Source organism: Bactrocera neohumeralis, unplaced genomic scaffold (genome assembly GCF_024586455.1).
Source record: "Bactrocera neohumeralis isolate Rockhampton unplaced genomic scaffold, APGP_CSIRO_Bneo_wtdbg2-racon-allhic-juicebox.fasta_v2 cluster10, whole genome shotgun sequence".
Taxonomy (NCBI): Eukaryota; Metazoa; Arthropoda; class Insecta; order Diptera; family Tephritidae; genus Bactrocera; species Bactrocera neohumeralis.
In genome coordinates, this window is record NW_026089623.1 from 16,576,562 (window position 1) to 16,648,650 (window position 72,089).

The window sequence follows — 72,089 nt, forward strand, 5'->3', positions numbered from 1 at the left end:
AAAAAGCCTGGGTGCAGCTTCCTTCTGCCATTCCTTCCGCATAATTTAGTGTCTCTGACGTTTTTCGTTAGTCGGTTAACGCACTTTTAGTGATTTTCAACATAACCTTTGTATGGGAGGAGGGCGTGGTTATTATCCGATTTCTTCCATTTTTGAATTGTATATGGATATGCCTGAAGGAAACGACTTTATAGAGTGTGGTTGATATAGCTATAGTAGTTTCCGAGATATGTACAAGAAACTTAGTAGGAGGCGGGGCCACGCCCACTTTAAAAACAAAAAATTACGTCCAAATATGCCCCTCCCTAATGTGATCCTCTGTGCCAAATTTCACTTTAATATCTTTATTTATGGCTTAGTTATGACACTTTATAAGTTTTCGGTTTTCGCCATTTTGTGGGCGTGGCAGTGGGCCGATTTTACCCATCTTCGAACTTAACCTTCTTATGGAGCCAAGAAATACGTGTACCAAGTTTCATCCGTTGTTTTAGTTTTGTCGCACACTGTATACACACTGTATGTATGTCCTCTCCACCAGCACCAGACTTTGCAGATTTTTTTAATTTTGCACAATTCTCAATTATAGGATCGCATTAGAGGCTCCGAAAATTTGATTTTTTTGAGGATTTTTTTGGAAGAGAAAGAAATAATTGATTGAAGAAATTTCTAGGGCTTATAGATATATGTGACCTGGTCTACGAAAAGGGAGCTAACGTGCGAAAACTAGTTTTCTGGGAAAAGCTGTTAAAAATAATCGTCAGTTTCTCGCTATCTCATTAATTGTTCTCCTTTTTTTGACACCTAAGCCCCATTTCCGTAGACCAGGTCACATATATGGATTTAAACATCATCCGAAAATTTTTTGGATACGAAATTTTTGATATTCTGCCTTTGGGAAGCAATTGGCCGATGCAACTCGCATGTGCATTTGTCGGACGGCGGGCAGGATACAGGTCGCAAGTGGTTTTTTACCAAAAAAAAATTTTACTTTGTGTTATATAAAAATATGTAAAAACTTGAATTTTAGTTTTTTTTAGTTTAAATAGAGGATAATTTAATGCCAAAGATAATAAACTTTGCCCCAATTTCATACAACGTTTAGTTTTTTTTTATCCTTCCCGTTAATTAAGAAAAATCGTGAAAATGACTAATGTGACTGATGCGCGCACAACTCACTTCAAAATTTAAACAAGTACGAGAGCGGTCTGCATACTAGATATATACATAAGTACGTTGCTACTCGTCGTAACAACGTGCAGAAAATTTGAAAGATTTCAATTTTGTTCACACTTGTATACATACATACCTAGAATTTTGTATGGAAACCTGCCTATACACGAAGCGACTGTAGGCAATACTTGACATGTAGCACAGACATGTCTGTAAGTGTATATCCTGCTTGTGCATTGCTCACACACATTCTGCAATATTCTGGACTACGTTCAGCCATTTTCATTTCGCTATTTCATTCTTTTGCATATAATATATGTACTCGTATTAACGCAGATCACGCTCTCACAACGTTAAATACTACGCAACATTATTTGAAGGTAAAGGATGTCAAATTAGATAGCGTTAACATGGGGACTCTTTATCGTCATTATCGACAAATTATCTTCTGGTGTCTATCTGTGCGTTCACACTAGAGAAAAGAATCCACCAACTCGAGTTTCTGTTCCTGTCTGTCTTCCTCTTGACAAAATTTTCGGTTCGGCGAAGCGACACTTGGTGCGTGTTGCATACATAGTTCATTTTAACTTGAATGGGGTAGAAGATTAAGTATAATATCCGCTATTAATAATTATTTTCAAGGCCAAATATAAGACAGCAATTTCCTTCTCTTTGAGAATTATTACAATTTTTTGAAGTGAAACCTTCTTATGGGAGGTTTTTGAAATCTCGATCGGCAACCTTTTTGGTGACGCTCGCTCTAACGTAGTAAGTAAGAGTGAGAGGCCTCCGGGAATCGAGCGAGAGTGAGACGGACTACCTTACGTTTCGTCTATCCGGCGAGAGTGAGAGGCCTTCGTGTATCGTGCGAGAATGAGACGGAAGACTTTCTGTCCTTCATGTCATTCTCTGCGGCGTCGCGATCGCGGAAAACAGCTTTTGGTTTCTAACACAGTAATCATAAGCAACGTATTTTGTTTTTGTGCGTGTCTTCATTACTTAAATCGAGAGTTTTGTGCAAATATGCCGAAGTCGGGTGCAGAAAGGACAAAAACGTGGCGGGAGAAAAAACGGGCGAGTGAAGGAATTGATCAGAATAGAAAACGGAAAAAAAGTAGAACTGAAATTGAACGAGATAGCAGGGAACGGAGGCAAACACGTGCTAACCTCTTACGTGACAGTGTGGACGATAGTGTAAATAATCCAGAGAATGAACTATTAGCAACGACTTCGACTCATCCTCCTCCTGATTGTGATGTACATAGTGGTGATCGATTACAATATTCAGACTTTAATAAGTTTAAAACTGGACATAAGAACTTTCACCGTGATTTTATAAATAATCCATTCGGTTTTACGTGTTGTGTATGTGATAGATTATGGTTTAAAAATGACTTGAAGACTCTATCCGTTGAAAATGAAATTCGTATTCAACAAAAATTTCCAGAATTCAGAAGTAATCCCTTACTATCAAGAAGTGTTTGACACCTGATTAAAACGATTCCTCTCCCTCTAAACATAGAAAATTAAATAATCCTTGCAGATCCAATCATTCAGTTTCACTTCTATCGCGTGTCTTCATGACACGCCTATTTTTTTTGTTTACATTTCTTGTTTTATATATATGTTAAAGCTTTTTAATATTTTTATGGAAATTTCGTTTTTATTAGGACTAGTTTATATATATTATTTCATTTAATACTACTAAATGCTATTAAATATTTGAATTACATATTGAAATTGTAAGATCAGGAAGAGTTTTTCCCAACCGCGTTAGTTCAACGAAACAACAATGATTTAACTGAGCAATTGGGCAGTGTAATTAAATTGAAGGAAGAACGAGAAAATGAAAACTTGTCGTCTTGGTGGTCAACAGTAGACTATATTATTTAATGTAAAAAATGTAATTAGGTACAATGATTAGACTTATGCTAATATTTTCGATGGATGAGTGACAAAAACTCTCGCTGTTATGTTGTTGGGAACATATGTATGTAGACATACGTGTGTATATACAAATGAGTTATGTGGGAGCATTATGCACGTACAATTTATAATGCCTTAGTTATACCCTGAACAGGGTATATTAAGTTTGTCACGATGTTTGTAACACCCAGAAAGAATCGTCGGAGACCCTATAAAGTATATATATAAATGATAAGTATGTTGAGCTGAGTCGATTTAACCATGTCCGTCTGTCTGTCTGTCCGTCCGTCCGTCCGTCCGTCTGTATATATACGAACTAGTCCCTCAGTTTTTAAGATATCCTTTTGAAATTTTGCAAATGTCATTTTCTCTTCAAGAAGCTGCTCATTTGTCGGAAGGGCCGATATCGGACCACCATAACATATAGCTGCCATATAAACTGAACGATCGGAATCAAGTTCTTGTATGGAAAACTTTTGACAACATTTGACAATGTATCTTCACCAAATTTGGCACAGATTATTTTCTAAGGCAACAATGTAATATCCAAAGAAATTGTTAAGATCGGTTAACTATAGCATACAGCTACCATACAAACTGAACGATCGGAATCAAGTTCTTGTATGGAAAACTTTCACATTTGACGATGTATTTTCACCAAATTTGGTACAGATTATTTTCTAAGGCAACAATGTAATCTCCGAAGAAATTGTTCAGATCGGTTAACTATAGCATACACCTACCATACTAACTGAACGATCGGAATCAAGTTCTTGTATGGAAAACTTTCACATTTGACAATGTATCTTCACTAAATTTGGTACAGATTATTTTCTAAGGCAACAATGTAATCTCCGAAAAAAATTTTCAGATCGGATTACTATAGCACATAGCTTCCATACAAACTGAACACATAGTTACTAAAATGCACATGTGAAGGGTATATTAGCTTCGGTGCAGCCGAAGTTAACGTTTTTTCTTGTTTGTTATTACAATTGAGTCTGTACTCTTATAAGTAACTAAACTTAAAATAACTTAATAACTAATAGGGTGTAACGTTAGGTGACCCAACATCCCGGCCCCGTTGAAAGGACTTTCAAACAGGTAAAACTGCAATTTTGTGGATTGGGCGACGAATTATACCCTTTGAAGTTCGCACATCAACCACTCTGACTCGTGCATCCTTTCCTGGGATAGCATCTATGACACGACCAATTAGCCATCGTTGCGGTGGTACATTGTCCTCATGTATAAGAACAATTGCGTTCTTAACAACATTTCCATGGTCAGTGTTCCACTTTGTTCTCGCTTGCAGATCGCTTATATAGTCGTGTGACCAACGTTTCCTAAATATTTGTTTGACGGCAGTTATTTGATTCCATCTGTTGACTTGATTGACGTTGTCAGCTACTGTTCGCTCCGGAAGACTCTTTAACGCACTACCAGTTAAGAAGTGACCTGGAGTCAAAGCTTCGTAGTCGCTAGGGTCAGACGAAAGTGCTAGAGGCCGAGAATTTAGAACTGCTTCTATTTCTACTAAAGCTTTAGTGAGTTCCTCGTATGTTAACTTGGTATTCATAACGCTACGATTCAAATGCCCTTGGCTGATTTAACTGCGGCCTGCCAAATGCCACCAAAGTGAGGTGCCCTAGGAGGGATAAAATGAAAATTGATAAAATGATTAGCGCAATAATTTGTGATGACATCTTTGGCTTCCTTCTTAAAAAGAAAGGCTTTCAGTTCTGAAAGTTTGCTGCAAGCTCCGACGAAATTAGTTGCATTATCAGAATAAATATCTGATGGAAAACCTCTTCTTCCAATCGTTCGTTTGAGTGATGCCAAAAATGCATCCGTAGACAAGTCAGAAACGACTTCGATGTGGACAGCCTTTGTCGCGAAGAAAACAAATATGGCAACATAAGCTTTATAGGGTATTTTGCCCCTGATGCGAAGATAGATGTTGACAGGTCCACAGAAATCGACGCCGCAACGAGAGAATGGGCGTGTTGGTGTTAACCGCTCAACAGGAAGATTACCCATCATATGTTGAAGAAATTTCGGTTTGTAACGCACACAATGAATACATGATCGGACAATACGTCCAGTGAGATCACGAGCATTGACGATCCAGAATTGTAAACGAATTAAAGCCACCAGCGCTTTAGGTCCGGCATGGCAGTTTTTAATATGTAGATATCGAACATATCGCGTAACAAATCCACATTTACTTGGTAGTAGAATAGGATGTTTCTGGCTTTCTGAAAGATTGGCCAGTTCAAGCCTTCCTCCAACCTTCAGTAGTTCAAATCCTAGAGTTGTTTCCAAGAACGGATTCAAATTTCGTAGTAAACCATTTGTCATTGAACTTCGCTGCAACAATCGAATGTCGGCAGCGTAATGCTGTTGTTGAACGTTCCAAACAATGCATAGCAAAGCGCGATGTAGTTCATCAGGAGTAAGTGGTCCATCCACCATTTTCGTGTTATCTTTTTAAGTCTTAACGTAGCATCCATGAGATAATCCGCACTTCCCTAGTATGAGTACTGTACCTGTCAAGCGTTTCAAGAAGATAATTATTGTTTATAATTATGTTAAATACTGATTTACGCATTTCTGCATTAACAATTTCCATGTCAATGTCGTTACTTTTTCCATTAGGCCATTTTTTTTTTCATATAGAAATTCAGGTCCATTAAACCAAATTGAAGTTGTGAGTTCTAATGGTGTGCTTCCTCTGGAAACAATGTCTGCTGGATTGCTTTTCGTTGGCACATGCCTCCAACAAGCATCCGCAGTCAAATCCTGAATCTCCGATACTCTATTCCCAACAAAGGTTGAAAGAGTACTCGAGTGCATTTGAATCCAATGAAGAACAATTTGCGAATCTGTCCAAAGAAACGTATCGAAATTGTAATTAGAAATTGAAGACTTAATTTTTGCGACTCTGAAACCTTGGTGGTTGGAATGCCATTTTGACAGTTCAAATCCTCCTAATTTAAGCAACTCTGTTACCTCATGTTTTATCCTTGATAGCTCCGCAAGTGAGTCAGCTCCACACATCAGATCGTCGACGTAGACTGATGACTTGACGACATCTGACCCAACGACAAATTGCGACAGATATTGATCCGCGAGGTAGTGTAGACTACGCACAGAAAGATAGGGTGCGGCTCCCATTCCGTAGGTGACAGTTTTGAGCTGAAATGTCTGAATATTCTTTTGAGGCGAACTCCGCCACAAAATGTATTGGTACCTCCGATGATCCTCATTGATTAGTATCTGCCTATACATTTTAACGATGTCTGCAGTAAGAGCGAAGCGATGTAAATGAAAACGAAGCAAGGTAATTACAAGTTCGCTTTGAATTGTAGGTCCAACCATTTGAATGTCATTTATCGATTATTGCGTAATTGTTCGACAAGATGCATCGAATACAACTCTCTATTTCGTTGTAGTGCAATTTGGTTTCAAATCGCAATATTGGGCTGTACTTCCATGTGGCCTAGACTCTCATATTCATCAATGAAGGCTACGTATTCTTTCTTGAGCATAGGGGACTGTTGCAATCGGCGTTCTATCGCATTAAATCGTCGCAAAGCTGTATTATAAGATTCACCCAAGCAAGAAGGGTCATCTTTGAAAGGGATGTTCACTATGATCCTACCGTTGGGACTTCGAAATACGGTGTCATTATATAACCTTTCACAGCTGTGCTGTTCAAGTGTCCACACATTCGGCTTTGTTTCAATTTCTTCAATTTGCCACAGTTTTTCCAATTTTAAATCTATAGGCTCCTCACAAGCAAACAAGCACTTGGCATTAAGCGCGTTAGTGTTTGCTCGACAGCGTCCCGAAACGACCCATCCTAATAACGTTTTCTATAAAATCGGAAGATTATTACCAAGTTTGATTTGTCCTACAGAAAGTAAACTAAAGACTCTCTCTGTCCCCAAGAGTAAATCAATTTTCCTCGATTTATTAAATTGATGATCAGCAAGTATAATATTTGGAGGAATATGCCAAGTAGATGTATCTATTTCCGGTTTTGGATGATAGGCGATGTGCGAAGTAATGCAAAAATCGAGAGGTAACTCCAAGCTTTTTGCTTGCGATTTAATATTTGTGGAAGTTTTATACTTGATATTGGTAGAGGACTTACCAATACTTTCAATCTCTATGTTGTGTTTGCTACGTGGAACATCAGTTTTTGTGAAAATTCTTCAGTTATGAAATTAACTTGTGAGCAAGAATCCAGCAAAGGTCGGCCAAGATTATAGTTTCCGGAAACGTCACGCACTAGAACCTCTGCTGTGGCGAGGATGATATGGTCAAATGATGACGAGTTGTCCATGTGTGTATGAACAGCGGATGTCGAAGTAGAATTTGACGAATCTGGCGTATTCCTTCGATGTAACAAAGTATGGTGTTGACGACAACAAATCTTACACTTATGAGTTGAAGCGCAGTTCGATAACTGATGTCCCCTTCATAAGCAGTTAATACAGAGACCCATCTTTTTTGCATGGTCAAAGCGATGCGACACACTAAGTGCCTTAAAACGGTCGCAGTTGTGTATTTTATGATTGTTGCTGGAACACACCGAACAACATGAGCTGGAACAAGAAAACGAATTGCCTTTACGTAAAGGGTTTGCTTTATGCGTGTTGATAGTGCTTTGGTGTACATATCCATCGGTGTGAGCGTTATCAATTGAGTCGAGGTATTGGCAATGTCTCTCCAAAATGTGGGTGCAATTTTCCCAGCTCGGCAAAGTTTTAAAGTCCAGAGACTCTTTCCATTTACGATTGGTTTCTTTATCTGCCTTCTGTGAAACTAAATAAATAAGCATAGCTTGTGAAATTTGGCTTTCAGTTCCCAATGACAATAACGAGCCGTAAATTGCAGATGCCTTATCAATTAAACTTCTCAACTGAGCGCCATTAGGCTTAGAAATAGACGAAAGCTCAAATAAAGAGGAAATATTTTCTAAAAATATGAGAGTTGGGTTGTCATATCGAGTTTTGAGTTTCTCTAATGCCTTCAAATAGTTTTCATTGGAAACTTGAAAGGCGTCAATAATTTCTAATGCCGGTCCATTGAGACAGTTGCGTAGATGATTAAATTTCTCTATGTTAGATAAGCTATATTCTCGATCAATAATTTGCTGAAAGGAAGTTATGAAGTTTTGATATTCAGAGTAGGAAGTTTGAGTTTGGGCAACTTCAATCCTGCCTGCATTACGCAAGTGGTGTCTGAGAGTGTGGTGTTGGAATTCTCGGTAACTTGAGACTGAATAATTAACTTTGTGGTTATATACAGCTCTTCAACATCTCTGCGAAAGCAATCCTCATTATCTATCCTTTCAATTTCCGTCTGTGTAGACAACACATTTTTGAAGTAAGATTGCAGAATACCAAGTCGGCATTTGAAAGTATTTTAGCACCTGGCCGTAGACTGGCCTCGACAATGTTTTTTATGCGAGAAATATTTTTCTTAATATTAGCCCGTTGTTGTTTGAGTTCTTCCAAAGACATATTTAAAATGTTCAACAATTTACAAAAAAAAATCCAAAAATAAATTGTACGTTTGTTAGAAAACGATATAAAGTTTGCGATATAACGACGAATGAGTATAATTTAAATAGTTTTATACTTGCGATTAGATTTCTTTGAATCTAGAATCCCGCTCAAATGGTTCGATGGGTATAAACGAATATGTTGGAAACTGCAGCGAAATGCGAGTAAGCGGTAGCGATGGTGTGACCAAATAAGAGCGACGAAAGAATTGCAAGTGCAGCGGCAGTGATGCAATGTGATGCGGGATCACATACAAGCGACGTATTAGCGTATCAGCGATGTTGATAGCTAAGCAGCGAACAGGAGCAGCGGGCAGTAGCAGCGACAGCGAATCAAGTATTTGCAGTGTAGTGCGAGAGACGACAGACGTTCGCAGTGGCAACGAACAGCAACGATGGCAGAATTGGCAGAAGCGACGGCGTTCAATTCTGAGCAGCGCATAGCAGCGGTGTGTAACTGATTTAGGTCTAACAGTAAGGTATTACTGTATTTTGTATGTATTACAATGACTTTTATCCAAGCCTCTGCAACTTATTGCGAAGAAATGTCCAACTAAGTTGTACAACGATGCGATCCTCCAGCGATAATGATGATGATGATTATTATGCGCGAGCCTTTTGATGACCACTATGAGCACGAATCACGATAGACTTACGTTAGATAGCCGGGTACAAATTTTTTTTACTAAATTAAATTACACTTTTTATTTAATTTAATCGATTTAAATCAATTTAAAACACTAGCCCCACGTTGGACGCCAAAAAATGTAGGATCAGGAAGAGTTCTTCCCAACCGCGTTAGTTCAACGAAACAACAATGATTTAACTGAGAAATTGGGCTGTGTATTTAAATTGAAGGAAGAACGAGAAAATGAAAACTTGTCGTCTTGGTGGTCATCAGTAGACTATATTTTTTAATGAAAAAAATGTAATTAGGTACAATGATTAGACTTATGCTAATATTTTCGATGGATGTCCATATGCTTGCACATGCGAAAGAGTCACACAAAAGGAGTGACGAAAACTCTCGCTGTTATGTTGTTGGGAACATATGTAGACATGCATAAGTGTGTATATACAAATAAGTTATGTAGGAGCATTATGCACGTACAATTTATAATACCTTAGTTTGTTATTACAATTGAGTCTGTTCTCTTATGAGTAACTAAACTTAAATTAATTAATAACTAATAGGGTGTAACGTTGGGTGACCCAACAGAAGTGTCTTATTTGTATTCGTTATTCACTATTTATTCAAAATGAAAAGGAGTGCTGAATTACGTAGCAGCGATCTGTTAGGAACAAGAACGCAAAGCGTGCCACCCGAGCACGGTCCTTTCGTCAATCCTCGTCGTCCCTTCGCCCAGAAAACAACCGAGTTGGTCTACAAAATAGTCCGCTTGTGACCTGGCACTTAGCGAGCATAAAATAAACAAAAAGACGGAAACAACACCTTTAACGTGGCGAATTAATTCAAAACCAATATTGACAATAATTTCATATCACGACATGTAAACATACATTAAAAGCTCTCTTAAGCGGACACAGACGGTCGCAGCGATTATTCCCGCCTAAGGGAGATGTCCGCCCAATTGAGAGTTTTAAGAAACATTAAAAAATAACCAAATATGTAGAATGTTTCCTCCATTAAGGAAATAAATATGTTAATACATTTCAAAACAAATCATTAATAGTTTTTTATTACTGAAGTAAAATATTCAAGTATAAGAAATTCAGATTGGGTCGGCTTTACCGTGTACCGTGTTGTAAAATATTTTAGTATGTTAACACTGATTATTTGACAATTTGTAATTCATTTGTTATTCTTAAATAATCACAATTCAACAATAATTTAAATGTATATTAAAAGCTATTTTTGGAATATATTATATAAAATAAATGTGTACAAATGAATTTGTGAAGTGTTAGTGGATATAAAAGTGAGAAATATAAGTGCAAAATTAATTTTATATATCGAAAACATGTAATTAAAATATTGCAAATTTTCAACTTTAAACGCGAATATCTCGAAAACTATGAGCTTCCTGCGGCTACAACTATATATATCCTTGACCAGGATAATCTCCTCTATCCAACCATATCCTTTTTATCCTTGAAATTCTGGGACGGTATACTAAATTCTTCCCTTCAGATTCATAAGTTAAATATATTAGTATTAGATATACATACATAAGTACATATCCAAAATTTAAAAATTAGTTTTGTTGCTGGAAAAATTGACGGATTGTTGATTGCTTTGCTTCAATTTTTTCTCATTTTCAATAAGATGAATCTCCAAAGATGTAACAACATCCACTTTAGCAAACATTTTCAAGCGAGAAATTTATTTGAATGCTTCATGATAATTATTTATTAGATCCCAATCTTCCACAGCTACCTCCTCATCAGAATCACGTAAATCCTTACCAGTATTAGTAACGCCTTCATATTCAATTTCAATACTGTCATTTTCTGTGTATAGTACAACGTCATCATTATTTAAATAATCTTCTAATATAAAGTCACTAAGTTATGCAGTTTCATTTAAATTAAAGAGCGTTGCTGATGGAATATCATCCTTAAGCTCAAACAGTTCGACATTAGAATTTTGTATAAATCCAGATTTTCGGAAGCAGTTTTCTATGTTTAACGCTTCAATTCCCAAGAAGCTTTAATAAAACACTGAGCATCAAGTATATTTTATATATTTTTTTGATAATTCAGATGCGGATTTAGCTGTATCCATGCGGCATTATCTAAAAATAAAAGGATACTCCTCTTGCGAGATTTCCTTCACACACATCTTCAGGTCTGTACTGACTCAGCAAAGAAGAGAGTTTTTCTCTGAATTGATTTACATTTTCTGGAGTAACATCAGCAACTTCTCCCGATAGGCATTTAAATGGGACGTTATGTCTAGTTCACCACTTCTGAAGTCATCCATCTGATGCGGAGAATATTGTGTATTCTATGTGTTCTGCTGAACCTCTTTGCAATATCTCGAACAGAAATTTTTTCGTTTTCCTGGAAATTTATTATTTCCATTTTTTTTAAGGAGAGTACATACAGCGATGCTATTCCAATTAATAGTTACACACAAGTGATCGTTTTCAACCAATGTTTATCAAAATAGTACGGCATAAAAAACCCATTTCTAAAGTAACGGTTAATCGCAGTAGCTGCGACATTTTTTGTCTATGAACAAAATACGGGGAATCACAGCTTAAAAGGCTAGCCAGTCAAAAACGCTACTCCCTTCCTTCCTTTTCCTTCCTTATCGGCAAAATGTGTGCACAGTCAAAGACGTGGTAAAAACGCAGAAATCAGCCATCTCTGTTTGTTTACATTTGAACAATGTTGCCATTGCTCAATGCGCATATATAGTTTTGAGCACATCTTTGTTTTCAATTACAATTTTTTACAATATAAAATACCAAAACTGAAAACAAACTATCAAAAATAGTTTATATATTTATAAATAATAGCATTCGACTCTATTTTGAGTTATTTTATGAAAATTTCAAACATATTGAAACATATTGAACAGATTGAATTATAAAAGTTGATGATTACTACAGTGTATCGATATTGGCAACCCTGCGTTGTGAGAGAGCAATCAGCTGACACGTTTCCACGGCAAAAATCCAAATGTCGTGAATTCTCACTGGCTAGACTATAACGCACATAACTTGTCTGACGGATGTTGCTACCCACGACAGTGAAAAGCAAAATGTTTGATGAAGTTTGGGGATATGCTTTCTTCTATGCTTGTTTATAAATTTGTACATAGTTATGAGAAAACTGTATATCAATTTGGGAGAGGGAAGAGATCAACTCACCCACACAAACTCTAAATTATGGTTGTATGCGTTTGCCGACCAATGATTTAAATACAGGACAAAGGAAAACAAATGGTGAAGTTGAAAAGAGAGTTGTCCACTCATGGGAGAGGTTTCGTAATAAAAAAGTGTCCGCGTCCGTCCAAGGAACGTTCGCTTAAGGGAGCATGATTCCTTCCTGAAACAAGGCAAGCATTTTGGGACCAAAAAATTTGTCCGCTTAAGAGAGCTGTCCGCGAGGAGAGCTTTCATTGTATTTCATTATTAACATAGTTATCGTGTTATGCAAATAGTTAGCAAATGTATACCTTAACTTAAGTAAGCCTTGGTCTAATGTGAACGAAGTGACTCAAAAAGTATTTGGCTAACTTAATTAGATGTAAAATCTATTATATATTTAACTTGCTTACCTGTCATAACAGCGAGTGCACATAAACAGACGAAAGAAGTAATATCCATCTCTAAGTTTTTTAATTGTTTACTAAACTCCAAAATGTTAAAGAGCCAATCTCCAAAAACTCTTTCACATTGAGTCTTATGCATTATCATACCATTACAAAAAATTATATTCGAGTCGTTGGAATTGGTACGATATGATAATCTCAAAACAAACATTTCTAATGAAGCTGATTGAAAAAGCAATTCCTGATCGGCTTCACACAATTCACTGAAGCCGGGTATTCTATAAATAAACTGCTCAATCCTTTTTACTGAGCTGTTCAATATTAGGTAAAATTTTCGAACATTTTCTGATTCTCTTACGATGAGTGGCGAGCTTATATATGGCGGTTCTGAATATGTTGCATAGTCCAAACAAGACATATCGGGTGTTGTATCCTTATGACTATTAACTAGTGTTGATATTAATGATAAATTGTGATATATGCCAAAATAGTCATTGTCCTTCTGTTTCGTTGGTAGTCTTCCGCGACGTCCTCTAAGTGAATCGGTTCGAACTACCTCCTTTACCATGCCTACTCCCAAACATTTTTGGAAGCGACAAAACTGGCATCTATTACGTCGACGTCTATCAACAGGACATGACTGATTCGATAGACAAACATATTTTGATTTTTTTTGTACTGTTCGTTTAAAAAATCCCTTACACCCCTCACAGGTTCTTACACCATAGTGCTGACAAACCGCTATGTCTCCACACACTGCACATTCTTGCAATGATTCTTGGCTGATTGTGCGAGATCGTTTTTCTATATTCTTATTGAAGGAAGATGCAAGTGAAGAGGAGTAATTACATATATTTTGAATTTGTGACATTTATTTTTGATTTGCTTATATAAGAAGACAGCTGTTTGTTTCACAGCAACCCAGTACTTTCAATATATATACATATGTGTGTACATATAATTACGGATGCCCTGTGCAGATGCCAAATACACACAAATCATGCAACAGTCACGATGTTGTTGTTCGTATATAAGTACTACTTTCCAAAGAAGTAATGTGTGGTATGCATTAATCCAGATAACACACTTACTTACATGTATATTTTTCTGTAAAAAAAGGAAAAATCGTTGAAAACAATTGATTACTACTATAAAACTTAAAAATTAAAAATAAATTAAGTTAAAATAACATAAATGTTACATGGTACAGGGCACTCGAAGTGTAACCAACTTCAGACCCTTCGCGCAGCTGTCGCCCTAGAATCAGCTGTTTATAAATTTGCTGAATGACAGTTCGGAGTATTGATCACAAGTGTACAAAAGCGTTTTGCCAAAAGTGAATGCAAAAAGAAGTGATCAGCGATGGAATTCAAACGAAATAGCTGGAAAATCACAGCCAGCAATTGTTCGTGAGCTCAGACACCTTAATGTGAATAAAGTTTTTATTTATCACACCATCACTCGTTACAATGATACTGGTAGCATCGCAAAACGCCATGGAAAAGACTGCATCGTCACGTGAGATGGTTCGGAAAGTAAAGAAGCGTCTTGAGCGAAATCCACGATGAAGTGCCAATCAAATGGCTAAAGAACTGAAAACATCCGACCGCAGCATCCAACGCATTTTGAAAAATGAGCTCAAGATTAAGCCTTAAAAGTTCCAAAAGGCCCATGATCTCACACCGAAGCAGCAACAAGTTAGACTTGAGAGAGCGAAACAGTTGCTTCCGAACGTTGTGTTTTCTGACGAAAAAACTTTTCCAATTGAGCAATTCGTAAACTCTCAAAACGATAGGGTTTACTTGACCGACCGTTCATACAAGAATCTAAGTCATCGGTTGGCCACCAGGAGGCAGCACCGCAGATGGGCGCTCTCCAATTGTTTTCATCGAGCCTGGCGTCGAAGTAAATGCGACGTATAATCGGGAAAGTATTCTGGAGGCTGCTTTGAAGCCGTGGGCAAACAAACATTTCAGTCGCAAACCATGGACGTTTCAACAAGACTCAGCACCGTCTCACAAAGCGCGAGTGAACTAAGAATGGCTGAAAAACAACGTTCCGAACTTCATTACGACCAGAGAGAGATTATTCTCTCTGGGCCATTTTATAGAGCAAGGTCCGAAGTAAAAAATACACCAGTCTCGAGATGCTGAAGAGAGCCTTTGTCCGTGAGTGGGCCAATATACCGGCAAGTCACATTCGGGCAGCTTGCGATTCGTTTTTTGACCGTCTCAAGGCCATAGTTAAGGCAAAAGGTGGTCATATCGAGCAATAGTGAATTGACCCTGAATTTATGATTATTTTCACACATTTTGTACTTTAAAATAAATAAAAATAATTTTCCAAACCGAATTTATTGCCTTTTTAATTGACAGCTGACTTTTGACGAAAATATCGGTCAATATGTGAAATATACAACTGAAATTCAGAGAGTATCCTGTTCTGACAATAGTTATTCTGTGTATCAGCTAAAACTGTTCATGCCCCTAGGTAACGAATATGCGGATCCCAGTATCTATAGTTGACTTTTGACGAAAATATCTGTCAATATGTGAAATATACAACTGAAATTCAGAAAGAATCCTGTTCTGACAATAGTAATTCTGTGTATCAAAAATGAGTTGAATAGGGATTATACTTCTATGAGCCCGCATATACCTAATATAAAGATTTTCGACTTCCAAGTGATGCTGGATATATTGGTCAATATTTGAGTATATCTTAATGAAAATCACAGAACATGTTTTACTCATAACAATATATTTTTGTGCCTAAAATAGATGCAATTGGGCGTGAACTTGACCTAACCCCCATATAACGAATATCAAGATTTTTGAACACTCGGTACACTTTGTTTCATATAATTAGTGTTTGTATACGAGGAACCTTAATGAAACCCAGGGAACATTTTTTTAGTATGTGGCAGGATAATAGTTAATATGGTAGATAAAATCTGGTTGGGATTTTTGTTTTTCTAACAAATCTAATGCCGAAGTTGTCGGTCAATGTATGAGTTATATAGATTATATGTCTGCATATGTAAAACTGTTAAATTCCGATCCTCTGATTGACGTATTTTATTTATTTACTTCCCTGGCTTTGTTCTGTAGCACCCAAACTTAGCCCTTGCATACTTGTTAGAAATAGTTTCTTTCAGAATTATAATAAGATTTCTTACGGTATTAACCGATAAGAACGGTATAGAACCAACCGGAAGTTCAAAAAAATTTAATATTAGGACTATGAGGATTCCAACTCGATTACAATTAAGTGATTCAAGCAACCTTTACGTGACCAAATCCGTGTTACTCTGTAAGAAAACGTCGTGAGAGAATAAATATAATGGTTCCGCACAGTGCTGTTTTATGACATAGATTTATTATTATTTATTGAATTTGCTTTTTGTTTTAAAAGCCTAGCACTAAGTTATAAAATCTTAAATATATTTAAAAACTAGACAAACTCTAGCAAGTATCTGCTTTGGTGATACGTTGCTCTTTAGTACGTAGGCATATATCTTCTTTTAAGGCGTCTTTGATCGTAGGAATGTACCAAAGCATTAGCCAAAGGGCTTGGGTGATCTGGAGTTTAGATATATATTTAATTCTACTGTCCTCTACTTCTTTCTTAACCATAGGAATATCAAGATCTTTATGGATATTTTCATTAAGCATCTACCAAGGTGATCACCTGACTGTTCTAAGTAATTTTGATTGGAACCTTTGTATTAAATCAATAATTTTTTGCACAGATCGTACACCACAGTTGAATGCTATACATCCAAATCGGTTTTATGACCGCATTATATAAAAGCACTTTGCTGTCTAGGCTAAGTTTGGTATTTAAAAGCCAATTTAGATTGGCAGCTCTTATCTTCATGCAAGTTATTTTAATCGCCATGTGTTTTCTCCACGTAAGTCATCTTTTTACGTGAATACCAAGATATGTTACTTTATTCGCTTCTTCTTCTTTACTGACGTAGACATCGCTTACGCGAGGAGAAAATTAGTTTTATAAATAGATAATCCTGGGCCTGATCGAAGGATTTTTTTTTTCAAAATTAACAAAATGGCGGCCTCAGGAAATTTTTTTCTAAATTTTTGCAAGTTAATTGGTCTTACAAAATCGAAATTTTCCAAAAAAAAAAATCCTTCGATCAGACCCAAGTTTATTATGTATTCCAAAAGCTGTATAAATTTCATTAAAATCTACTGAACGGTTTTCGAGTTACAGTTGTCACCGGTTCAAAAAATATAGTTTTGAGAAAAATGTGTTTAAAGTTTCACACTAGCGCTTTGAAGTGCCCGAGCTCTCTTTGTTATTTCTCGAATAACTTAAAAACTAATTATCGGATCAACGTGAAATTTTAACGAAAATGCAAAAAAAAAAAATATTTTTTTTTAAATTCTAACTACTCCTAACCTTAATTGAACTATGTCAATGTCGTCATATATCGGGTGATTTTTTAAGAGCTTGATAACTTTTTAAAAAAAAACGCATAAAATTTGCAAAATCTCATCGGTTCTTTATTTGAAACGTTAGATTGGTTCATGACATTTACTTTTTGAAGATAATTTCATTTAAATGTTGACCGCGGCTGCGTCTTAGGTGGTCCATTCGGAAAGTCCAATTTTGGGCAACTTTTTCGAGCATTTCGGCCGGAATAGCCCGAATTTCTTCGGAAATGTTGTCTTCCAAAGCTGGAATAGTTGCTGGCTTATTTCTGTAGACTTTAGACTTGACGTAGCCCCACAAAAAATAGTCTAAAGGCGTTAAATCGCATGATCTTGGTGGCCAACTTACGGGTCCATTTCTTGAGATGAATTGTTCTCCGAAGTTTTCCCTCAAAATGGCCATAGAATCGCGAGCTGTGTGGCATGTAGCGCCATCTTGTTGAAACCACATGTCAACCAAGTTCAGTTCTTCCATTTTTGGCAACAAAAAGTTTGTTAGCATCGAACGATAGCGATCGCCATTCACCGTAACGTTGCGTCCAACAGCATCTTTGAAAAAATACGGTCCAATGATTCCACCAGCGTACAAACCACACCAAACAGTGCATTTTTCGGGATGCATGGGCAGTTCTTGAACGGCTTCTGGTTGCTCTTCACCCCAAATGCGGCAATTTTGCTTATTTACGTAGCCATTCAACCAGAAATGAGCCTCATCGCTGAACAAAATTTGTCGATAAAAAAGCGGATTTTCTGCCAACTTTTCTAGGGCCCATTCACTGAAAATTCGACGTTGTGGCAGATCGTTCGGCTTCAGTTCTTGCACGAGCTGTATTTTATACGGTTTTACACCAAGATCTTTGCGTAAAATCTTCCATGTGGTCGAATAACACAAACCCAATTGCTGCGAACGGCGACGAATCGACATTTCACGGTCTTCGGCCACACTCTCAAAAACAGACGCAATATTCTCTTCTGTACGCACTGTACGCATTCGTGTGGTTGGTTTAATGTCCAATAAAGTAAACTGAGTGCGAAACTTGGTCACAATCGCATTAATTGTTTGCTCACTTGGTCGATTATGTAGACCATAAATCGGACGTAAAGCGCGAAACACATTTCGAACCGAACACTGATTTTGGTAATAAAATTCAATGATTTGCAAGCGTTGCTCGTTAGTAAGTCTATTCATGATGAAATGTCAAAGCATACTGAGCATCTTTCTCTTTGACACCATGTCTGAAATCCCACGTGATCTGTCAAATACTAATGCATGAAAATCCTAACCTCAAAAAAATCACCCGATACATATATCATACAGCTCATCGTTCCTTCAAATGCAATATTCGCCTTGGCCAACGCGCAAAGGACCATAAATCATTCGCAGAACTTTTCTGTCGAAAACTCGCAACATCGACTCATCAGTTGTTGTCATCGTCCAAGCCTCTGCACCATATAGCAGGATGGGAATTATGAGTGACTTATAGATTTGGGTTTTGTTCGTCGAGAGAGGACTTTACTTCTCAACTACCTACTCAGTCCGTGTTTACACTGGTTCCAAAATAGACGAAATTATCTACGACTTCAAAGTTATGACTGTCACCAGTGACGTCAGAGCCAATTCGCTAGTGTAATGACTGGTTGTTTGATGACAGGAGATATTTCGTCTTGCCCTCGTTCACTGCTAGACCCATTTGCTTTGCTTCCATGTCCAGTCTGGAGAAAGCGGAGCTGACGACGCGGGTGTTGAGGCCGATGATATCAATACCATCGTAATAAGCCAGCAGCTGTACACTCTTATAAAAGATTGTAACTGCTTGATTAAGTTCTGCAGCTCGAATTATTTTCTCCAGCAGCAGATTGAAGAAGTCGCATGATAGGGACTCGTCTCCTTTTTGTGCTGTCAAAAGCAGCTTTGAAATCGACGAAGAAGTGGTGTGTGTCGATTTTCTTTTCACCGGTCTTTTCCAAAATTTGACGCATGGTGAATATCTGGTCGGTTGTTGATTTGCCAGGTCTAAAGCCACATCTTTCGCACAATATGTTCGATAGAACCTCATACGTGATGTTGAGGAGGCTTATATCACGGCAGTTGGCGCAGATTGTGGGGTCTCCTTTTTATGGTGTGGGCAGAGCACACTTAAATTCCAATCGTTGGGCATGCTTTCGTTAGACCATATTTTACAAAGAAGCTAATGCATTCTCCTAATCAGACCGGTAATTGCTATTCGAACTTCTTCATGGTCGGGCAATAGAATTTCTGCTCCATCGTCATCGATGGGAGAATCGGGTTCGACTCTCCTGCCATTCAGAAGGCTGGAAAAATGTTCCCTCCGTAATTTTAGCATGCTCCTAGCATCGGTGACTAGATCGAGAGGTTCTTGTGGTTCTACAAAGGTATGCTCCGATCTTGAAACCTTCCGTTAGCTGCCGCACTTTTTCGTACACGCTTGCGACAAAAAATAATGAAATCGTACGAATATTTTCCCTAGCTCCAATACACAATCCATATATAAGGTGCTCTCCAAAGTAAACATGACTTAAAAAAAACAGAACAAATGGTCTTTTCGGCAAAATCAATTTATTTTATTCTTCTTCTGCTTAAATACAGCTTTTTGCACGGTCCAAAAGCATGTCGAACGAGATTTTTAGCTCGTTGGCCTATATGACCGATAAGCCTTTTGAATAGCCTCTACGTCTGCATAACGCAAATGCGTTTTTCCGAAAAGGAAGAAGTCGCACGGTGCCATATGAGGTGAATATAGAGAGTGGTTAATGGTTAATATGTGATTTTTGGTCAAATAATCGGTCACAAGCGTCGATCGATCTGAGCAATTTATGGTCGTCAGTCAATTTGTGCGGAACAAACCGTGCACACACCTTTCGTAAGCCCAAATGTTCGGTCAACATGTGATATATCGATGTTCAATTCCATTTCCATGAATTTCAATGATGATTTCGGCTGAGTTTTGATGAATTCACGCACAGTTTTGATGAAATTTCCGGTGATTACGGATTTTGATCGTCATTTATGTACTCACGACCACTTTGAAAACGTTGAAACCACTCGTGCACTCTGCTACGAAATAGGTATTCATCGCCATAATTTTTTTTCATCAATTAAAACGGTTCGGTAAAAGTTTTACCAATTTTGAAACAAAATTTTCTTTCATTTTCGCACCGATAACACAAACATACTGGCAATTAAGACGCATTAACTTCACTTCTAATCTATGACGTGTCATGAAATTCTCACTAGACAATCGATAAATATAACAGATTCTAACGCATCAGTCGACATATATGTAGATGGCTTCACGATGCGAAAAAGCGCTTGATTCAAAAAGTCCTGTTTACTTTGGAAAGCACCCTGTATTTATGTATACAAATTTCTGAACTTCTAGATAGTTGCATACCATAAATATCAGCAATATTTGAGTTATCTTAAAAATAAAGTCAAGATATGTAAGGAAGAGCTAGGTTCGGTTCTCGAAGTTGTTTTAGTACTAAGGAACCAGAGTATCAAGTTCGATTAGGATATCTTAATCTTTATTCAAGTTACAGCTTGCACGCACGGACGAACGGACAGAGAGACAGTCAACCGGATTTCAACTTTTCTCGTCATCTTGATCATTTACATATATGCATATATAGTAAGGTGGGCCAAAAAAAGTTTTTATTTTTTTTTCTTAGTTACCATGAAAATCTCATCCGATTAAGGATTCTAAGTCATCACTCACACAGAGTAGAGTTCAAAGCTTTGGTTTAAATTAAGTACTTAAAAAATTGATTTTATTAAATGATTATCGATTTCAGCCATCAATTTGTAATATAAGATGAAAAATTGTGGAAATCATTTTTTATACTTTTTTGTTGGACTTTAACCACGAATAACTTTGAATGAGTTAACTCAGCCAAAAAATGTTCTAGACCTTTTTTGTAGATCGTTAAATTTCCTATAAAAGTAAGTGTTGATACTCGCTTACCAATTATTTGTTTGTGTACATTAAAACTCCAAAACAAAAAAAAAAAATCCTGTATTATTTATATGGGAAATCGAAAATGTCGATGAGGCACCTCTTAATATCAATATTAAGAGCTCAGATCTTACCAGAACTTGATTTTAGTCATGTCGGATGAGATTTTCATGGTAACTAAGAAAAAAAAAAATAAAAATTTTTTTTTGGCCCACCTTAATATATAGTATATATATAAACCCGATATCTATCTCACTTAGTTTTAGGTAATACGTACAACCGTTAGATGAACAAACTAAAATATCTTATTCTGTAGCAACTGGTTGCAAGATTATAGAAATCGAGTGAACTTCCGCTAGCAGCGATATACCTAATATTTGGATTTCGTAATGCAAAAATGGATAAAAATTTGAAACCTTCTCCTTTGAAGTTGGTCGCCTTGTCGTGGCGAAGGGGCATAAGTAATAGTAAAGTGTGCATCCCAAAGGAAACACACTCTAATCTTACAAACAAAGAGGGACACTTCATAATTCCCACAATAGTGATATGGATGAATAAACCCTAGGTTTTACGCCCATCTCCTATTGTGGAAGTATGACTATACCCGAACCAACACCACCCTAAGCCAAGGAGTCGAGGTACCCGTGCCGAGGGCTGAATGGTCAGCGGGGGGTAATAAATAGCTGATCGCGAACGGTCCCCTCCGATGCCCGGGCGAGGTCGGAGGTATAAAAGCCTTCTCTCCGCACAACGGCTCTGCGGACGAGTGACCAACCCTTTCCAGTTTACTCGTGGGACCAAAATATGAACGAAAGCAATAACACAACAACAACAACAACATCAACTACAACAACCAAATTGACGACAACAGCGACGTTTTAGGACATGAACTATCAGAATCCTATTACGGAATCCGAAGAAGACTATCTACTTGACTCCAGCCAGGAGACGAGTAAGAGTACTACCGGACATACTAACCAAAGTATACCGGTAGATACTGCAGGGAAAACCTCAGATATAAGAAAGGAAGCGTCCACCTCCAAGGCTGCCATGAGCACCAACCAAAGTGCACTGGCGGCTAAAGGAGAGAGCAAACAGAAGCGCAAGAAATCCCAGAATCAGCTGAGGAAACACCGGTACCAGAGGGCAGTCTTCATACCAGGGAAGATAGCCAAAGGCCAGGCAGCCGGTACCCCAGTTGATGAGGCTGAAACAAAGCGCTTTAAATCTGTAGTAGAGGAATATGAAAGCTACCTGAAAAGGAAGCAATCACAACCTCAAGAAGAGAGCAAACAAGAGAGCACTTCTCAGAAAAGAAATCGCTCCATCACAGAAGTAACCGCAACTCAGCCCAAAAACCGAGGCGGAGTGAAGGTGAACACAGCAGCACAACAACGGCAAGGCATTTCTGCGATGTATCCAGAGATAGCCTGGAGGTGGGCATCATAGATGGAAATTCCTCCTCTCCGAGCACCATACAGGAGAGAAGGGTGGAGATCGGCGGCAGATTGCCGAGTAGGGTGCGAAGCTATGTACTCGACAATCCTGCGGCTCCTCACCCGGAGTTTGACTCCTCTGAGACCCTCAGGGGCTACAGGGTCATCAAGTGCGCGGACCAGGCCTCGCTAGATTTCCTGACGTGAAGTGTTGATAAAATTAGCAACACCTTTGTAGGCCTCCAATTGAGGCTTATACCCGCCAGGGACATTCCGAAAAGACGTCGTGCTCGCATTTGGCTATCCCCTCTAGAGGAGCCAGGCAAAAAACTCCTGAGGTGCATTAAGCTGCACAACAAATCTATACCTGATATAGATGAGTGGGAGATAATCAAGGTGGAAAAACCGAGAAAAGCAAGCAAGCCAATACTAGCCATTTGTGATGAGTCCATTGAGGCTCTGAAAAAGACTGACAACAAAATCAGCTTCGGAATCCGCAAGGCCAGACTAAAAATTTTCCAAGGCGACAAAGCGGCTGACGAAGACGACACGGAAGAGGTCGACGACGCCAGCCAGTTACTAAGGAATGTGGGCATCGAAGAAACCCGAGATGCCCAATAACAACCTTAGATGTGTACAGATAAACCTGCAGCACTCGAAGAGTGCTACAGCGAATCTGACAACCCTCGTGAACGAGAGGGGCATCGACATCAGCCTAGTACAGGAGCCCTGGGTCAATGATGATTCCATTAAAGGGCTAAACAGCAGCAACCATAACCTGTTTTACACACGGAACAGAGGTAAACCTAGGGCATGCATCCTTATCAATAAAAGTATAAATGCATTTCTCTGTCCTAATTACAGCACAGCAGATATCACAGTGGTAAAGGTGGAACAGAAGGAAAAGCCCTTCTTCTTGGTCTCGGCATACTTGGCCCATGACGAAGACATACCCCCCCGCTCCCCAGGCTAGTAGAGGAGAACAGGAAGGGTGATGTCGTAATAGGGTGTGATGCAAGCGCAAGGCACACCGTATGGGGTAGCTCCAGTATAAACAACGGAGGCAGTATATTTTGAATAGTAATCTAAGTATTTGCAACAAGGGAAATAAGCCAACTTTTATTTTCCCAAGCTCGGATAGGTTTCCGGGGTGGGAGGAAGTGCTTGACCTCACGCTATCAACAGACACAGACTGTCTCGTTGTGGATAACTGGAGGGTATCCGATGAGCCTTCCATGTCGGATCTCTCCTGGATACTGTTCAGCATCCGCGAGAAGTACAGTGCGCCTCTCACATACAGGAATCCTAGAAAAACGGCATGGGGAAATTTACCAGTATAGCAACAAAATGCCTTCAAAAGGGAGGCAATAAGAGTATCAGAAATCCTGTGGAACTAGATTCAGAAGTGGAGAAGTTGGAAAAAATCTTAACCACAACTTTTATTAAATCTACTCCGCTAACAGTTTTGAAAAAGAGAAAGTCTCCCCCTTGGTGGAACAGTGAACTCAAGAATTTGAGAACACAACTATGGAAAGCTTTCAATGAGAGTTTTGGAACCAAAATCTGGCAGCCATGTAAAGATATTATGAAAGAATACAAAAAAGCAGTCAGGAAAGCCAAAAACGACTCATGGCGATCTTTCTGAACATCGATAGAAAGTTGCAGAGAAGCCGCTAGGCTGAGTAAAATGCTATCCAAAGATCATATTAATACTGCTTACATTAGGGCGGAGGGAAGTGATTGGGCCTCCTCGGCAAAAGAGTCTCTGGAGGTACTAATCACTTCCCCGGGAGTCAGCAAACACCTTCAATGAGGGTTCAACCAGAACCACCGCTGAACGCAGCTGACTATCGAAGCCAAATAGTAGACAAACGAGAAATCAAATATGGCATAAATAGTTTTGCACCATTCTAAGCGGCAGGTCCTGACGGGATTATCCCCATAATGCTGCAAAAACTGGTAGAACCAATGGTTCTAAAGCTTGAAAATATATACATACAAAGCTAGCATTCAACTATCTTACATCCCAAGAAGTTGGAAAAGGAGTAAAGGTGTGTTCCTTCCAAAACCAGGCATAAGAACACAAGAGAATGCCAAGGAGTTTAGACCTATAAGCCTTACCTCCTTTAAGCTGAAGGTACTAGAAAGGCTAGTAGGTCTACACGTAAGAACAATAATGGCGGAGAAGTTATCAAAGTCCCAACATGCGTACATAAAGGGCCGATCAACCGAAACCGCCCTTCACGAGGTGATAAGTGTGATTGAAAAATCACTATTCCACAAACAATACACCATGGCTGCATTTCTAGACATAGAGGGCGCCTTCAACAACATAGAAGTAAATGCGACAATTAATTCTCTGGCACATGGTGGCATATGGGTTTTTTCATAGAAAGGTCTACCGGGAGCAAAAATTAAAATAGTGATAAACAAATAATTTTTTCTGATATTATATAAAAAATATATATATTTTTATAATATAATATGATTTGTAGCTTATCTCAAGGGTTTTTGTTAGAAAAATGACCTAAAAGTTGAAATAGCGTAAAAAGAAGCATTTGTGTACCTTTAATGCCTTTTTATTTTTGTATTTTTTGATAATACGTAAATTCCTATTATGTTTGCACTAGTCTTATTAAATCTTGCTAGGAACAACAATGAATACAAAATATTCAACGAGACCAAACGAAGCTCGATAATGGTAAATTTTTATTTTGCTTTCATTGATATTGTTTTGTTGCGTTCTTGTCCGTAAATCATTATTTTTTATCAGTAGTTTGCGATCGATCGTAACACGTGGCTGCAAATTTATATTTAAATCAATTTTAGTGACCTAAATTTAAAAAAAAAAAGTTTCAGTATCTTATATTCATACAAAATATTTTAATTGGTTTTTGAAGTGTGTCTCGTTCGCTACCGTAAGTATAACTTTTTTGAAAAAAATTTTTTTTTTTTTTTGTAGCATGTATATTTATTTATATAAATGGGTAAAACATGTGGCTTAGCAAGAAAAGAAATATCAAAACCCGAAAACTGCATTCGATCTCCTGTGAGGATCATTTGAAATTAAAAGTAGCTCAAACCGCATATTCATTGAAAAAAAATATTTCATAAAAAAAACATTTCTCATTTATTTTTACTTATTTTCTCATATGAATTTTTATTTTTGTTTTCAATTTAATTTTTTGAATTGGAATTATTATAGTAATCGCCATTAGAATCATGAAAGGCAAATATGTCGCGTTCTAAATGTCACGTGCTAAATTAGATTTAAGCTTGTAAAAAAAACACCGATGAAAATATATCAACAAGAAATGTATAAAAAGAAGCCCTTTTTAGTCCTTTTTAGTTTAAATTAATCATTCTAAAATATATTGTTGCGTTTCGCAGAATCTTGCATTTTTCTATGTGTAGTCGAAAGCAAGTTCTATTTTTTGTCGCGTTCTTGATCCCATGTTTATTGCTAATGAATTGGAAACAAATTATCGAAAGCTCCTACATTTTGTACTATGCATAGTGATAATGAAAAGCTTTCGAATAATAACAACACATTTTTTTTGTTAATTTTTTTACTTTTGGTTTATGCACTTCAAAGGCATACGACTGTCGCGTTCTCGACCAAGGAAATACCCATATATGACACTGTGTGCAGATGGATACTATGGATTCTTGAGAATAGGAAGATTATAGCTTCAAACGGCGCTGCAACACAAATAAGCTATGTGAGTAGAGGGACGCCTCAAGGGGGGTCCTCTCTCCGCTTCTATGGGTTGCAGCGCGGAACGAAATACTACTTCAACGGTGGAGAAGTGAAAGCAGTAGCGTATGCAAACGATATAGTGTTGTTGGTATCAGGTATGTTTCCTTCAACAGTCAGCGAGATTATGGAAAGAGCACTTCGTAGGTTAAACCTATGGGCTAAAAATAATGGTCTAGGAGTTAACTCGAACAAAACAGAACTGATGCTATTCACAAGCAGAACCAAAATACCTCAGTTTCAACTTCCGGTACTAAACGGTAAAACACTCACTCTATCCCCCACAGCTAAATACTGTAGATTGACACCAAACTCTCATGGAAAATAAATATAGAAAAAAGAATAAACAAAGCATACATGGCCTACTATACTTGTAAGAAAATCTTCAACAAGAATTGGGGCCTCAAACCAAGTATAATCATGTGGATGTATACGGCTGTCATAAGACCTATACTTACATAAGGAGCTCTGGTATGGTGACCAGCGCTAAACAAACAATATATAATACCCAACGATTACCCTCCTCCCGCCCAACCGACGCGAGGGGCGCAATCCGCGAACGAGCGGAATTAGCCGAGTCATAAAAGGAAAGAGAGTTTTAAGCGTTGCGATCTTAAGCTGCTCAGCTACAGAAACAAAAATTTCAACAGCCGAAATTAAGAATTAGATTCTTCTTCTTCTTTTTCTTCTTCTTAATTGGCGTAGACACCGCTTACGCGATTATAGCCGAGTTAACAACAGCGCGCCAGTCGTTTCTTCTTTTCGCTGCGTGGCGCCAATTGGATATTCCAAGCAAAGCCAGGTCCTTCTCCACTTGGTCCTTCCAACGGAGTGGAGGTCTTCCTCTTCCTCTGCTTCCCCCGGCGGGTACTGCGTCGAATACTTTCAGAGCTGGAGTGTTTTCATCCATCCGGACAACATGACCTAGCCAGCGTAGCCGCTGTCTTTTAATTCGCTGAACTATGTCAATGTCGTCATATATCTCGTACAGCTCATCGTTCCATCGGATGCGATATTCGCCGTGGCCAATGCGCAAAGGACCATAAATCTTTCGCAGAATTTTTCTCTCGAAAACTCGTAACGTCGACTCATCGGTTGCTGTCAACGCCCAAGCCTCTGCACCATATAGCAGGACGGGAATTATGAGCGACTTATAGAGTTTAGCTTTTGTTCGTCGAGAGAGGACTTTACTTTTCAATTGCCTACTCAGTCACTTGGATTTCCAGGCAGACATTATTAGTGGTGTTAATGCTGGTTCCTAAATAGACGAAATTATTTACAACTTCAAGGTTATGACTGTCAACAGTGACGTGAGAGCCAAGTCGCGAGTGCGACGACTGTTTGTTTGATGACAGGAGATATTTCGTTTTGCCCTCGTTCACTACCAGACCCATTTTCTGTGCTTCCTTGTCCAGCCTAGAGAAAGCAGAACTAACGGCGCGGGTGTTGAGGCCGATGATATCAATATCGTCGGCATACGCCAGCAGCTGTAGATTAAAGTTAGATTAAAGTTTATAATTTTTAAATGTTACTTGTTAAGTAGATAAAATATTTTTTTTAAAGGTAAAGAGTGAGTCTGTTAGATCAAATGTGCTGGAATGAAAATTGAAATCATGACAAATACGGTGGAATGGTTCGTTTAACTCAAAATTTGTTCTAGAAAATTGTAAAAGTAAGGGTCTAAACTGCCTGGTTGGGCGAGCGGGAACGTTAAAATTAATATCAGATAAGAGAGAGGGGCTACAGACTGGCCCATTCATGAGTTTTACATGAAATATTATACCAAGCATCTCCCTACGACTAGCGAGTGTCGGGAGATTTATAAGTTTTAAACGGTTAATGTAAGGGGGAAGATTTAAACTGGAATCCCAATGCAAATGATTTAAGGCAAAAAGTAAAAATTGTTTTTGAACGGACTCTAACTTATCCGAATGATTCATTCATGAGTTTTACATGAAATATTATACCAAGCATCTCCCTACGACTAGCGAGTGTCGGGAGATTTATAAGTTTTAAACGGTTAATGTAAGGGGGAAGATTTAAACTGGAATCCCAATGCAAATGATTTAAGGCAAAAAGTAAAAATTGTTTTTGAACGGACTCTAACTTATCAGAATGGACTTGGTAACTAGGGTTCCAAACCACAGAAGCATACTCCAATATAGGCCTCACCAGAGATGTAAAAAGAATTTTTGTGGTAAGCGGATCTCTAAATTCTTTAGACCAACGTTTAGCAAAACTAAGAGCGCCTTTAGCTTTAAAAACCGTGGAAGTTGCGTGAAGATTAAAATTGAGTTTGGGGTCCATAGTTACTCCCAGATCAACAAAACTGCATACTTGCTCCAACCTAAAGTTTTGTATTGCGTATGAGGTAGGGTCTACAGCTCTACGTGAAAAGCACATCGTTTTACATTTTTTAAGGTTCAATGGCATGTCATTTCTATCACACCAAGAAACTAGGTTGTTTACGTCTGCTTGCAACTGACATCTTTCACTGTTTGAAGTATATGTTTTAAAAAGTTTTACATCGTCATCATATAATAAAACTTTTGAAAACTTAACAACAGATGATATGTCGTTAATAAATAACAAGAACAGAATTGGACCAAGATGGCTACCTTGAAGAATGCCTGAAGGAACATTGATTATGTCAGAAAAAGTATCTTTAAATATGACTTGTTGAATTCTATTACTAAGATAAGAAGCAACCCATTTTAGAAATATTGGTTGAAAACCAAGAAGATCAAGTTTATTCAAAAGAATTGAATGGTTTACTTTATCAAAAGCTTTACTAAAATCTGTGTATATAACATCAATATTCTTATTCTCCCTAAAGCCCGTTGATACATGTGATACAAATTCAAGCAAATTCGTTATGGTAGATTTCCCTTTACGAAAACCGTGCTGAGAACAAGAAATTAGTGGAGAGATCCGGACGGTTATGTCGTCTGTTATAATTGCTTCAAAAAGTTTAGGTATTGCAGACAACTTTGCTATTCCCCTATAGTTTTCAATAGATGACCTAAATCCACTCTTATGCAAAGGAATTATAAATGACTTTTTCCATATGGATGGAAATAAGCCTTGCATAAGAGATGAATTAAATAGTTTTGTTAGGGGTTGGTATATATATTTGGCACATTTCTTAAGAAAGCATGAGGAAATCATATCTAGGCCATAATTGTATGATTGTTCTAACATTTAACTGATTTAAGACGTCTGCTTCGGAAATGGTAGGTGCATTAATGACAGAAATCGGACATAACTTGTGCTGATGCCGAACATTTTGTGGAGATTTTGGAGAGTAATTGGACCTAAAGAATTCAGCGAACATATTAGAAATGGTGTGATTGTCACTAGACATACTAGACTTATATTTCATAGAGGACGGAAAATTAGAAATCCTGCGTTTGGAGTTGACGAAACCAAAAAACAATTTTAGATTACGTATAATATTATTTTTTACTTTATTTATATAATTACTATAACAGATTTTGTTAAGTTCAGCAAATTGTCGACGCAATTTAGAATATTTTGAATAGTTAGCAACTAAACCAGTTTTTTTAAAAAGTTCAAAAGCACGAAATTTTCTTTTTTTTAATTTACATAATTCTTTTGAAAACCATAAATTAGAACTAATTTCTTGAGTAACAACACACTTCGGAACATATTTTTCAAATAAGTTTACAATAGTTTCATTAAAGTGGGAAGCACTAAATTCAATATTGCCACTGTAATCTGGAAAAGTTATTTTAGAAAGTTCGTAATTAATCTTCTTAAAATTAGCTTTCGCAAAGTTGAACCGAAAACAAAGGTCTTGTGTATTATTATAAGCAAAGTTGGCTATGATTTCGATGTTAATTTCCGAAGCAGGATGATACGTGTCCTCTGGCCGAACCAAAGGATCACATCGGACAACAGAGAACATTGAAGCGTTATCGACATAAACTAGATCTAAGAGCTTACCAAACTCGTTTGAAATTAAATTAATTTGGTTGAGACCCAACTCCGACATTTCATCTAAGAACTCGTTAAAACATGAACGAGTACTAATAGGGATGGTGTGATCATCACTAGATTTCCATGATACACACGGTAAGTTGAAATCTCCCAAAACAATCATGGAATCAATAACCATTGAGAAAACATTACTTATTAATGAAGCTTGCTGCATATATACAGATATGTCCAAGTGAGGCGGTATATAAGACAATGTTAAGAAGATATGGCCACTATTAGCGCAAATACGAATGAACTTAAATTCAATGAAGTCTGCATGCGGAACGTCTACTTCTTCAGATGGAATAGAAGAATGAACAGCAAACAAGACACCACCTCCTTCTCTGTTCAGCCGGTCATATCTAAAGATTTCGAATTCGCTGTTGAATATTTCGTTATAAAAAATGTGGGTCTTTAGCCAAGTTTCTGTCAAAGTAATGATTTTAAAGTTACAATGAATGCTATTTAGATACAAATCAGTAAGTTTTGTATTAAGCCCTCTAACATTTTGATAATAAATAATCAGCGAATTATTGTTAATTAGTTTTTTGTATCGACGGGATTTCTTGGCATTTTAGTGATAACTACAGGGGGCTTATTCGCGCACAAAGACCGCAGGTGGCCAGAATGAGTTGCCAAGTATCAATTGAAAATTGTCAGCGGATACGTCGATCTTAAACGAGGAAATATCCCTGTTGCATTTGAAATTAAATTTACGGATGTCAGTATCTACTGTTTTTAATTTCGACGAGATGTAACTGTTTCTACGGTATTACCACTAAGTTTTTATTAGCTGACTTGGAGGTATTTGGAGGCGGATCTTGAGAAGTTTTCCGCTTACCGTATTCAGTAACAGTTTTCTCTGTGTCCTGAGCAGACGGAACCTTCTCTCCTTGAGGACAAGGGGTTGCAAGATTTATGAGGTCAATAGAGGGTGGGGGCATTCTTTTTAAGGAAGATACAGTGGTATCTTCATCAGACGGACGTTTTCGTTTAGGTTTTGGATTCTCATCCCGAGTATTTAGGCATTGAAATGATTGAAACAGCGTTTCATAACGCCTAAATTTTTCAGTAAGGGTTTCAAGCTCTCGACCAATCTCCTTGAAACCATTGCGCGCCTGCTTAAAAACTTTAAACAATTCAATTTCAGTTTGTCTGCATTTCAAGCAAGACCAGCGCAAGCCCTTACTGTCAAGAATGGAATCCAAAATCCTACCTGTCAGTCCAGCACATTTAAGATGGGCAAGCCCGTCACAAAGCCAACAAGAAACAAAGCGTTCCGATTCGCCTTTCACAGAGCAGTTCGGAAAGATACAAGTCATAATGAACAAAAACAGTATTAAACAAAAATATAAAAAATGTTAAACAATAAAAGTAAAAAGCGCGATGACAAAAACATTTATAACAAATGAATGCAATAAAATAGTTGGTTATCAAAGATAACAACCAATGTAGCGAGCAGTTTGAGATGCACTGTAACACACGAAAAGTAAGAAACTCGCAATCAGCTGTGGACAAAGATGGAAATGAATAAAAACAAGAAAGAAATTTAAGTAAGCAGTATAAATTAACAGTAACAATTACACTAAATAAAATGTAGCAACAAAAACAAATTGAAAATGACTTGGCACAATAAATTAAAATTAGCCAGAACAGAATTAAAGTAAAATCAATTGCTTCACTAGCACAATATAACACTGATACTTATCTTAAAAGATCACTTAATCCAGAAATTTTCACAATAAAGTTTTAAATATAAATTAAATAAATTAGCCAGAGCACCAAATTCACAGCTGAGCACGAGAAAACTAGAACAACATTAGAAAATTAAATGGAATGCAAAAAGCAGCATGTGCGCGTGTTACGGGTGCAATCAGGTCATGTCCGACTGATGCGCTCAATGTGATCCTGCATCAACTACCAATAGACATTTTTATTCACAAAACAGCAGCTATTGCGGCGATAAGAATAAAATAATTGGGAGGTTGGAATCAGCAGAACTACGGACATAGTGTAATCCTAAACAAGCTCACCATTAATAAATCAGACTACATTTTCCCAAAGCTGGATTTCAATAGACACTTCCAGGTGAGGATACCATCTAGACGAGAATGGAGAAGAGGTGCAATAGTAGAGGAAGATACCACCTCAGTCTATACCGACGGGTCCAAAATGGACTGCGGAGTAGGCACGGGGGTATTCTCCGCTGATCCAGGCATATCTCTCTCTATACGTCTACCGAACTTGGCTAGCATCTTCCACGCAGAAGTACTAGGCATAGAAAAAGCCTGCGAAGTTCTATTAGAAAACCATGGGAATATACATAAAGCAACCATAACAAATTCCAGTATAGTTCACAACTGCAAGAGAGCACTAAGCTCAATAAAAGACAGGCTCCAACTAAACTTAATCTGGGTTCCCGGCCACAGGAACAATTTCGGTAACGAAAAAGTAGACGAGTTGTCACAGGCAAGAGCTTTCCTCAATTAATCCGAGGCGGAGCTAATACCAAGCCCGCTAGGATCGATCAAAGGAGAGATCAATAGACAATTTCAACAAATTGCAAACAACAGGTGGAAAAACATTACAAAATGCGTCATAACTAAACAATTATGGGCAACATATGACAGGAAAAGAACTAATGACTTATTAAATAGGTCAAGAAAAAGTATTTACAGAATAACAGCTACCACAACAGGGCACTGGCCATTTGGAGAACATGCGTCCAAGGGAACAAGGAAACAATCTTCCACTTTCTCTGCGAATGCCCAACTCTAGCACAGATCCGACACAAAACACTCGGAATCCACCAGGCACCAAACCTTGAAATAGTGCTTGTAGATCCTAAGTATGTACTACATAAAATGCTTTTCGTTATTTTAGTAGATTTTTTGTTGAATCTTTCAGTCATTATTAAAGTTAAGATATGTTTAATGATTTCTGGTTTTCCAGATGACCTTAAACAGTTTATTTTGGTTATGTGTTGTGTTTCCTTGAAATCAAATGAATTTTCTAAAACAGAATTTGGTATAATACTGAATCCTGGGTAATGCTTTTGAATTAGATTATGAGTAGAACTAGCTCTTTAGTATTTTGGCAGAATACTGGGCTGGTGGTTGGAGTATTCACTCACCTGAGTATGATAGAATGACACCCATAATAAATAATTGGCGTAATAATGTCACAACTGTTTCTGCCCCATTACAACCCTGGCAGACCGTAGAGCACGTTCCATACTGAACTGGTATCTGCGCGGAATGCTAACACACTCGAGTGCGCCAAGAAATTAATTTTTAAGGATTCGGTGAATAATTAGTGTAAAGTAAAAATATGTAGTCTATTTTATTTTAACAGAATTAAGTTAGGAATAAACAAGCAGTATTTATTCGTTCGTAATTGCTGATTAATTTACGCGGTTATTTGTTTAAGTAGGTACATATTGGAGGATGGAGTCATGTGTGAAAGTTTTCGCAAGTGAGGAAATGATTGCCATTAACTTGAGAGTGGCCAGAAACAATTCTTTTATATATGACTCAAGCAAAGTAGCCAAAGAACATCCGTTTGAAGACGAGCTAAAGTGAGAAGGCGCAACATCCTCTGCACAAGATTGTGCGATGGGTTTGAGACCCGCCACGTTAAAAACCCTACCAATAAAAACTAATCGACAAGCTCGTATGAGAGTCCCCTCTTCTGATGACGACCATGGCAAACGAAATAAGGACTACGATTTGAAGGCATGCACCCGGAATGTCCGGTCACTTAATTTGGAAGGCCCAAATGGTTGATGTCCTTGTTAGAGTGAAGGCTGATATCTCCGCCGTCCAAGAAATGTGATGGACGGGACAAGGACTGAGACGAGTAGGTCCTTGTGGCATTTGCTACAGTGCGGGATTCGTGGTGGGTGTTAAGTAAAAGTTATTGTAGCGCTACGTCACTTATTCCTTCCCTCGAGTGGGGGGTAATAAGTGATAGGCACTGCTTTTTTCTTGAAATATTTCCTTTTCTTATTTTCTTTTACCCCTTACCACTGGTGAGGGGAAGTAATATATATAAATAAAAATAATCTTCTCGGCTGAGATTGTATTTCATATCTGATTTTATTTTTGTTAAGTAGCTCCTTTTATACAAAATGCTTAGCTTATGTTTTTAAATTAATTATCAGACCAACGCATAACACATAATAAGTGCTTTGGTCTTATTTAATAGTACACGTATATTTTATCAGCAAATGCATTTGTATACATTTGCTAGTGTGCATCTATTGCATTTCTATTTGTTTGTTTATATATATATAAACATATATATATATACTTATAAGTATGTATGTGTGTGTGTGTGTGTGACTAAGGCACTTGAAGATTTATGATGAAGAATACAATAACCACCATAAAAGTGCCCATACACAACACACAAGTGCGTTCGATCGGTATGTGTTCGCATGTGCGCGCACCGATCCATGTTCGCGAAAATGTTTGATTTTTTACTATCGGTGCGTGCACATGTGTGTCGCGTATGGCGTTGTGGGCGAACAAAATCTCATTTCTCTCGTGTCGCGGACAAACACTGGCAAGTGTTAAGGCCTGCTTTAGAGGCTTCAAAAATCGATTTTTGTTAGGATTTTTTTGGGAGGGAAAGAAATAATTGATTCATGCAAAATTTCTAGACTTTATAGTTATATATTTGAACATCTTTCACAAATTTTTTGGATAAGAAATCTTTGGTATTCTGCCTTTGCGAAGCAATTGCCCGATTCATCTCACATGTGCATTTTTCAGACGGCGGCCAGGATGCAGGTCGCAATTTCTATCAAAACAAAATATTTAAAGAGATTCATATTTTTTAATAATTTATCTTCTAGTTTAACTTAGAAAATTCCAAAAAGAAGTGTAAAATTTTACAAATTTTTTAAAAATTGAAAAAAAAGTGGTTTTGACCAAAAAAATTTACTTTATCTTGTTTAAAAATATGTTCAAACTTGACTTTTTTAGTTTAAATAGAAGATAATTTTATGCCAAAGATATTTTGCCCCAATTCCATAAGACGTTTGGTTTTTCTCTATCCTGCCCGCCAATTAAAAATAATCGTAACAAGTGAGGAAGGGCTAAGTTCGGGTGTCACCGAACATTTTATTCTCTCGCATGATAAAGTGATAATCGAGATTTCATTATCCATCATTTAAATATTTTTTTATTTTCCTGTAAAATTAATTAGATTAGATCAAATTGTGTACTTTGAGTATTGAATTTTATTTTCATTTCCTAATTTATATATTATACAGAGAAGGCATCAGATGGAATTCAAAATAGCGTTATATTAGAAGAAGGCGTGGTTGTGAACCGATTTCACCCATATTTCGTACATGTCATCAAGGTGTTAAGAAAATATTATATACCGAACTTCATTGATATCGGTGGAGTAGTTCCTGAGATATAGTTTTTGGTTCATAAGTGGGCGACACCACTCCCATTTTCAATTAAAAAAACAACCTGGGTGCAGCTCCCTTCTGCCATTTCTTCCGCAAAATTTAATGTTTCTGACGTTTTTCGTTAGTTGGTTAACGCACTTTTAGTGATTTTCAACATAACCTTTGTATGGGAGGTGGGCGTGGTTATTATCCGATTTCTTCCATTTTTAAACTGTATGTGGAAATGCCTGAAGGAAACAACTCTATAGAGTGTGGTTGAAATAGCTATAGTAGTTTCCGAGATATGTACAAAAACCTTAGTAAGGGGCGGGGCCACGCCCACTTTTCCAAAAAAAATAAGTCCAAATATGCCCCTCCCTAATGCGATCCTTTGTGTCAAATTTCACTTTAATATCTTTATTTATGGCTTAGTTATGACACTTTATAAGTGTTCGGTTTTCGCCATTTTGTGGGCGTGGCAGTAGGCCGATTTTGCCCATCCTCGAACTTAGCCTTCTTATGGAGCCAAGAAATACGTGCACCTAGTTTCATCAAGATATCTCAATTTTTACTCAATTTACAGCTTGCACGGATGGACGGACAGACGGACAGACAGACATCCGGTTTTCAACTCTACTCGTCACCCGGATCACTTTGGTATATATAACCCTATATCTGACTCGTTTAGTTTTAGGACTTACAAACAACCGTTATGTGAACAAAACTATAATACTCTCCTTAGTAACTTTGTTGCGAGAGTATAAAAATGGAAAACCGAGAAATCACGCTTCAAAGTTTTCGCTTTTTACCCAAGCGCATATATCTGCTAAACGCTCGGTTACTATTTCCCTTCTAGCTTCGATAATATTTCGAATTCCCATCTATAACTTTTAGGACATATTCTTATATAATTTTTAAAGAGATTTAAGCAAAAAAAAACAACTGATTGTTCAGAATTTATTGATCTTATGAAATATGAATTGGCAAACGAAAAGTGATAAATCTATATAAATAAAAATGAATTGTTGTTCGTTAGTCTGATTAAAACTCGAGAACGGCTGGGCCGATTGAGCTGACTTTGGTTTTAAAATGTTGTTCCAGGGTAGGTCTAAACGGTGAGCAAATAAGGAAAAATTACGAATAAGATAGAGTAAAACGACAATTCCATTTTCCCATATAAAAGTTGACCACTTACTTGCTGTCAAACATTTGACGGTATTTGTACTCTCAGTTCCACTCGAATTGAAGAACGCATTAAAACAAGACTTTTGAATCGACAACATAATATCAACTTTGCTCATAACATCGTGTATTTAAATTTTAATTTCAAATTTTAAAATATATAAATATAATTAATGTGTTGACATGTTTGATGGTGCCAACCTTACAGTGTTACCAACTCTCAAAAATACTTTTATTATAATAACGGGGCATCTCTGCCTGTGCAGACTCCACATTGCTCATTGCTTACTAGATATAGAATACTACATAGTTTGCCATATATGGTAAGCTAGAAGCTGCCTCTTTAGCAGTTTAACAGCGCTGTTTTAATTTATATGAAAATTTCGAAGAGGCAACATATTCCATTTCTACATATGCCGACGGCATTTTAATTTCGGTAATATGAAAATTAGAAGAGCGAGTTAAGACGGTTGTGTTATATTATAAAAATAAAGTACATTTTCAAAATAACATTTAATATTTTGTTTAATATTGTTAATTTATAGAAATATTATGGAAATTGGGTTGGGAAGTCTTAAACTTAATAAACTTATACAAGCATAAACCAAAATATCATTTCTCATTTTAAATTTATTATTTTAATTGGTATATAAAAGTTATACCACAATTATTATATAGTAGTCCAAAAATATAAATTCTTATTTTTCCCAGAAATACATTTGTAAAAAAAGGATCTTTATCCTTTGTTATTATTTTTTTTTTTTTCAAAAATACATTTGTAAACAAAAGGATATTTATCCTTTTTTTTATGTTCCACACAAAAGATTTAAGGAGTTCAAGAGCTCAAAACGTTCCCTACATCAGCTACCTACCCGACGGCATTTCGCAAATGATAAAATAAATTTTTCAAGAGCTCAAAGCATACGCTACATCATCTCGAACCTACCTACCCTACGCTTTTGCGCAAATGATTATATTATGATAGCAAATGCCCTCATACAGATTTGCCAATGGCAATAACAGTTAGTATTCTATAAATTTTATCCTGTCGAAATGCCCTGTAATAAGTATATCCGAACGTTCCATTGTTTTGTCATCTCATGTAAAAAGCACGTGTATCCGAACGTTACATTGTTTTGTACATACATTTAGAGACTTTTTGCTGCGCTCCTACTTTAACATCCTTGGTTTTGTCATCTCATGTTAAAAAAAAAGAAACATTTAACTATAGAAATATTGAAACACTGCTAAAAGTGATTTTCTTCTCGCTGCTTACAATGCCGAGGAAAAGAAAACGACCTGACATAGGTCGTGGAAGTCGTGTAAATGTGCAACGAGCTACTTTACGCTCCAAGCGCACTAATGACCAGCGAGATGCTGATAATGATAACAGTAGTACAAGTATGGGAGAATTACGTTCAAGAGTAAATAACTATCAAGTGGATAGGGGGAGAATGAAAAGAGTTCGGGCACATCGATCACAACAGCAGCGATCACGGGATAACGAATTTAATCGATTCCGCAGACGCAATGCTCCTGTAAACCTCGAACGAGGAGCATTTTCCTACGATCCGGAATTTGATTATAGTGCCGACAAATCTGTGAAGATTGGAGAAATGTCACATGTGACAACAGTGTAAAGCATTAAAGTACAGTAGTGAACCTGCAGGATTATGTTGTGCTGGTGGCAATGTACAATTGCCTCAATTGGTTCCACCACCTGAACCGTTACACTCATTAGTTAATGGAATGGAAAGTGAGTCTAAACACTTCTTGGCTAACATCCAAAAATATAATAATTGCTTCCAAATGACATCGTTTGGTGCAACGCATATAGTACAAGACGGGTTCATGCCTACTTTCAAGGTAGTATACCATAATTGTTTTAGTGAAATTCTAATTTGTATTTGTATCACAATTAATTTAACCAGTTCTTAAACAATTACAGATACAAGGACAAATTCATCACCTACTGGGGGCAATGCTGCCAGTGCCAGATGCAGATCATAAATTTTTGCAAATTTATTTTATGGGCAATCAAGATGTGGAAGTTGATACACGTTGTGGTCATAATCCAACCGTCAAGCGAATCATTGTCCAACAACTGCAAACACTTCTTCACGAGAATAATGAATTAGTGAAGATGTTCAAAATGGCACTGGATCGGATGCCATTAGACAGCCATAATATTGCAATAAGAGCCGACAAAACACCTGCTGGAGAGCATGCATTAATTTTCTGGCAGGAAGAAGATGGGTACCACTTTAATATTAAAATGGTTAATCCAACAACAGGTAATTAGATTATACAAAATAAAATATTTTATATGTTCAATATATAAATGAATTTTTTTATCATATGTACTTCCAGGTGCTGATACACACAAAAAAGTCAGTGCCATGAATTATTATGCATGCAGACTCATGATACGTGAAGGTGAAGTAAATCACATTTTGATGTGTCAACGGCTCTTTCATCAGTATGCAGTGGACATGTATGTACGTCAAAATTGAGACTGAAAGATTGACATACATCCGTCTTAACCAACAGCAGCTTCGATCTGAAGAGTACATTCATCTTCGCGATGCAATCAATGCTGACGGCAATGTAAATAATGTAGGAAGAATGATAATTTTACCGGCCACTTACATCGGAAGCCCGCGCCACATGCACGAGTACGCGCAAGATGCGATGACTTATGTTCGAAAGTATGGCCGTCCAGACCTATTTATTACATTCACCTGTAACCCACAATGGATTGAAATAAAAAAAGAACTGCTACACAACCAAACACCACTTGATAGGCATGACATCACAGCCAGAGTTTACAAGCAAAAATTAAAATCCTTAATGAATTTCATTACAAAGCATCGTGTGTATGGCCAATTACGTTGTTGGATGTACTCTGTTGAGTGGCAAAAGCGTGGTTTGCCACATGCTCATATATTAGTCTGGTTGGTTGACAAAATAAGGCCAGAAGAAATTGATTCCATTATTTCAGCCAAAATTCCTGATGAAACGGTTGACCCAAAATTGCATACGATAGTAACTAAACACATGATACATGGACCTTGCGGAGTTTTCAACAACAGATCACCCTGTATGATCGACGGCAAGTGCTCCAAACGGTACCCGAGAAACTTGCTTGCTGAAACCATCTCGGGAATCGATGGTTACCCATTGTATCGTCGGCGATCAGTTGAGGACGGTGGACGATCTGTAGATGTCAAGATAAAAGGACAAGATTTTCATGTAGACAATCGTTGGATTGTGCCGTTCTCGCCCATATTGTCCAAAACTTTTGAAGCTCACATCAACGTGGAATTTTGTAACTCTGTGAAATCCATAAAGTACATATGTAAATATGTTAACAAAGGTAGCCACATGGCCATGTTCGCAGTAACAAACACAAATGATGAAGTGTTTCACTATCAGATGGGTCGCTATGTAAGCAGCAATGAGGCTATTTGGCGCATATTTTCGTTTGCAATTCATGAAAGACATCCCACCGCATTGCATTTGGCAGTTCATTTAGAAAATGGACAACGAGTGTATTTCAACCCAAACAACGCTGTGGATAGAGCGGCACGTCCACCTGTGACCACATTGACAGGTTTCTTCTCAATTTGTGCAACTGATCAATTCGCTCGCACTTTGCTGTATGCTGATATGTCGCGCTACTACACATGGAACGCATCATCAAAGTCTTTTCAGCGTCGTAAACAAGGAACACCACTTGAAGGATATGAAAATGTATTTGCCACAGATGCTATAGGCCGTATATATACAGTACATCCTAATAACGATGAATGTTATTATCTTAGATTGTTATTGGTGAATGTTCCTGGTCGGACATCTTTTCAACAATTGCGAACAGTTGATGGACATCTGTGTGAGACTTACCGTGAGGCGTGTCAATTATTACGGTTGCTTGAAAGTGATTCGCGTTGGGATGATACGCTCAAGGATTCCGTGATATCTTCATCGCCGCATCAAATTCGCACACTGTTTGCGATTATAATATCGACATGTTTCCCCTCAAATCCGAATGATTTGTGGATGAAATATAGGGATGACATGTCTGAGGATGTGTTGCATCGCGTGCGTTGTGAAACTTTGAATCCTACATTGGAAATTACGGCAGAGATTTACAATGACACATTGATCATAATAGAAGATATGTGTTTGTTGATGGCAAATAAAGTATTGTCGTGTTTGGGCCTGACAGCACCCAATCGTGCTATGCAAGATGCATTAAACCATGAGTTGCAAAGAGAACTCCAGTACGATACTCAAGCTATGACCGAAGCAGTTCGCACAACTGTTCCGCAATTGAACGAAGAACAAGGATTGCATACGATCGTTTAACACAAGCTGTAAACAGTGGGTCTGGGGGGATTTACTTTCTTGATTCTCCTGGGGGTACTGGGAAAACGTTCCTAATTTCATTGCTATTAGCAAAGATCCGATCGCAAAATGAGGTAGATAATAATATCAGAATTGAGCATTTTCAGTGTTAAGTGAGAAAAATAATGCCAATTCCAATGTAAACAAATTTACTCCTACAGATTCGTTTATTTTCTATGCGCAACCGACTCGGCATATAATTTATACATATACATACATACACATGTATGATCCGCATATACATAAGTATTTGGTATCAAAGCATATACATACTTAGTACATAAGTATGTACATATGTTAAAATTTGACTATGTATTTCATGATGATTCCATAAAATCATTAAAAATCTATAATATAGTAAGGTAATGTGTATGTACACCCAAATAATTAATATAAGTAGATTTATGGTGATTAGTTTTAAATTTACACATTTTCATTAACAGTTCTTAAAAGATCAAGCGGTCGCACATGTGCTCATATGTATATAATGTATGTATGCGTGCATGTAAACAAATATGACAGACCATACGCATAATGTTTGTAAATTTGTCTACATGCAACATATGTAAGTTAATCTTTTGGTTAATTGAAAACCAAAAAAATATAATTTTTCACGGAGCTGCATTCGGGCAGCGCTACCGCGTATCTTTATTGAGTTTTACAAACTGAAGTTAGCTTAACCGAATTACAATATTTATGGTTAATTCTAACTTTAATAATTATAAGTGGCGTGATTCGCTTCCACAAATCTTATGCTGCTCAACAGGTAGTGCTGACGCTGACCATGCACTTTCTGGTGCATTTCGGTCACACGTGCCGGAAGTTGTAAGTCGATACTTGAGTAACAAGTGTTGTGTTAACTCTTCCCCTCTTAAATCGATTGTCCCCAATCGGTGTTGATCGTAGGGTGTGCCGTTGTTATTTGTAAAAAAGGACCTTTCCGCATGTTTAGTACGTCCTCTGCACTAGATTCAGGTGACAAATATACTTTTTGACGATTTTTATATAAAAATGCTATAACGATTATAATTATTACAATTATTATTATATCAGAACTTAAGCTAAGTCGCTTTTATTTATCAAAAATTCAATATTGTTTTCATGCTGGAGTTGCTTCACATACAATGTTTCCAGTCTTAATTCTTTATTAGTAAAATTTGTATTTTCTTTAATTTTAGTTATAACATTTGGTAATACGAAGGATTCATATACTTCCTTCCTTATATTAGTATATGATCTGTTAAATACATTTATTTCACAATTTTTAAATTTTATTAAAAAAGTTCCTCTTTGTTTTAAATTTTGTTTATTACAATTTTGTGTAATTTTTGATTGGAAATTTTTAAATATTAGTATTCCTGGTAGCACTTCGTTTACAGATTGCTCATTACAAATTCTGAGCTTACAGTATGCTTCTTCAAATTTTAGTATATTTGCTAAACATTGATCCTTCTCTTTAATTAAATTATCCTTAATTTCTACATTGTACATATTATTATCTTCATCTACTATTACATCGTATTTGTCTAAAATTAATGATTTATTGTTTATATTGGGAAGGGGTTCAATTTTGATTTGGGATAGGATGCTGTTCGAATATTGAGGTATGAGGACAGTTATAATGATTGTGTTATCCTGGAAAAGTACTGCTGTTTTTATGTGGCTATAGCTTTCGAAAGTCTGGTAATGAGATTTAGTTCTGTCAATGATTTAGTTCTGCAGATTGCGTAAAAGTGATATATCGTTGTTAACCTGGTAGGTGTGTTTAATATATCTGTTGGTATTATGGTTTAATTTGCTAATGAAAAAATTATCTTGTCCAATGTCGTCCACGTTTTGTGCATTGCGTAAAAGTGATATATCGTTGTTAACCTGGTAGGTGTGTTTAATGAATTGAATGTCGTCTTCTAGCTTCGCTTCTAATAAAATGAAATCTTTGTGAATTGTGTCTATTCTGCACAAAAGTAGTTTCTTTAAGTTGGTTTAAATAAGTAATTACCTCATATTTGGTTAAATAATTTGCTGCTTATTTATATGGTTCTTAATTGGTAATATCATTGTTTATCAAGTTGAACGTGTCCGGGTGCCAAATGAGGTTGCTAAAGTTTTCCATAATAAATTATTAATATTTTGTGCATCTGTTCTTTCCTTTTTATAATCACATTGTGTAAGTCTAAATCTAGGTGTCGCTAATCTTTTTTTTATCTTAACAAAAATCATCTCCTTCAAAATATTGTTTGGGGGGCCGGTTTTTATGGTAAGAAAGATCTGTATTTTAGTCCTTTGCCTGTGATATTAAGGAGACCCGTCTTCCGAAGTTTCAATTGGTTTCTTTAAAATGGGATTGATAAACCTTCTGTTTGCAGACAGCTTCTCAACCTGACTAATAAAATGAAATTTTTGTGAGTTCTGTCAAGTAATTGTCTGTCCTTAAAAGTAGTTGTCTTTATCTGTATTAATGTTGTCCGTAAATAAGTGAAAGGTTTTCCTCTGTTGCCTTTGATTTAATGGGTTTTGCGATGGCGTATTTTGAAAATTTGTCTATTGCTGTCAGAACCAGATTTTTGCCTATAAAGTATGTCTACGTGGATTATCTGTCCAGGGTCAAAATGGTTGATTGTCCTTACTCGTCTCTCCTTACAAGTGACGCATCTTTTTGGTAGATATCTTGTTTATTTTATTCGCCATACTTGGAAAATAGAATTTTTCTAAAATTTGTTTCTCCCTGCAATTTCTATGCGCTCTCTTATGTTCTTTTATAATAATATTTTCTTGCTCTTCTTCGTTTGTTATGTCTTCCACTTGGAACTGCGAAAACCTAATTTTATATTTATCAAAATGTAAGTGGTAAATTTCTTGAATCTTGCCCATAATGTGCTCCTCCGTTTTGATGCAGTTTATTACGGACGGATTTAAATATCTTTTTAAAATAGAAATCAAATTTTGTTCGCAGTAATCAGGTTCGGTTACTATATGACGATGGTAGGTAGGAAATATGATTTTTAATTGATATGTCGATGTTACATCCTTATTTAAAAATATTTGGTTTTTAAACGCGTTAATTGGTGCTTCTACGCAGTATATTAAATTGTGGAATGAGCTATCATCCGAATTTGTCGCTATTGATAGCGTATGCAAATCTGATTCTTGGTGTGGAATTCTTGACAGTGCGTCGGCCACGACGTTTGTTCTACCTGGTTTATAGTGCATTTCATAACTGTATCCTGCTACTATTGCTTTCCAGCGTTTCATTTTGCTATTAGCATTCTTGTTGCTTAACGCATAAGTTAATGGTTGGTGATCGGTGAATATTTTTACTCTGGCCGATCCATACAGATAATTACGAAATGAATTTAATGCCCAAATGATGGCTAACATTTATTTTTCGTTTGCGGCATAGTGCTCTTCCGCTTTGCTTAATGTCCTAGATAAAAATGCTATTGGTCTATCTGACTGAGACAATACTGCGCCTATGGCTAAGTTGGACGCATCCGTGGTCAGCTCAAATTCTTTGCTGTAATCCGGATACGTGAGGATGATATCCTCTGAGGTGAGGGAATTTTTTATTTTCATGAAAGCTTCTGTCGCTTCCTTATTCAAATTTATTTTTATGTGAGTAGATTTATTCTTTGACGTACGACCGTCTTCCCCTCTTAAAAGAGATGTTAGGGGTTTTGCAAGTTTAGCGTAATCTCTAATAAAACGCCGGTAGTACCCTGACATGCCGAGGAAGCCGCGAAGTTGTTTTAAATTTTGTGGTGGTGGAAAGTTTGAAATGGCTTCAACTTTTTTTGGGTTGGTTCTTATGCCAACCGGTGTGATTACATATCCTAAGAATTCTACTTCTTTTTTGAAAAATTTACATTTTCCTAACTGCACTTTCATATTAGCGTTTTCTAATGTTTCAAACACTTTATATATATGTTTGAAGTGTTCCTCCACTGTTTTGCTAAAAATAATTATATCGTCGATATACACGTAGCAACATTTCCATATGTGTTCTCTTAATATATCATCTAATGCGCGTTGAAAAATAGATGGCGCATTTTTTAGGCCAAATGGTAGTCGAGTAAATTCGTACTTCCCATTGTTGATAGAGAAAGCAGTTTTTTCTATATCGGATTTTTTTTAGTGGAATCTGGTGAAAACCACTTTTTAGGTCGAGAACGAAGAAGAAATTGCTATTACCTAGTTGAGAGATTACTTCTGTAATTTCCGGAATGGGGTATCTGTCCGCGATCGTTACTTTGTTTAATTTCCTATAATCAATGACCATAAGGTATTGTTTATTTCCTGCCTCGTCTGGCTTCTTTGGTACAATCCACACTGGGGAGTTGTACGGTGATCTAGATGGTCTAATTATACCATCGCTTAAAAGCTTTTCTACTTGAGATTCCACTTCCTGTTTCAATGCTGCAGGATATGGATAGAATTTTGTATAAACGGGGGAATCGGATGTTGTTCGAATTTGTCCGACAACTTTTGTTGTATAGGTTAGCTTTTCGTCAGGTTCGGAAAAAAGCTTTGTGTATTTATTTACGATGTTTTCCATCGTGTGCATTTGATTTTCTGAGAGGTTTCCCTCATCTACATACATTAATTGCGTTCACTCGCTGTGAGGGAAGCTGTTTGAGGAGAACCTTAAAGCCGTTACTTAAAGTCATGTAATTTTCTCCAGTGTATATAATGGCTTTAAAATCCCGAAGGGTATCATTCCCTAGAATACCGTCAAAGGTTTTGAGAAGTGGCATTAGATAGAATTTAATTTTATCTTTAAAGTTAAAAAGTTGAACATAAGTATGTTCTCTGATTTCTAAATTTCCCGCAATAGATTTTGCAAAAAAGGGGTTGTCGTTTCGGATTCTTTTCTTTGCCAGCTCTGGCTTAACATAATTTTTACTGGAACCTGTGTCCACTAAAAATTTTAAAATTCTACCGCTCTCCCCCTTTACTTCGAAGTAGGGGAGCGAAGAGCTAATTATTCTAAAAAATGGATATCGCTTGGTTTACCAAATTGCCCGTCTTCCTGTGACGTTGTGTTAATGTGAAATGTTCGTTGATCCTTCCTTCGCTGTTGATTCGGAAATTGTTGTGGCCTCTTGCCAAAGTGCTCGCTTCCTTGGGGTCTGTTTATGTAGTTAACGCGACGAGAGTGTATGCTCGGGTCGCCGTCCATGGGCTCTGGACGTGGCTGCGGTTTCGGAGGTCTTGAGGGGTTATCGTAATGAAAATTATTATGTTGTTGTTGCCTTGGTTGCCAAGTTGTCCGCTGAGGTTGGGGTAAATGCGCTAGCTGGGGGTAAAATTGATGCCTTTGTGGCTGATGAAAATTCCTTCTTGGAGGTAAGGGTGGAGGCTGTACTAGTCTTCCATTGTAGTTTTAAGTTTTAAGCAGAGATGAAGAGCCTGCGGCAGGTCTGCCGGCTCTCGTATTCCTAATAGTCTAGGTAAATCCCCGTTAAGCCCTCTTATAAAAGTATCTAATGCTTTGTCCCTATATGCTTGCGTCAGCATGCGAAGGGATTCATTGCCCATATCGAGACAACCTAATTTATTTAGTATCAATGAAAGGTGGCTATACACCAGCTGGTAGAAATCGGAAACTGTTCTATTTCCCTGGACCAATGTGGTCATTTGATATTCTAATGTTGACAAGTCGCGCTTTTCACCGTAGTGCATAATTAGACATTTAGAAATTGATTGCCAATCAAGTGGCGTATTATATGCTTCCAATGCCGCATCGGCATTGCCTATTACTTTATTCCGTATTACACTTAAAATTCCGTAATACTTCGGTGTCCCCTTTTGAGGTTCATATATCGCTAAAACTCGATCTACGCTTTTTTTCCATGAGTTGAATTCTCCTGGATTGCCAGAGAATTCTTTTAGACATTTTACGATGTCAGGTATCCTATCCAATTCGCCTAAGTTATTCCTATGTTCTATGTCTATAGTTTGGTCCGTAATGTCGGTTGCAATTGCATTTGGGTGTAATGCCGCATGTACCACTTGCGGTCCCTGTGTCTTTACTATATCTGAAGCTATACTAGCTATGAGCCTGGACAGGTCGTCCATACTCAATTGTGTATTTTGGGATGTCTGAGGGGTATTAGGTGACGAATTGGGGGGAAGGATTGGAGGGCGGATTAAATTATTGGGGTTCGACATTTGTGTACTTTTAATATTCTTAGTAATATAATGATATATTGATATTCTTAATATAATATCTAAATAGTAATTATAGGCAGCTTCCACTTACAGGATTGTTGAAGATTCTGTTGTCGCTGCTACCACCGATAGTATTATTCCTATTAGCTGCTGTGCCGGATATCTCCACTTGCTGAGCTGCAATTCGCTTGTTAAATATCTGCCTTGATTTTTACCCTTGCCTGCAATATGCGTTGATTTTTGCTTCCACGAAATTTTGTTGCAATAAATTTAATTTACACTTTGGCGTATTTCGTTGCACGCACACACGTATATTTTCATCAATATTTAATCCACGCACACCGCTTACTGCCTTTTTCAGCCGTGATTAATTGGTCGCTTTTTATTTTTATTTATATTTTTATTGTATTTTATTAATTTGTGTTTTATATTGTTTTTGTAGTTTGTTAATAAAATGTTTTTTTTTTTTTTTATTATTTTTTATTAAAGATGAAATAATTTGTATCCCTGAACTTGCGTGTATTTTACACTTAGCGAGTTGCAAGTCACCATACTCTTCAATTTGTAATTCTAAGTTTTTTTTCCTAACTCTTTGCAGATTTAGTTTCTTAAGCGGTCTTTCGATATTTTTTAGTTTTCACACATCATTAGGTTTGTATTATTGCTTTGTTCGTTCTTTCACTTGTGCACGCCTTTCTTCAGTTGTTTGGTATTTGTTACCGTGTGGGTTTTAGTTTTGCTTTAAATTTTATTAATAATTTCTCCGCGTTTTTATGTTTATTAACAGATAACACTTTGTGTGTCTTTTGTTTTTCACTTATTTAAACACTCGCGAATAGAATTGGCTAGCAACTATTGCTTCCCCGTTTGCTTTACGCTACTGAGAGCCTTTATTCCTCTATTATTTATAGCTTTTTAGCTCGGGCGCCAGTTAATCTTTTGGTTAATTGAAAACCAAAAAAATATAATTTTTCACGGAGCTGCATTCGGGCAGCGCTATCGCGTATCTTTATTGGCGTTTTACAAACTGAAGTTAGCTTAACCGAATTACAATATTTATGCTTAATTCTAACTTTAATAATTATAAGTAGCGTGATTCGCTTCCACGAATCTTATGCTGCACAACAGGTAGAGCAGGCGCTGACCACGCACTTTCTGGTGCATTTCGGTCACACGTGCCGGAAGTTGTAAGTCGATAGAGTAACAAGTGTTGTGTTAACTCTTCCTCTTAAATCGATTGTCCCCAATCGGTGTTGATCGTAGGGTGTGCCGTTGTTATTTGCAAAAAAGTACCTTTCCTCATGTTTAGTACGTCCTCTGCACTAGATTCAGGTGACAAATATACTTTTTGACGATTTTTATATAAAAATGCTATAACGATTATAATTATTACAATTATTATTATATCAGAACAAGCTAAGTCGCTTTTTATTTATCAAAATTCAATATTGTTTTCATGCTGGAGTTGCTTCACATACAATGTTTCCAGTCTTAATTCTTTATTAGTAAAATTTGTATTTTCTTTAATTTTAGTTATAACATTTGGTAATACGAAGGATTCATATACTTCCTTCCTTATATTAGTATATGATCTGTTAAATACATTTATTTCACAATTTTTAAATTTTATTAAAAGAGTTCCTTTTTGTTTTAAATTTTGTTTATTACAATTTTGTGTAATTTTTCGATTGGAAATTTTTAAATATTAGTATGCCTGGTAGCACTTCGTTTACAGTTTGCTCATTACAAATTCTGAGCTTACAGTCTGCTTCTTCAAATTTTAGTATATTTGCTAAACATTGATCCTTCTCTTTAATTAAATTATCCTTGTTTCTACATTGTACATATTATTATCTTCATCTACTATTACATCGTATTTGTCTAAAATTAATGATTTATTGTTTATATTGGGAAGGGGTTCAATTTTGATTTGGGATAGGATGCTGTTCGAATATTGAGGTATGAGGACAGTTATAATGATTGTGTTATCCTGGAAAAGTACTGCTGTTTTTATGTGGCTATAGCTTTCGAAATCGGTAATGAGATTTAGTTCTGCAGATGTCAGTATATCTGTTGGTATTATGCCTAATTTGCTTGAAAAAATTATCTGTCCAATGTCGTCCACGTGATTGCGTAAAAGTGATATATCGTTTTTAACCTGGTAGGTGTGTTTAATGAATTGAATGTCGTCTTCCAAAGTCTTAATCCTATTCTGCACTGTTTCCTTAAGTTGGTTTATGTAATTACTGACAATAATTTGCTGCTTATTTATATGGTTCGTAACATTGCTTATTTGTCCGGAAATGAGGTTGCTAAAGTATAATAAATTATTAATATTTTATGCATCTGTTCTTTCGCTTTTATTCAATTGTGTAAGTGCGTCGCTAATTTCTTTTTCGTCGTCGCTGTCCATGGTACCTGCTATGTATTTTAGTCCTTTGCCTATGATATTAAGGAGACCTCGTTTAGATTTAAAATGTGGGTATAAACCTTCTAGCTTCTAATAAAAGGAAATTTTTGTGAGTTGTGTCAAGTAATTGTCTGTCCTCAAAAGTAGTTGTCTTTAGTGTATTAATGTTGTCCGAAATAAGTGAAAGTGTTTCCTCATATTTGGTTAAGTTGATAAAATGTAGGACTTTATCAAAATGGTTGATTGTCCTTACTTCTCCTGTCTTAATTGGTAGGTATGTTATTGTTTGTCAAGTCCTGAACGTCAATTTGTTGGGTTTTTGTAGCGGGTGCCAATATAATTAGGATGAGGTAACTTTGTAGGTTCTCCCTTTCGCGGTTTTTCCACCTGCAAGTAAATTTTTTTCTTAACATTGTTTATGTTGTTTTGTGAACAATCCTGCCTGTTTTAGTTTTAACCGTGGTATTATAATTCTGCGCGACAATTTCCTTCCTAAATCTAGGTGATAACTTGGTTCCTAATCTCTTATTTATCTTAACAAAAATTTCATCTCCTTCAAAATATTGTTTGGGGGGCGTTCGGTTTTTATTGTGGTAAGAAAGATCTGCCAATTGCTTTTCCTGAAGCCTTTTCTTCGTTTCTTCTCTTTCCTCTTCTATTAGCCTGTGGTCGCTACTGACCCGTCTTCCGAAGAAGATTTCAATTGGTTTCTTTCCCGTTGTTGAATGGATAGTGTAGTTATATTCTTTGATTGACTGTTCCAAAAGTTCTTGGAACGATCGGTGGGTTTTATCTGTTTGCAGACAACGCATAATCTCCTGTAGAGTAGAATGGAAGCGCTCAACCTGACCGTTCGAGCAGCTTGTGTAAGGGGGGGTGCGGTATATTTTGGTGCCAAATTCGTTCTCTATCATAAAGTTAATGGACTCTGAGTTAAATGATCTTTCATTATCTATTACTAATGTTTCCGGTACGAGAAAAAAAAGAATGTCCCTTAAAGGTTGTCTGATATCCTCTGTTGCCTTTGATTTAATGGGTTTTGCGATGGCGTAATTTGTCTATTGCTGTCAGAACCAGATTTTTGCCTATCAATAGTATATCTACGTGGATTATCTGTCCAGGGTAATTAGGTATGGGTGTGGCTTGTAATTGCGGCTTTAATGGGTGGCGATCGTACTTGTTCTCCTTACAAGTGACGCATTTTTTTATTATCTTGTTTATTTTATTCGCCATACTTGGAAAATAGAATTTTTCTAAAATTTGTTTCTCCCTGCAATTTCTATGCGCTCTCTTATGTTCTTTTATAATAATATTTTCTTGCTCTTCTTCGTTTGTTATGTCTTCCACTTGGAACTGCGAAAACCTAATTTTATATTTATCAAAATGTCGTCATTGTTCTTGAATCTTGCCCATAATGTGCTCCTCCGTTTTGATGCAGTTTATTATGGACGGATTTAAATATCTTTTTAAAATAGCAATCAAATTTTGTTCGCAGTAATCAGGTTCGGTTACTATATGACGATGGTAGGTAGGAAATATGATTTTAAATTGATATGTTGACGTTACATCCTTATTTAAAAATATTTGGTTTTTAAACGCGTTAATGGTGCTTCTACGCAGTATATTAAATTGTGGGATGAGCTGTCATCCGAATTTGTCTATTGATAGCGTATGCAAATCTGATTCTTGGTGTGGAATTCTTGACAGTGCGTCGGCCACGACGTTTGTTCTACCTGGTTTATAGTGCATTTCATAACTGTATTCCTCTAGTATTGCTTTCCAGCGTTTCATTTTGCTATTAGCATTCTTGTTGCTTAACGCATAAGTTAATGGTTGGTGATCGGTGAATATTTTTACTCTGGCCGATCCATACAGATAATTACGAAATGAATTTAATGCCCAAATGATGGCTAACATTTATTTTTCGTTTGCGGCATAGTGCTCTTCCGCTTTGCTTAATGTCCTAGATAAAAATGCTATTGGTCTATCTGACTGAGACAATACTGCGCCTATGGCGAAGTTGGACGCATCCGTGGTCAGCTCAAATTCTTTGCTGTAATCCGGATACGTGAGGATGATATCCCCTGAGGTAAGGGAATTTTTTATTTTCATGAAAGCTTCTGTCGCTTCCTTATTCAAATTTATTTTTATGTGAGTAGATTTATTCTTTGACGTACGACCGTCTTCCCCTCTTAAAAGAGATGTTAGGGGTTTTGCAAGTTTAGCGTAATCTCTAATAAAACGCCGGTAGTACCCTGACATGCCGAGGAAGCTGCGAAGTTGTTTTAAATTTTGTGGTGGTGGAAAGTTTGAAATGGCTATTTTTTTGGGTTGGTTCTGCTGCGCCAACCGGTGTGATTACATATCCTAAGAATTCTACTTCTTTTTTTGAAAAATTGCATTCCTATTTGCTTTCATATTGTGATTTTTCTGTCTTTAAACAACATATATATATGTTTGAAGTGTTCCTCCACTGTTTTGCTAAAAATAATTATATCGTCGATATACACGTAGCAACATTTCCATATGTGTTCTCTTAATATATCATCTAATGCGCGTTGAAAAATAGATGGCGCATTTTTTAGGCCAAATGGTAGTCGAGTAAATTCGTACTTCACATTGTTGATAGAGAAAGCAGTTTTCTATATCGGATTTTTTTTAATGGAATCTGGTGAAAACCACTTTTAGGTCGAGAACGAAGAAGAAATTGCTATTACCTAGTTGAGAGATTACTTCGTATTCCTAATAGTCTTACTTTGTTTAATTTCCTATAATCAATGACCATAAGCCCTCTATAAAGTTGTACGTATCTAATGCTTTGTCCTATATGCTTGCGTCAGCTGCAGGATATGGATAGCGTATAAACAGGGGAATCGGGTTGTTCATTCACGTTTTGTTGTATAGGTTAGCTTTTCGTCATCGAGATTTATTTACGATGTTTTTCCATCGTGTTTATTTAGTATCAATGAAAGGTGGCTATACACCAGCTGGTACTTAAAGTCAAATTTTCGTGTATATAATGGCTTTAAAATCCCGAAGGGTATTTCCCTAGAATACCGTCATGTGGTCATTTGATATTCATAATGTTCTCCGACAAGTCGCGCTTGTCGTTTCCGTAGTGCATAATTAGACATTTCCACTAAAAATTGATTGCCAATCAAGTGGCGTATTATATGCTTTACCAATGCCGCATGTGGCATCCTTCCTTCGCTGTTATTTTATTCCGTATTACACTTAAAATTCCGTAATACTTGAGGGGTTATCGGTGTTGTTGTTGCCTTGGTTGCCTTGTCCGCTGAGGTTGGGGTCATATATCGCTAAAACTCGGAGGTAAGGGTACGCTTTTTTGTACGCATGATACGTTCTGATTCTGTAGTTCTCCTGCGATTGCTGAGAATTCTTTTAGACATTTTGTCGATGTCAGCATGTATTGCCTATATCGAGACAACCTTTTATTTAGCCTAAGTTATTCCTATGTTCTATGTTCTATTTCCCTGGAGTGGTTGATCCGTAATGTCGGTTGCAATTGCATTTAGAAATTGATTGGTATTATATGCTTCCAATGCCGCATGTACCACTTGCGGTCCCTGTGAGGTCTTATCGCTACTATATCTGAAGCTATTCTTTTACTAGCTATGAGCCTGGACAGGTCGTCCATAGTCAATTGTGTATTTTGGGATGTCTAGCTATGGGGACAGGTCGTATTCAATTGGTGACGATTGGTGGGGAAGGATTGGAGGGCGGATTAAATTATTGGGGTTCGCCATTTGTGTACTTTTAATATTCTTAGTAATATAATGATATATTGATATTCTTAATATAATATCTAAATAGTAATTATAGGCAGCTTCCACTTACAGGATTGTTGAAGATTCTGTTGTCGCTGCTACCACCGATAGTATTATTCCTATTAGCTGCTGTGCCGGATATCTCCACTTGCTGAGCTGCAATTCGCTTGTTAAATATCTGCTTTGATTTTTTCCCTTGCCTGCAATATGCGTTGATTTTTGCTTCCACGAAATTTTGTTGCAATAAATTTAATTTACACTTTGGCGTATTTCGTTGCACGCACACACGTATATTTTCATCAATATTTAATTCACGCACACCGCTTACTGCCTTTTCAGCCGTGATTAATTGGTCGCTTTTTATTTTTATTATTATTTTTTATTGTATTTTATTAATTTGTGTTTTGTATTGTTTTTGTAGTTTGTTAATAAAAATGTTTTTTTTTTATTATTATTTTTTATTAAAGATGAAATAATTTGTATCCCTGAACTTGCGTGTATTTTACACTTAGCGAGTTGCAAGTCACCACACTCTTCAATTTGTAATTCTAAGTTTTTTTTCCTAACTCTTTGCAGATTTAGTTTCTTAAGCGGTCTTTCGATATTTTTTAGTTTTCACACATCATTAGGTTTGTATTATTGCTTTGTTCGTTCTTTCACTTGTGCACGCCTTTCTTCAGTTGTTTGGTATTTGTTACCGTGTGGGTTTTAGTTTTGCTTTAAATTTTATTAATAATTTCTCCGCGTTTTTATCTTAATTAACAGATAACACTTTGTGTGTCTTTTGTTTTTCACTTATTTAAACACTCGCGAATAGAATTGGCTAGCAACTATTGCTTCCCGTTTGCTTTACGCTACTAGGGGGCCTTTATTCCTCTATTATTTATAGCTTTTTAGCTCGGGCGCCAGTTAATCTTTTGGTTAATTGAAAACCAAAAAAATATAATTTTTCACGGAGCTGCATTCGGGCAGCGCTATCGCGTATCTTTATTGAGTTTTACAAACTGAAGTTAGCTTAACCGAATTACAATATTTATGCTTAATTCTAACTTTAATAATTATAAGTGGCGTGATTCGCTTCCACGAATCTTATGCTGCACAACAGGTAGTGCTGACGCTGACCATGCACTTTCTGGTGCATTTCGGTCACACGTGCCGGAAGTTGTAAGTCGATACAAATGTTGTGTTAACTTGTAACAAAATATGTTGAAATACCATCTCCGTTATTTCTGCAAATTTTCGAACTTTTTCAAACAGCATTGTGTTGTTGGTAGAAAAACATAGTATGCCGAAAAAAAAACAAACTATGTCTATTACACAAACTTTTGAACTTTTAAAAAGTGAATATTTCTCCCACAAACTAGCGTAAATATGTATGTTTCTGTATGAGCTTGCATACATATCGACGCAGATTTTTGCAAGCCGCGTAAAAATATTTTTACATTCCTTAACAAATAAAGTCAATCCCGATTATGTGCCACAATCAAAGATACTTTTTGTGAAAAAAAAAAAATTAATATGTCATAAGCGATATAATATAAATCTTATATTTCATATATTTTGAGATGCACATGTATTAGGAGGGATGATTTTCAAATTTAATCACATAACCGGGATCCACATATACACATAAATCAGAGGAATGTTGAACATTTTCTTTGACACATTTCTTGACTTGAAAATCGACAAATAAACTATGTTGTCAACTTTATTCTAATATATTTGAAGACTTATATTTGCGGGGTTGTCGCTTTTTCCTTCTCATACAAATGTCAGAAAATGTTCAATTTATGATTTTTAGCTTTTGCCATCGTCGCGAAAAGACGCTTGTTGGCAAAGGCTTGTTCGGGAAGATGTGAAGGTGGTCGCTTTTATGAATGAAGCGAGTTTGCTTGTTGAAAGTGCGCTTGCGTTCATGAATGAAATTGTTCTTGCTGTAAGATTTACACATTTGGCGCCATATTGCTTGGCTTTATGCTATTTCAGACATTTGTTGTTTGTATATAAAATATTTGCAATTTTTGCGTTGTTATGTTTTGATGGACTCATATAAGTATGTTGTTGTGTATGCATTATTTGGGTGGGAATGTCATACGCACATATTTACATGTGTACGCATATAAGTATGTCTGATGCCATTTCAAACGATTGTTGGTTTTTGTAAAGCAATGTTTGTTGTTTTTGGGGGTGACATATTTGCAGGTGTACGCAAATTTATACAAGTACGTATGTAAGTTTGTGTAGGCGTTATTTGTGTACCAATGTCATACGCACATACATATTTATGTACATACGTACATATGAGCAGCACGCACATGTCATTATTGATAAGTGATAATATGATTTGAATTCGCGAAAGCGAACATAAACACATACATAAGGTCATGCACATGTGAATAGACATAAGTTTTGAATGATAAATTATACGATTAATGTTCATTATCACTATTGTAATATATTTCATTTTTTAAATAATATTATGATAGTTTGTTATACATATGTATATGTAAATATGTAAGTAGGAATATATCAAATACAAAAATTAATTAAAAAGAAAGGCTTTATTTTCACATTAACTACGAATATTGCTCTGAAAAAGTTATTTAATTTAAATGTATTTAATTGCACATGTATTCATTAATATGCACAAAAAGAATTCATACGAATACACATGTTTGCATATACTTATGCCCGGTTTCACAGTCCATACTTAAGTTGTGCCTAAATAAAATCTTAGCTAAGTATTGTTGCAAACTGAGTGGTCGTTTGCGTTTCACAGTCAATGCTCAATTTCTATAAAATTTTATTATGATATATGGCAACGTTATGGGCAACATATGTTTTACAAATGTCATTCATAAAAATATGTTTGAAATATTTAAATTATAACAGACAATACATAAATTTGCGAGGAAAATTATATCAAAAATTGATGAAAACAACAAAAGAACCCCAAATTTCATCACTAGCGAGTCGGAGCACCTATGGGAACTGAAGGAAAAGTATAAGCTGTTATTGAGTGCAAACGAACGGACACTTGCCCTACGCTACGAAAGATGTCGCTGAAAATTCAAAGCAAATTCAAAACAAAAATCAGCTGTTATTTAAGCACTGCTTAAGTCTCCCCTTTTCAGTACTTAAGCATTACATAAGTATGAACTGTAAAACAATATTTTCCTGTTTTATCTTAAGTACAACATAAGTATGGACTGTGAAACCGGGCCTTAAACGAATAAAAATATAAGCAAAAGAGCGAACATACGTCTGTTAGAGCAATATATAGTTTTGAGCATACTTTTTATTCCACGCTCAGCTCTGTTCAAGCGAAAATGTTAAAATTTCTCCTGCCGAGCTGGCAGTGGTGAAACACCTCCATCTCGACCGAGTTAGCGAAAAATATTTTTACGTTCTTCGCGCCGTGAACCTTCTCTATGATAGACGTTCTCTGATGATACTGTTGTCAGGTGATTTTCGTCAGACTCTTCCAGTAATTCCTCGATCGACTGTTGCTGACGAAATAAACGCATGTCTAAAATCATCAAATTTGTGGCGGCACGTAAAGACACTACAATTAACTACTAACATGCGAGTGTTTTTGCAACAAGATCAAACTGCGACTGTGTTTTCGAAGCAGTTGCTGGATATTGGTAATGGTAAGGTCGCAGTTGACAGCTCGACCGGATTAATGACTTTTCCCACATATTTCTGTCACTTCACAGAATCGAAAAAAGAGCTTATTCAGCGTGTTTTTCCGGACATTAAACAACAATATAATAACCACGATTGGCTAAGTGAACGAGCAATATTGGCAGCAAAAAACAAAGATGTCGATGATCTCAATGCTACCATTCAGAATTTCCTTCCAGGAGAGTTGTTTACGTACAAATCAGTTGACACGGCCACAAACCAGGATGACGTAGTCAACTATCCTACAGAACTTTTAAATTCATTGGACTTGCCTAGACTACCACCATATAATTTGAAATTAAAAGTAGGGTCAGTTGTCATCATGCTGCGTAATATTAATCAACCTCGACTTTGCAATGGAAACTTAGAGTTTTCCTGTTTCGCACATGAACAATTATACGTTGCGTGTTCGCGTGTCGGAAAACCAACATCCTTATTTATTTACGCACCGCAAAAAAAAACTAAAAATATTGTCTACCAGAAAGCACTATATTAATTAACTGTATATGATCATAACTGTGTTGTATTTAATTTAAGCAAAGATTTGTTTATCATGTTCACAGTCCAGAAACGAGCACATCCAAGAAAATTTTAAATTTTTGTATATGAAGTGTATAAATATAAAAAAAATGACTTAATATGTATATAATATGTGCATTTGGATCCTTAATGTCAACGTGTATTAGTAACTCTTTATTTCCATCAACTTGGCTCCATCTACTTGGGAACCAGTTGGCTCGCCAGGACATGATAATATGGTGGAAGTACTAGGCGACTCGGACAAATCTGATTCGATCAGAACATTATCAATGTTGAGCTGCTGGCTGTCTTCAATAACATCAATATCTACCAGAACATTCTTGATGTTGGGCTTTTGGCTGTCTTCAATAACTTGAATGTCCTGTATGTCTTCGGCCGATAAATTTCATTCACAGAATGTCTCCTCAGATGATGAAGATGGCATTGTAGAAACGTGTTTTGGTTTAGATAGCAGCTTTTGCTTTAATACATTTTTTTGTACTTTTGCCCTGTTCACGCGTATTATTCGTTCTACATTCTTACCACACTTGGTACAAAATCTGAAGGTAACATCGATTATGTTGTAGCATTCGTCGCATCTTAATAATAATTTAATACAATCTGGACAGTTATTATTTTTTTCTGCCGTTCCATCCACTTTTTACAAAACGGACAATGCATTTTAAGGAGTTGAGGGATATATAGCTTCACTATAACTATATTATAGTTGTTTGAATTCTTTATTTTCTCGATGACAGATGTAGTTCTTCTTCTTTTCCTATCCATGGCCATCGTCAAAAAAAAAAAAAAACGACAGATGTAGTTTGATAGTTATAGTGTAAATATTTGTCAGTATTCACTCAAAAAAAATTGTCTATGGTAAAATGTCACTTGAAATGTTAACGTCTTTTTGCTGTGCATCTATACTATATTTCTTTAGTATTCCTAAAAATCTACAAGCAGCAAATTTCAATAAAATTAAAAAAGTATTGTGTCGTGTGTTTGTGACTTACTAAATATGCCTCCAATAATTAGGCGGTGCGAAGTTCGCCGGGTCAGCTAGTTAGAAATAAATTCGAAGAAATGTTCCGCTTGCCTGTCGCACATGTTAACTCTGTGAAGAACGAACGCAAAATGGATTTGTTTGTCGTGAATGGGCAAACGAATTCATACCGATCGAACGCACTTGTGTGCTCGTGTATGGGCACTTTAAGGGTTGTTTTTCTGTATTGTATTGTTATCACATTTTTTTTTGTTTGAGCCTTATTACACACGGCAACTTTTGTTGCGGCAACTCTTGGTTTATAGGCGAGGGGGCGACGAGGAGAGGGGAATCGCGCCGAGTTTCCAGTGTTCAGCAACTCGCTTTGTGTTCTTATTCGTAACAGTTCGCTGCGACGTTTTTCGGCATTCGTGTTCTTTCTTTCGTAGTACATAGTTGCATTTGCGTATATTTTTTTGAAATTAATATTTTAAATATATTTAAAAAATTTAATTTCATCTTTTGGTAAGTAATTTGCAAATATGTATACAAATATACATAATATAATATGAATATTTTAGAAAATGGAGTATGACGAAAAAATCGAATTAATTAAAGATATTGTGAAATGTATGGAGGAAGCCATACAAATTGATTCAGATGATAGTAAAAAAGATGATATATGTTTGTTTTAATAAATAAAATGTATTTCTTAATTGACAGAGCTGATAAATATATGTGATAGAGTGACCCAAATACCTATAAGGAAAAAGAAACGACAATGGGTTAAAGTAAAGAGTAGACAATGGGTTAAAGTAAAGTGAAAGAGAATGAGAAAAAATCTCGAACAGAGTTGCGCAACACAAGTTGCTCGTGTGAAGGTAATGGGCGACAGCAAAAGAGAATCGCCCGAGAATTAGCAACTAAAGTTGCCCCATGTAATCGTAGACTTTGCTGCATTTTTGTATGCAGTCAACTGATAGTGGACTTTACATCAGTGGTCGGCATTTCTTAGCACAATTATGCAAACTAACTTCACACGTACGCTTATGCTCTATCGTTCAGTCGTTGTCGAGCCAGCAACGAATTAACATCTCGCAAGACTATAGCGCAAAACCAAATATGCCCTGCGACAAATATTTTATGATTCTAAATGCCTTTGGTGCCATGCAATGCCTTTTATGTTTAAGTCTTTTAAAGGTAATAGGGAATATATCCTTAAAAGAGATTTTGTTAATTTTCATTGTACTATTAATTATTTAGATTAGATGCTTAATTTTAATTCCAATTTCTCACTGGGATACTTTTTTTTCGTGCTCACCAACACATTGACAGATCCTCTAATGCCGACCACTGCTGTACATACATATATTATTGTTCAAGTAATTTGAACATACTCCCGAGAGCCAAAGATGTGGTTTCAATAATATAAAAATTATTATTTCTGTTTCATTACATTTATACAATTAATTATAAATTATATCTTCGTGCGATTAGAAAGATTAATTGTAATTTTGCATTTTGGTTTGGATTTGTAGCGTACATAACATATGAATAAAATTACAATTATTATAATAACTAATATAAGATATATGTGTCCGCTATGACTTTTTAGATTTAAATCCCTTAAATTAAAATCATCATTATTTATTCTATTTATCTGCTCCTTAATTTGTTCGACGTCTTTGTTGTTGTTGATGCGGTCAATCTGAAACGGCACTATTTTGTCTTCTCTAATATCATGTATTACTGATATGTATAATTAGATCTTGTGTTAAGCTGATTGTATTTTGCGTTGTAAATATTTGATAACTTGACAATGTGATGCCTTCGTATCGGGCTGTGCAACCAGCTTCAATGGAAAGAACACCTTGTGCTGGTATTTCTATTATTTCTCTTTTACCACCTAGACAGTCACAGACGTGTTGTCTGGATTAAGCTCCGCCCAGAACGGTGTCTTCTTTGTCTCTTCATACTGACAGTCTGCATGGCTAGTGTTGAATAGTTCTGAAAGCTCGCAAGTTTGGTCTAATGCAGGCTGACATGGTGTTTTTCCTTTACAGATAAGGTGTTTGTTTAGGCTTCTTGTACACCTATTCAGCTGAGCTTAAGATATAAAAAAATACGAATTAAGCACAAAGTTATAAATTAAAAATTCATTTCGTAATTTCGCTTTTACGGCACGTCTTTTGTATTCGGGAAAAAAGGCTATAAATTTGAAAACTTCCGATGACTCACTCTGCATCAATGGTATCTCTCCTTTAATTATTAATTTTTGGTCAATAATAATACCTCTTGCTTCCATGAGGTTGTAAACATCACGTAATTAACTGTCGCTTTGGTGTCCAGGAATTTGAAGTTTTGCTGGTAATTTTTCTTTAATGAGCATCAATTCTTCACTCAGTTGTAAAGGAGTTAAAAGAGCTGGATTAATTCATCCCTTATTCAAATCGATTAGTAATTCAGTTATGGGTCTTTTTGTGTTTTCACATTCCTTCATAAGAACGTTTGTGTTACCAGCATTTGAAATTGCATAGCCATTTTATCTTGATTAATATCTTTTATTATCTCAGATTCTTATTAATTTGAGTTTGAAGTTTTGTAAATTGCTCATTTACTTCATATATTTATATTTTTTTGGTAATATTTGCTGTCGAATTGAATACAGAAATTTGCGCCTTGAAACCTTCTTTTAAATGTCTTTGGTTATTGAGTCGAGTTTTAGGATTAGATTCAATTTGGTCTTGGTCATCGGCATCCATCAACTTAAATAGCATATTGTAAATGGAACCAACCCATTTCAAAGGTGCTCTTTTCTGTCTCTTGTTATATAAGTTATCGGGCTTTTTGCTAGAGCTCCGAAAAAAAGTGGTTTTATTTTAATTGGGTCCGTATGACCTTATTTATTAAACTTTAAATTGCAACTGACTTACATATTATTTCTTAAGCTAAAAGTAACCTTAATCTACCTGTCCCGTAACTTGCAGTTCTGTGGAATTGCACCTTTGCGGCTCGTGGCGGATGTTCGCTTCCTGTTGTTGACGAAAATATTACTGTCAGCTATAACTTTATTTCTGATTGCGAAATATTAGCTCAGCTATATTTGTTATTAAAATATTAGCGTCAGCTATAATTATGAATATGTTTCGTGTTAACTCCTCCGCCGTCAAAAACAAACGTCCCCGTTTGTTCGCTGCATTTGATCTGTCAGAGTTATTGACCCTTCTAGTGTTGGTATTTCAGGTGTTTTGACTTCATTGTGATCGTTCAGATTAACATTTACATGGTAATTTGATAGCTCTGTTATACTTGCATTGTATTTATTTTTTAGATTCAAAATGGTGATAATTACGATTATGCACATCATGCAGATGATTATGAACGAAAAATTGGTAATCAAAGCTGCAGTGTGGGCTATTTTTAATTTTTCCAGATGATGTGTGTTGTTCAGATGAAGCTCCTTCATCATCTCCAAACTTAAAATTTCTTCTTCTTGAAACAATGGTTTATTTGGTTGTAAAATTGCTGCTAACGGTTTGCTGGTAAATTTTTCGTTAAATGAGTATGTTTGGTTTTCTATCCACACCGTGGAATTATGGTATTCTACTGCATATGATCCGGAAAGATGTATACTTTGGGTGTCAATTTTTACTGTATCGTTATATTGGTTTAGTAATATGTATAATGCCAGGTGATATATTTTTTACCGATGGTATGTGCTGATTATTTATTAAAATGCATTCTGCCGGTTTGCTCTTTAGTAGACGAGGGACACAGGTAGTGTTGCTTACGTCTATAATATTTTTGTTATTACATATTTTTATGTTATTATATTCTTTACATTTGTTCCTTATACCAAATATTTTATTATTCTTACACGCTATTACATTTTCAAACGGAATCTTATTTATATTCCTTTTTATTTTTATTGGTTTTATCATAATTGATTTACAAAGATCTTTATTAGATAACGGTATTCCAATAATGTATAGTAACATAGTTTCATTTGATGCAAGCTTAACATTTGCTAATTCGATAGATTCTTCAATATTATTTAGTGTAAAGTTATTTTTTCCTAGTGTATATTGTAATATATTTAATTCTTCATTTGACAAAATATAAGAATTAACTATGCCGGCTTTTGCCCAATGTATTACATCTCAATTATCTCATCTTTTATTATATTTAATTTATATTTAATTTCAATAGCAATATTATGTTGTCCAACTTCATTTGTTTGTACTTATTTTAAAATTTTGTTTGATATTGTAGAAATATTATTTATTCTGTCGAAAATTTCTTTATTGATTATTATTTGTTCGTTATTAATTTCAATTATATTATTAATATGATTTTCTAGTATTATTAAGTCGTCGTGGTCAGGATTTCCCGCAATCCATTTCCAGACTGTTCCTAATTCGTTTACTGATTTCCTAATTCTCTTTGGTTTTAGTCTATTTAAGTATGTCTGTGTCAGTTTTAGTTCATTAATGAGGATAGGAAGGAGTGGGTTTTCTTCTTTAACTTTAGTTCTAATTGAGTTACTTAAATTGTTTAGTGCGTTCCGGTATTCGTTTATGTCCACTCTGTGTATCAGTCGGAATGTTCCTGTTTGAATTTTTACTGGTCCTGTACTAAATGTGGCTAGTTGTGAGTTTGTATAGTCTATTATCCTAAAGTCCGCGTACACCAAATGTACGAAAAATCTGAAAAATTAAAATAAAGATTGATATGTAGCTAGGTCTTGATATTGCTTTTGTGTACTGTTCGTCCTTTTTCTGTGATTACGACACTTTCATCTGTTTTTTCTTAGTCTTATTTTCTTCTTGAGTTTTCATATTGCTCTTTTCTTCCAAAAAAAGTTTCTATTGGTCTTTTTCTGGTTGTAGAATGTATTGAGTAATTATATTCGTAGGTGCAACGATCTAAAAGTTTTTGAAATGAGCGGTGGGTGCGTTCGGTTTAAAGACAACGTTTAGAAAGTTGATTTTAACATAGTATTGATTTTAAAGATTTTTCATTATCTATAACTATGGTTTTCGGTACACCGAAAGAAAAAAGGTCGCAAGGGTTCTCTGATATCCTCTATTGCTTTTGATTCTATCGGGTGATTTTTTTTTTGAGTTTTATTGTGAAATCACGTCTTCAGACATGGTGTCAAAGAGAAAGATGCTTTCATCTGTTGACATTTTCATGAATAGACTGTAACGAGCAACTCAATATTTTCTTCGGTCGAATGTGTTTCGCGTCTTTAGTTTTCATATTGACTGAGCAAACAATGGGTCTATTGAAACGCGTCTTTATTGGACAAAAAAAAGTTTACTATTGGTCTTTTTCTGGTTGTAGAATGTATTGAGTAATTATATTCGTAGGTGCAACGATCTAAAAGTTTTTGAAATGAGCGGTGGGTGCGTTCGGTTTAAAGACAACGCATAATTTCAGAAAGTGTGGAGTGAAATCTTTCGACTTGTCCATTGGTGTTTTGAAAATGTTAATACCAAGTTGGTTTTCGACCATAAATTGTATTGAGGCTGAGTTTAAAGATTTTTCATTATCTATAACTATGGTTTTCGAAATTATCTTCAAAAAGTAAATGTCATGAACCAATCTAACGTTTCAAATAAAGAACCGATGAGATTTTGCAAGGATTTTATGCTTTTGATTCTATTAATCTAACTTGGGCGTATTTCGAAAATTTGTCTACTGCGGTAAGTACAAGATTTTTCTCTGTACTGTACATATCAATGTGAACCATTTCTGCAGGATATTGTGGAATAGGGGTTTCAAGTAAATGTGGTTTATTAGGATGACGATCGTATTTGTTTTCTTTACATATTTTGCATTGTTTAATTATTGCTTCTATTTTTGCTTTCATTTTTGGAAAATAATATTTTTGTTTGAGTTGTTTTGAATTTTCGTCTCGGTTTCTATGTGCGCGTTTATGTTCTTTTAATATTGTTTCGTTTTGAATGTCCTCGTTCGTAATGTCATCAACTTTCATCTGAGTATATCGAATTTTTTAATTGGAAAAATGGATTGCGTATATTTGTTGAATAATTCCCATTATTTCTTCGGAAGTAAATATGCCATTTATCACCGAAGAGTTTAAGTAACGTTTAAAAAGTGAAATTAGGTTTTCTGAGGAAAATGTTTGTTTAATTATTACATGTCTATGGTATGTAGGGAATGGTATTTTAAATAGGTAACTATCTTCGTCTCCTAAAGGATCCAAAGTTGGTTTTTGAAAACATTTATGGGTACTTCTACGGCTGGAATTAGATTGTGAGTTGAGCTGTCATCTGAATGTGTGCCTACTGATAAAGAATTTATTTCGAATGGTCTTAAAAGTGTATCTGCTACTATGTTGGCTTTACCAGGTTTATATCTTAATTCGTAATTATATTCTTCGAGTATGGCTTTCCACCGTTTTAATTTAGAATTATTGTTTTTATTGCTTAAGGTGTATGTGAGAGGTTGATGGTCTGTATGGATTACTACTTTTGCCGTTCCATAGAGATAATTTCTAAAAGTATTTAATGCCCAAATAATAGCAAGCATTTCTTTTTCATTAACTGCATAATTTTCTTCTGTTTTACTTAATGTCCTAGATATAAAGGTTATGGGTTTTCCATTCTGTTCTAAGACAGCGCCTATGGCATATTTGGAAGCATCTGTTGTTAAATCGAACTCTTTTTTATAATCAGGATATTGTAAAATGACGTCTTTCGATGTCAATTTGGATTTTATTTTATTATATGCTGCTTTAGCGTCATTGTTTAATTGGATTTGGATTTTTTTGGAAACATTTCTTGACATTCTACCTTCTTCACCACGAAGTAGAGTTGTGAGGGGTTTAGCTAATTTTGCATAATCTTTTATGAAACGTCTATAGTATCCTGAAAGTCCTAGAAATGATCTAAGGTCTTTAAGTGTTTTGGGGTATGGAAAATCTACAATACTTTTTACTTTAGATGGGTTTGTGGAAATACCAGCAGAAGAAACTATGAATCCTAAAAATTCTACTTGGTTTTTATAGAATTCGCATTTGTCTGCTTGTACTTTCATATTAGCTTTACGGAGTGTATCAAAAATTTTGTCAATATGCTCTGAATGAGATTTTTCATCTTTTCTAAATATTTTTATGTCGTCTATATAGACATAACATATTTTTCCTATATATTGTCTCAGAATATCGTCTAATGTACGTTGAAATATGGATGGGGCGTTCTTCAGTCCAAAAGGTAATCTTGTGAACTCATACTTTCCATTGTTCACTGAAAAGGCTGTTTTCTCCACGTCAGATTCCTTAAGAGGAATTTGATGGAAACCGCTTTTAAGTCGATTTCTGAAAATATTAGTTTTTCTCCTAATTGTGATAGTACTTCATTTATCTCTGGTATTGGATATCTGTCAGCAGTTGTAACTGTGTTTAGTTTTCTGCAATCAATAACTAATCTGAATTTTTTTTCGCCTGATGCATCGTCTTTTTTGGGTACAACCCATATTGGTGAATTGTATGGTGATCTTGATTTTCTGATAATACCGTCCTCTAATAGTTTATTTATTTGTTTTTTTACTTCTTGTTTTAAACTGGCAGGATATGGGTATGATTTTGAGTAGATAGGTGTATCTGAATTTGTTCTAATTTCCGATACTACTTTTGTTGTGTACGATAGGTTTTCATTAGGTTCTGAAAATAAGTTTCGGTGTTTTTGTACAAAAATTTTAATTTGCATTCTTAAATATTAAAAAGATTTAGAAAAGTGTGATGGGGAATGTGTATTTTTCCACCGATTGAATTTGCGTAAAAAAGGTTATTGTTTTCTTTGGGATTTGGTACTAAATTTGATTGAATATAGTTTTTATTGGAACCTGTATCGACTAGGATTTTTAAAATTTCTCCACTCTTCGTTTTGCAGTTGAAATAAAGTAACGAAGAGCTGTTTATTCTAAAAAATTTACATCTGACAGGTCTAGTGATTGTTCGTTTTCGTCGGTTTGTGTTGTATCGGAAAAGTCATAGTCGTTGTTTTGGTAGTCATTGTTTATTGATAATTTTGTTCGCTGTAAGGTTCAAAGTTTGAGTTTACATGAAAGTTCCTTTGAACTTTTGGTTGCAGATCATTTTTGATTGAAAGGTTTGATGGTCGTTTGACAGTGAATTTGGGATTTGGTCTATTGGCGTAATTGATAGCATTTGTTCTTAAGCTAACGTCTACGTCCATTGGTTGTGGTGGTTTTGGTGGTCTTGGGGGGGGATTATTTGGTGGTTGATTAAATGGGTTTTGATTATGAAAACCATGTTGTTGGTTTACTGGATTTTGGGGATACCGTTGTTGACCATAAGGATTAAATATTTGATTTGGTTTTGGTATAAAAGCTAACTCGGGATGGAATTTGGTTTGAGGAAGTTGTCGATTAAGATTTGGAAAAAAATTCTGTTGTTGAAATTGTTATCTAGGAAATTGATTGTTAGCGTGATTTACTCTAAAGTTTTGATTTTCTAACTTCAAAATGCCGAGAAGCCTGTAGTTTTCCGTAAGAAGATGTATTGCTTCTTCTCCTACTTCCATACAACCAATTTTGTTGAGGATTAATGATAGGTGCGAATACACTTTTTGGTAAAATTCGTTAATCGTTAGTCTTCCCTGTATAAGACAAGTCATTTGATACTCTAAAGTACCAATGTCTCTTTTGTCTGCATAATGGGTAGTTAGACAACAAGATATTGCTGTCCAATCTAAAGGCGTGTTATACGACTCTAGTGCTATGTCCGCTTTCCCTATAATTTTGTTTCTAATTACATTTAAAATTCCGAAATATCTTGGTGTGCCTTTCGAGGGTTCATATATCCTCAGAATCCGCTCGACACTCTTTTTCCAGGAGGTAAACTCTGAAGCGTTTCCTGAAAATTCTCGTAGTGATCGCACTACGTCGGGAATTTTGTCCATTTCGTTCATGTTGTCTCTGTATCTTTCGTCTATAGTTTGATCCCTAATGTTCTGGTTCGTACCATTATTCAAAATACTTTGTATTATGCTTTGTCCGTCAGTCTGTAACATCTGAGTTACAGCGTATTTAACTAAATGTGCCAATTCTGGCGAAATTTTGGGTGCCAGAACCAGAAGGTCTTGTTGGTGCAACGGAAGTTGTATTCCCTAGCACTGGTGGTCTGATTAAATTATTTGGGTTAGACATTTTCGTTAAAATATATAAATATTTTTTCTTTATTAATCTCTGGAGGGTGCCTTTTACAGGAAAGTCGCAGAGTTATTTTACTTTTATAAGAACCGGAGGGTCCCCCGTTAGGTGGTGAATCGCGGCCCTTTTTAACTTTATATGTTATTGGCTGTACAAGCCCTTTTTTATTTTTCTTTGTGGTTTATAATTCTCTGGAGGGTCCCTTTGCTGGTGAATCGCAGAAAATTTTGTATGTTATAAGCTGGAGGGTCCCCCCGTAGGTGGTGAATCGCAGCTTTGTATTATTATTTATTATTGGCTGTACGAGCCCGTTTATTATTTGTAAAAGAAATAATTTTCTTATTGGAACTCTTAAAACTTTCTTTAAATTATTAACTTTGTTTTCCAAAAAAAAAAAAATTTTAATATTTTTAAATTATTAATTTTCTCTTATAAGTTTCTTTTTTTTTCTTTCCAAAAAATTTGTTTATATATTTCTAAATTATTAATTTTCAAAAAATGTTCTGTTCTTTTCTTTTTCTTTTTTTTTATACTCTTAATTATTAAATTTAAATAGCTTAACTTATTCCTTACATAGATATCAGCTTCCCTTCCATGGCCGGTGACCGTGCAGTTGCCCTTTTTCCTCTCGGTACTTGGGCGCACTCTTCCACTCCCTCGATGCCAGAAAGTCAGTTCCGCTGCTTGCTTTCCGTACTGCTTATGGTACTTTTGTGATTTGCTTGTTTAACACATTGCTCGGGCGCCAGTTATCGGGCTTTTTCCGAAAAAAAGTGTTTTTATTTTAATTGGGTCCGTATGACCTTCTTTATTAAACTTTAAATTGCAACTGACTTACATATTCTTTCTTAAGCTAAAAGTAACCTTAATCTACCTGTCCCTTAACTTGCAGTTCTGTGGAATTGCACCTTTGCGGCTCGTGGCGAATGTTCGCTTCCTGTTGTTGACGAAAATACTACTGTCAGCTATAACTTTATTTCTGATGGCGAAATATTAGCTCAGCTATATTCGTTATTAAAATATTAGCGTCAGCTATAATTATGAATATGTTTCGTGTTCACTTATACAAACAAATTGTGATTGTGCGTTATTGCTTGAAGGCGCCTTCCAAGAGATAATGATATGACATGCTTCTTCGAACTGAATTAAGAGATGACACTGATCTTTTACTCTAGTAAAGCAATTCAGTATTACATTCATTTGTTCTAAATATGCGCGAAGATCATAGTATATTACCAAATCCCAAGTAGAGGTAATTACGTCCATTTTTCCTAGTGAATCCAAAAATATTGCTGGATTAGCCGATAATTCGCTTACCGATCCAATCCTTTTTGGCACTACTTTCAAGGCGTTCGCAAGATTGCTTGGTGTAGGACAAAATAGCACCAGAAGTGTTATTCCAATTATATTCATCTTCGACCTGTTTGTTTTCTTTTGACTATTTGTGGCTAAGTAAGTTTCCTTTACCTGATCCTTCCGGTCTTCTTCTGATGCGCTTACCAAAGGACACAACTTCTGAATTGGTCTTTTCAATATGCTATTTAGCAGCTTCAACGTTACCACACGAACGCGACCATCATTTCCCGGATCAGTTTCTATAATTTTAGCAAAATGCCACTTGGCGGATTGTGTGTTTTCGTCTTTTAGTATTACCACATCGCCCACCTTAGTATTGTGTGCCGGAGTTTTCCACTTGTTTCTTTGCTGAAGTGTATGAAGATGTTCATTTTTCCAACGATTCCAGAAATCTCGTTGAATTTTTTGTGCTAACTTCCATTAGTTTAATGTAGAGTAGTGGACATCTGGTTCGAGAGATGGAATTGACTTTATTGGTCTTCCAATTAGAAAATGACCCGGTGTTAACGCATTTATCCCATTATCGTCGTTTATTGCATATAATGGACGCAAGTTCAAAGATGCCTCCATTTGAGCTAATACTGTAGACATTTCTTCAAAAGTTAATTTTGTATCTGTGATGGCCCTTTTTAAATAGTATTTCATTCATTTTACACCTGCCTCTCACATTCCTCCGAAGTGCGGGCCTGCCGGAGGAATAAAATGCCAAGTTATTTGTTCGTTGGCCAAAATTGGTGCTACATCTGAGTTTTGCTTTTTTGCTGCTTTAAACTCTTTATAAAGCCACTTTTTTGTTCCAACAAAATTGGATCCTTTGTCCGAGTAGATATGAAGACACCTTCCTCTTCTGCCGAAAAATCTTTTTAGTGTTGCCAAAATGCGTCTGATGATACGTATAACTCACTGACTGCCTCAAGATGAACAGCTTTAGTTGAGAGGCGTATAAAAACTGCTACGTACCTTTTGAAGGACTTTTGACCACGTCCTTTTGAGCATTTCGTTTGGAATGGTCCAGCGTAGTCAACTCCAGTATAAGTAAACGGACTCGACATTGATACTCAGAATTCTGGTAGATTGCCCATTATTTGTTTTGCAGAGACTTGTTTGTATCTTATACACATACAACTTTTTATTGCGTTCTTAACCCCGATTATCCGGTATTGTCTCCTGATAATTGCTTCAGTTAAACGGTTTCCACCATGTATTGTAGCATGGTGTGCATCTTTAATTATTAATGCAGTTAAAGTTGATTCATGAAGAATTATTGGGTGTTTTGAACTATGAGGCAATTCCGCGTTTGTCAGCCTATCTCCAACTCTATTAACGCCATTTTCATCTGAAAATGGGTTGAGGTTGACAATTTTGTTTGGATTGGTGAGCTGTTTGCCATTCAATAGTTGTTTCATTTTGTCTTTGTGGTATTGTTTTTGTGACTGTCAAATGATTGTATTTTTCGCTCTTTGTAATTCTTTTACAGACAAGTTTACGGAGTGCTGGTTTTCTCTTTTCTTACCGAAGCGTAATAAGTAAGCTACTACTCTTTGTAGCTTTAACCAGCTAGAATATCGATTGACTTTCGGTTTTTGATGTCTTTAGTATTGTTGCTGTGTTGATATCTGCAACTGTTGGCCATTGGTTTTCCGACAATGCTAGCCATTTGGGCCCATACCACCAAATATCCATGCCTAGTAATTTGGGAGATGATATACCAAATTTTTCTTTGTTTTTGAATGCGTCAATCCAGCTCAGGGTTATTGTAGAATCGCTCAATGCATAAACTTTATGACATCTTGTGATGATTTTACAAACTTGATTTATTAATTTCGCCAGCAAATGAGCTGCACAAAGTTCTAGTTTAGTTAATGTTTTCCGATTTTTAAACGGATTAACTTTTGTTTTTGCAGTTAACAGCTTTACGGAATTGCCAATTTTGACATAAATGACTGCAGCATACACCATTCCGGAAGCATCACTAAATCCATGAATTTCAGCCTCGGATTGCAAATTTGTTTCTATCCATCGTGGGATACGCACGTTTTCCAAATCTTCTGAATTGGAATTCGTCTTGTTTTTCATCCCAATATAGTCCAAGAATTTTCACTGCTTTATTTTCTTTAATTTGAATTATTTTGTTGTCTTCTTTCGCTTTTATATTTCGTGTTACGCTACTGTAGTTTGAAAGCCATTTTCGAAGATGAAAGCCAAAGATTTGAAGATGGTAGCTGATGCCTTCTTGAATAGCTTGACATTGTTTAACTGAATCTGCGCCAGTCATAAGGTCATCCATATCTTCTTTGATTAGTTTTTGGAGCTGTTTCTTTGGACATTTATTTGTCTTTTTTGAAATTTCTTACCTCTCGGTTTGGTTGAGATCAAATTGACTGCCTTGTTCACGCTTTGAGAAAAATTACATTTTTTCTTAACCTTAAAAACGCTCTAGCGGCTAAAATA

The 72,089-nt window shown here is 36.1% G+C and overlaps 1 protein-coding gene across 6 annotated transcripts; it reads right to left on the reverse strand.

The window, feature by feature from the left end:
* Positions 1-2,848: 2,848 nt before the first annotated feature.
* On the reverse strand, positions 2,849-54,217 carry LOC126765304 (probable nuclear hormone receptor HR38). 6 transcript variants are annotated; one of them, XR_007668334.1, is made up of 4 exons: positions 26,994-27,059; positions 12,921-14,021; positions 9,795-10,084; positions 2,849-3,230 (listed from the first exon to the last, which is right to left on the reverse strand). XR_007668334.1 is itself a non-coding variant. In XM_050483024.1 (3 exons), exons 2-3 carry the CDS (start codon positions 13,783-13,785, stop codon positions 10,056-10,058), a joined length of 894 nt encoding a protein of 297 aa, XP_050338981.1. In that variant the 5' UTR covers positions 13,786-14,021; positions 53,964-54,217; the 3' UTR covers positions 9,557-10,055. The 6 variants fall into 6 exon arrangements, 5 of the variants coding, with proteins under 5 accessions (XP_050338981.1, XP_050338980.1, XP_050338983.1 ...); XM_050483024.1 differs by lacking the exons at positions 2,849-3,230; positions 26,994-27,059 and adding an exon at positions 53,964-54,217 and having other exon boundaries at positions 9,557-10,084; XM_050483023.1 differs by lacking the exons at positions 2,849-3,230; positions 26,994-27,059 and adding an exon at positions 47,787-48,429 and having other exon boundaries at positions 9,557-10,084.
* Positions 54,218-72,089: the final 17,872 nt, after the last annotated feature.

Excerpts from the sequence above, each read along its gene's own strand:
- LOC126765304 (XM_050483024.1), bottom strand. The coding sequence starts at position 13,785 with ATGTCACAAATTCAAAATATATGTAATTACTCCTCTTCACTTGCATCT. Across the intron at positions 10,085-12,920 it reads TGCACTCGCTGTTATGACAG|TGCCAGGTCACAAGCGGACT; the intron begins GTAAGCAAGTTA and ends ATGCTCGCTAAG.